Here is a 55,302-nt window from a genome sequence, read left to right on the forward strand (position 1 = left end):
CCTACTATTTTAGCCCATGTCCACTTTGAAGAGTTGTGTACCAGAAAGCTGGCAAGACTTGGTGGAAAGATGGCTGACACAGGGATAGAGAAGTTTTAAACTGCAGCAGGATGTGCTAGGCTTCCTCCACAAATTCCTCAGGTGAAGTTGTTATAGGGACACGCTCTTTGTCATGCTCAGGCAGATGGATACATCCGAATTCCTGATCTCAAAGGAGATAGTACTCCCGGGGTGTGTTTACTTTAGGGAGTGTTTCTTCCTTGCCCTCGGGGAAGGTGAAGCCTCTTAAACAAACGCTGTTTGAGACTAGCGTAAAATGTGGTGCTACATTTATTTGCTGTCAACACTTCTTGAAACAACCATTCATTCGCTCCTCTTCCCCCCACCCCCCACCCCAGTTTATTTCTTTAGCTGGATTATTTACCCAATCCCATTCATACGTGGCTGTATAAGTAGCTGAGAAATGTGTTAAAAAACGAATGGGACAGCAAAAAATGTCGGGAAAGAATGGAGCAGAGGTTCTTTAAAACAGCACAAGTGGTGCTGCTAGGCATAGCCATAGTCACATGAATTAGATTCTCAGAGTTTGACAAAAATAATAAATAAATATATAAATAACATGTTTAAAAACCGATCTATGTGTGGTATAATTCTAGACATACACCCGAATTAGCAAATAATATGAAAAGAAACTTTATTTTCTGACATCAAGTTTAGTTTAGCAACCATACACATCTTGCATCATTTTTGTTGTCTTTTTTTTTTTTTTTTTAAGGTAAAACTGCACATCTCCTACTTGCATCTACTCCTTAGACAGGTCAAAATTTTTCTCTTAAACATTTGGCATCAACTGATTTGCGGAAATCAGACTCTATGACCTCGGAATAGTTATAAAGCAGGTATGTTTATTCAGCGCTGCACACACACGCCGGGCTCAAGAGGGATAACTCCACCTAGCTTGCGCACCAACGGTTACTGGTAGTGTGCTTATATTAGTGGGATATATACATATTCATTTCATTTCATTTCCTTAAAGTCTCTTGCGTATTAATCAGGTCTCCGAAGAATCCGTAGAACGTAGAATCTCCGAAGAACGTAGGTTCCTGTCCCTATTCGCAGGCGTACTGGAGGCCTTGGGTGGTCCTCCGGCGTACTCGGTGGTCTTTTGTTGAAGGCCAGAAGTCTTCCTCGCTGCTAATCTTCTGGCCTTTCTGTCTTCGACAGACTTCAGCAGTTCTTGCTGGTTCCGTTATCTATGCATACAGTCTTTTACTCCCTTATCTTTGGGTCCTTACCCTACAATTGTGCTAGCTAAGAACTGGGAATCAACATCCTTCATCTTGTTCCCTGTCTCACAACTACCTGTCAAAGATAGTATGGTGAACTAGTCAGGCTTTGGGGTTTCTCTGTTATGGCAGTTCCTGAATTTGTGCATGCTAAACTACAAACCACAGCCTACCATAAAAAAATAAAAAAATAAAAAATAAAAATTAAAATGTCAGAACAATGTTTCAGCTCACCTAATTTCACATTATTTCAGAGTTTTGATTAAGTAATTGTTAAGCTATTGAATTTTCAGAATATTAAAATATTTTGACCTGAAGAAAATGCTCAGAGATAATAAATACTATTTCTTGTCTAGCTGTAAGAGTGATTGATGGTTATGAGTGAAATCAAAGAGGTTTAGATAAAAATATTAGATAAACTACTGAAAACTGAATTTATACATTCCTAATTGAATTAAATTCCTTTCCTAGCTAAACATAAAACCCAATCCTAGACTTGAAAAGGACAAATAAAAAACACAGATAAATGTCTCATACCTTTCCAGATTACAGTCACCACCTATTGCAAAGATTCTCAAATAGTTCAGATTATAGAATATTTTCAGTGGAATTGTGGAAGAGTTGGTCAATTCACAGAGAAATATTCTTATGTCCCAATTAGGAAATGAAAAGAAATTACTGTAGAAGGATGAATTATGTAAGAAAAATTACACATGAGATTGTTTTAATCAGAGATTAGAGAACATGCAAATAATCAAAGGCAAGATAGGTATTTTCCCACAGATTGTGACAGAGATGATTTGGAGTGAAAGACAACGTACCACATGCCATCTACTACATTGTATTGGAAATCATATGAATGTTCCCTCAGTTGAATGGAAACCTTTAAAAGCCAAATTGTTCTCACAGAATCACAGAGTGTTTGAGGTGGGAAGGCACCTCTGGGTCCATCTGGTTCCACCCCTGCCCAAGCAGGGACACCCAGAGCAGGCTGCCCAGGACCACGTCCAGGCGGCTTTTGGAGATCCCCAAGGAGGAGACCCCACAGCCTCTCTGGGCAGCCTGTGCCAGGGCTCTGTCACCCGCCCAGCACAGAAGTGCTGCCTGGTGCTCAGAGGGAACCTCCCATGTTTCAGTAGATGCCCATTACTTACTCTTTGAATTGATCCATTTCTCTAACCCAGCACAAATTAATTCAGCAGAAAACTGTGTACGGTTTTCTGTTGGTCAGTGAGCTGAATGGATCATGGAAGAATCTGCTGGACATGAGAGCAGCATGAGCACCATATGGCCAAGGGTGAGAGGAAGGCAGGGAAGAGAGAAGCAGTAGAGGAAGGAAGGGAGTGTTTACTCCCCCTTTGCTTTGTTTACTCCTGTGACAATGAACTATTAGATCAGCTTGGCTGTTTGTGGAAATGTATCTTAAGCATAGTTACTAGATCACTATATGTGCAGACTATGAACCCGTCCCTTTAATAAAGGAAACAGTTCATAGCTCATTCAAAGCCCAGTTTCTTTGTTGCCTGCTAATGCAGTGAAATCTTATTCAAAATCATTAGGACAATACAGAAGGCACTGAAAAGAATAGTACACAATTCCCAGAAAAGTCTCTACAGTAAGAAACTGAGATAGCCTGTGCTTGGAACTACATTACCTCAACATCAACAATCTCATTGCCAGCCCTGTCTCCTGCTTATCTAGCATTTGAGCATTAGCTATTAACAGCATCTCCAGCCTTTCCCCTGCTTCCAGCTATGCTAAGTTTCACACATTTACTGTGATACTCTCACAATTGTCTTTTGTCAAAGGCATTTTTTCACAACCTCTCAGTGTGATGCCACAGCCCTCTCCTACTCTGTGAACCCATGCTCCAGATGGAGTGGCTTAGCACTTCCCTACCGCTGGCACCTAAATGCATCATGGAGCAAAGGAGAGGTGCTATGTGGGTGAGTGAGCCCTGGCACAGGCTGCCCAGAGAGGCTGTGGGGTCTCCTCCTTGGAGATCTCCAAAAGCCACCTGGACGTGCAGCCTGCTCTGGGTGTCCCTGCTTGAGCAGAGCTTGGACCAGATGGCCTCCAGAGGTCCCTGCCAACCTCAACCGCTCTGTGATGCTGTGATCAGGGTCTGTCCTACACTTAGAGGGCTTATCCTCAATGGTTGGCAGCATACTCCTCCCTCAGCTTCAGCCCAGTGCTCCTCCCTTACTGATGTAGTCCCAACAAATTTTTCTGGCATCATGAATGTGTCACAAGTATTGAGGAAGAAAACAACTGATGGGTGAGGGGGTTACTGTTTTTAAGGACCTAGTGCTGTACCAATAACACGACTCAATTTTGAGTGATTCCACTGCAAAATTCACTGTTGTATGTTTCCATCACCATAGCGTGTGATTATTTGGATGGTAGCTGTTCTGTAGAGGCCATAATCACAGACGGACTGGTGGTGGATCATTTTCATAGTGTTCATATTATGGAATGAAGAATAGCAGGCAGGTCTGGGATTTGGAGCAGCTCCTATCAGGGTTAAAGAGTCAGCGCCTGGTTAAAGTTTGCCCGTGTGTAATGTGACTCGGGAGGACTGAAGAGGGAGAGATGGGCTTCGGGGCCAGAGAAAGGTAAATATGCACAGTGGGAAGTGCAAAGAGGAAGGCCTCCGGGGCCTGCAGGCTGTTTTGGTTGGGCTAATTGCTCAGCTTCATGGTAAATTGCAGCTGCCTGAGTTTGTGTTAAACTGGTCTGAAGAAAATGGCCTGAATGAAACGCGGGTGTGGCACTGTTTTCTTTCAGTTTTTGCAGCCAGTTTAGGTCTCTACCAGTCACTTTGTTCCCCACAAACCACTCCTACTTCCAAACATAATTCCAGGGACTCTCAGGAGCCTTTACCCTATGAGGTACTGACAGCACGCTGAATGATTGCTGAGGGATAAATTTAGGGCTGAATGTATTTGGGGGATGCCTCCTTAAGGCTTTACCTTCCCACTTTCCTTAGTAGTTAACTGTCACTCTTCTAGAGAATAGGTGAAGACTCCATACTGAAAAACATTCCAAAAGAATTGCATTGTATGCATTGATTATATGAGTGAGGAAAGTAGCTTTGAAAAAGTTACGTACATTTTGTTAAGCTTAAATGTCAATCTAACATGTTTGTTTTCATAGACAAATGTGTTTACATATATTTTCAGTCCTTGTTTCCCTGAGACCAGTGTTGTTTTAAAGAATAATACTGACGTCTCAGATAATTCTGAAATACTGCCTTTTCTTTCATTTAAAAAAAAATATATATTAATACTGCATGTATAGAGGTGTCTAGTAACTGTATTAGGTTATATTTTACAGATTATTTTACAAATGATATTCATACATTCTTCTCTCCATGTAAACACAATAAATTTGTCTTGTTGAATTATGCTAATATTGAAAACAGAGAAAGGAGACCTGCCCACCAGGTTTAAAAATAGAAAATCCAATTCATCCTGTCCATCTGGGACCAGCGAGATAATTTTATGGTAGGTTTTCTGTCTTTATTTTCACTTGATTTATTCTATTGAAGTTCTACTGATAATACCGGTATTTGTCACCAGATGGCACTGCAATGTCATTATCTTGTAACAACTCTTAAAGCCCTAGTACTAGTCGAGTATTCATCAGCTAATTACAAAGTACGCGTACATCATTTCGTCGGATAGTATTAAACACTTCTTTCTCCACACAATCGTGTTTATACCCTAAGGCTTGCTGGCACAGCTATGACAGCTACTGTTTTTAATATTCATAATTTAATTTTGTAAGAATAACTGAATAGTGTAGACCAAAACCTACACTAAGCTTAATTGTCCAGATATTGCCATGAGTAATATTTCAGGCAAACATGGTCTTTAATTGCAAGAGATGAACAGTGGCAGCAGCAGCTCCCACCTGTGGCAGGTCTTGCACACCTGAAAGAGGTGTGCCTCCGTTTCCTGGCCCTGCCCTTCCGACTCGGATCCCAACTTCAGGCCATCAGCCTCTGACTATAGCATTCCCACTTTGTCATTGCAGAATTTCATGCTTCCCCTTGTTTCTCTCTTCCAGTCATGTGCTCCCAAATGGGTCGGTCCCCTCCATGCCCTACTTAACCTCTCAGTTCGAGTGCTCCCTGGTATATTCTGTTATGATCTTCCACTGCAGATTGAGTTACAAGTACAGATCTTAACTGTGACTCATTGCAGAAATAGGGACTAGACAAAGCAGAGATATTTAATGCCTTCTTCGCCTGTCTTCAACACCAGTTATGTTGGAGGACTATGACTGCGATAACAAAAAACTCCTAGCCAACCCTGAACTTGTGCAGGATTTGCTGTTCCAGGTGCGTGCATGTAAGTCTATGGGCCCAATGGGATTCATCCCAGGGTACTCAGAGAGCTGGCTGATGTCATCATCATGAAACCTCACCCAATTATTTTTCAATAGTCTTGGGGATCTGGAGAGGTCTCAGTTGACCAGAAACTGGCAAACGTCGTTCCACTTTTCAGGAAGGGCAAGAAAGAAGACCCTGGTAAATTACAGGTCTGTCAGTCTCTCTTCAGTGCCTGGTAAAATTATGGAGAAAATTATTCTGGGAGTTATTGGAAAGCACCTGAAAGACAACGCAGTCATCAGTCAAAGTCAACATGTGTTCATGAGGGGAAAGTCCTGTTTAACAAAATCAATTTCCTTTTATGAAAAGGTTGTCCAACTGGTTGACCAAGAGAAGACAGTTGATGTAAACTTTTTGGATTTCAGCAAAGCTTTCAATACTGTTTCTCACAGTACCCTTCAGGACAAAATGTCCATCATAGAGCTAGACAAGTACTTAATGTGATGGGTGAACGATTGGCTCAGGGTCAGGCTCAAAGGGTTATAGTAACTTGGGTTACATCAGGCTGGCAGCCAGTGGGGTACTGCAGGGCTCCATTTTAGGCCCGGTTCTCTTTAATGGTTTCATAAATCACAGAATCATAGAATGGCTGAGGTTGGAAAAGACCTCTGAAGATCATCTAGTCCAACTTCCTCGCCAAGCAGGATCACCTAGAGCACATTGCACAGGGTGGCATTAAGGCAAGTTTTGAATCTCTCCAGAGAAGAAGACTCTACAGCCTCTCTGGGCAACCCGTTCCAGTGCTCTGTCAACCTCACTGTAAAGAAATGCCCTGTCATATTCAGATGGAACTTCCTGTGCTTCAGTTTGTGCCCGTTGCCTCTCGTCCCGTTGCTGGGCACAACTGAAAAGAGACCGGCTCCATTCTCTTGACACCCTCCCTTCAGATGTTTATATACATTGATGAGATCAAATGACTTGGATACAGGACTTGAAGGTACACTAAGTAAGTTTGTGGATGACACTAAATTGAGAGGAGCTGTTGACTCCCTCAGAGGTAGAGAGGCCTTGCAGAGAGATCTCGACAAATTAGAGGGCTGGGCAGTCACCAACAATATGAAGTTTAACAGGAGCAAGAGCCCTATTCTGCACCTGGAACCGGGCAACCCTGTCTATATGTACAGACTGAAGGACGAGAGGCTGGAGAGCAGCCCCACAGCTAGGGATTTGGGGGTTCTGGTTGATGGCAAGTTGAATCTGAGTCAGCAGTGTGTCCTGGCAGCCAGGATGGCCAATGTGGAGTGCATCAAGCACAGCACGGCCAGCCGGTCGAGGGAAGGGATTGTCCCGCTCTGCTCCGTGCTGGTGTGGCCTCACCTTGAGTACTGCAGGCAGTTCTGGGCACCACAGTATAAGAAGGACATAAAACTATTAGAGAGCATCCAAAGGAGGGCTACAAAATGGTGAAGGGTCTGGAGGCCAAGACAGGGCCAGTTCTCGTCAATGTTTTTATCAGTGACCTTGACACAAGTTGAGTGCACACCAAATAAATTTGTGGATGTTACTAAATTAGGAGGAGCCATTGATTCCCTGGAGGTCAGAGACATGTTACAGATTTTTATAGATTAGAGTACTAGAAAATCACCGACCATATGAAATTTAACAAGAACAAACTTTGGATTCCACACTTGGGATAGCGTAATCCTGGATGTACATGTATACTGCAGGACAAGTGGCTGGAGTGCAGCCCTTCCAGGGAGGACATGGGTGTTTGCTTGATGGCAAGCTCAGTGTGAGTCAGCAAAGGGCTAACCATATTGCTGGACTGCACTAAGCACAGCACAGTTGACCGGTTAAAATAAGTGTTTGTCCCACTATACTTAGCATTGTTGCAGCCTCACCTCAAGTAGGGTATGCAGTTTTGGGCTCCACTATATACAAAGGATATAAAAATAATGAGTGTGTCCAAAGGAGGGCAACAAAGATGGTGAAGGGTCTAGAAGGCAAGATGTATGAGGAGCAGCTGCAGTCCCTTGGTTTGTTCAAAGTAGAGCAGGCTGAGGGGAGGCCTCATGGTGGCCTGCAGCTCCCTCACAAGGGGAGCGGAGGGGCAGGCGCTGAGCTCTGCTCTCTGGGGACAGCGACAGGACCCGAGGGAACGGCATGGAGCTGGGACAGGGGAGGGTCAGGCTGGGTGTTAGGGAAAGGTTCTGCACCCAGAGGGTGGTCGGGCACTGGGACAGGCTCCCCAGGGCAGTGAACACGGCACTGAGCCTGCTGGAGATCAAGAAGCATTTAGACAATGCTCTCAGACAAAATAATCTGGGTTTTGGGCGCTCCTGCCCGGAGCCCGGAGTTGGACTCACTGATCCTAGTGAGTCCATTCCAACTCAGGATATTCTGTGATTCTATGATTCTAGGAAGTATAAATAAATAAACCTGTGAGTCCAGAAATGTGTTGAGTAGTAAGCTACTACTAATCACCTGATCCAGGGCAATTGCCTCTGTTGAGAAGCTGACTACCATTAATGCAGCTGTCACCACTGAGGTGTTGTTATCACAGCAATCACTTTGAAACTGTTTCAGGGTTAAGTACATGTAGTTTGGGTTTTTTATTTGCAGGTCAAGTTGTATGCCTCTGAGTTTCATCAGGACCCTCACATTTGGTAGGGAACAAATGCCGGGATATAGGAAATGAAAAGCTAGAACAGTTGCTTCTGACTGAGTCTCATATGGCACAAGGCTGGATGGTGTGTATCTTGGAAATACATTCAAGTCTCTTGTTAGTGTTAAAACTTTAGCATACACCAAAGAGATAAAATGAAAAGTACTGGTGATTTTCACAATTCTACTTCTGTTTTCTGCTACTGAAATGTTCTTGTCATCAAGGGAATAGCAATTGTACTACAAACAGTAGTGCTATATGCAGACTATCGTATTTCTGTTAAAAAATTAAATACAGAACCATTCACAAAATCATAATCCAAAGCTTCAGAAAAGGGAGCCTAGTAGATGTAAGGGCAGTATATTACTAATACAAGAAGTTGTAAACTTTTTATGGTCTTAAATAAATTCCATGCCAAAAACAACTTTGTTAGTACAAAATCAGGTCTGTTCTGTCCTTTTGAATGTCAAGTTGAATAAACTTAGGCTTACAAAAAAATTCTGAAGACTTACAGAGGGAAAACAAACTACCATGTAATCATAACTATTACTCCTCCATTCCTCTGAAATGACCTTCATGTAGTATTCATGTAGACCTTCATCCGTATTCAACGTATTAAATATAATAATACCAAATTTACAGAGAGTGGCTGGAAGAGTTTGGCAGAACTCACATTTTACAAGCTGCAGCTAGTAAGTCATTAAAATGTTAACAAATGTTTGTAACAGAAGGAAAACATTGGAACAAGAACTTCTAAGGATCCATTGTGTCACTTTCAAAATGTTTTTGGTTAAGTAGTGTCAGTGCCAAGGTGTAGCATTAATCTTGCCACAAAGACTCTAGACCATTAGGTAACGGACGAAGTATTCAGGGTTGTCCTGATGAATGAGCAAATTGTTAAATGATACAGTGTAACAGAAAGTAAAGAGATGACTAAACATAGCAGAAATCATATTCTTTTTGTACACCATACTAAAGCATTTGACTGTAGGGCATGTGCAAATAGCTCCTCATCAACAAAGTCTAAAACCAACACAAATATATGTGTTATAGTTGTACTGTGACTAACAAAAGCAGGCGATGGATGCCTGAGCATATTAAATCCATGCATATATTGAAGATTTTTTTTTGTTTTGAAACATTTTGTTTTGAAACATTTTCTTGTTTCTGGAACTTGGAATGTTATTGAGCTATTTCAGTGGACTATGATTTAGTATTGAGAGCTACTATTGATGTAGCTAGGGAAAGGTAAGATTAGCATGGAACTTATAAACATGCCTTGTTCCTCCTATTGATTTTTTTATAGTGAAATCATAGTTGTGTATTTAAATGGTTGAAGCCTGTATTACTGAAGTGATTGATAAAACTCTGTCTGAAAATCATGGCAATTTTATTATACAGTGTTGGCAATAGCAAGTAACTACTACATTATCTCCTTTTTCCTATCTACTGAGCTTTCACTTTCTACAATGCATTGTCACATCATTTCTAACATATGTTCCACTCCCTTTACACACTTACCAGTTTTTAAAATATATTTTGTTTTGCTATGAGTAGTTCCTTATTTTGACTCAGCGTTTTTATTGAATGTTAAATATACTACAAACCATACCTCTTTAGATCCCATATTGATACTCTTCCCTCGTGTTCCTACACTGCTCAACTTCCTGACTTTGCTGGGAGTAGATACCCTCCTCCACTCTGTAGTTTCTGATTTTCAGAGCTTTAAATCTGGGTTCATTTCAATGCTCTGTACCCAAGATTCTGCTTCAGAAACAGGTGGGCTGAGAAAGCGATTTCTGCTGTTTGGAAACTCATGTTTTGTTTTGTCTTTTTTTTTTGTTTTTTCCCCAGATTTCTGGTACATGCTTAAAGGTACCTCAAATGGAAAAACAGATAGAATATTCCCCATCTAACATGGAAATCCCTCAGAGTCGGGTTCGTGCCTCTCTGTGATACCATGCAGCAGTTGAATTCCTGGTTGAAGCACACAGATCAAAGTAAACAACTAGCAAACCAGACACACAAGCATCTGAGAAACAAGCGGGGGGGCAGGGGGGTGGAACATAGCCCTGTGCTGCAGCCCTAACTACAAGGAGTGCCCCAGCAACACAACGTGTGGCTTCATACCTCTGAGAAGCAAGCCACCACCATCTTTACAACACAAACCCTCCCCTGTGCCCCCTGCGCCCTCCCCCTCCCGCCTCGCCGCGGCGGCCATTACAGCCGCCCCCCGCTCCCCGCCGCGCCCCACGGCGCATGCGCGGCCCCCACCGGGCGCGCAGCGGCGGGGGGCGGGGCTCCCCTCAGGGACGCTGCAACTCGCCGAGGGCGGCCGCGGCGCCATTTTGAATCGGCTGCGGGTGGGAGGCGGCGGCGGCGGCGGCGGGCGGCTCTGCGTCCCCCGAGAATCAACCGGCGAGAAGGGAGCGAGGCCCCGAAGATGGCCGCGAATCGCAACTTAAAGCAAGTGAGGATCGAGAACAGCTCGCCGGCGGCGCCGCTGGGCATGGTGGGGGGCGGCAGCGGCGGTCTGAAGGGCTTGCGAGGCCTGGAAGCGGAGAGTGAGGCGGCGGCGGCGGCCGCCATGGCGCTGGTGCCGGGTAAAGAGGCTGGAGACGAAGAGCAGGAGGTCGGTTTCACCATCGACATCAAGAGCTTCCTCAAGCCGGGCGAGAAGAGCTACACGCAGCGCTGCCGGCTCTTCGTGGGCAACCTGCCGACCGATATCACCGAGGAGGATTTCAAGCGGCTCTTCGAGCGCTACGGGGAGCCCAGCGAGGTCTTCATCAACCGGGACCGCGGCTTCGGCTTCATCCGCCTGGTGAGGGTTGGCGTGAGCCCCTGCGGGTTGCTTCCTGACCCAGCCTTTGCAGCCGAGACACCCCAGTCCCCTGCTCCCCGCTCTCCCCTCGCCGCTGGAAGAAGGCAGCAGCTGCCCCCCGCTGTGTTTTTTCCTTTGCTGCTCCTGCTGTTCCCTCAGCTTCCTTGGATTTCTACTCCCGTTCCCTCTTTGCCTCAATCCATCCAAGCCAGAGGCCTGCGTTGTGAGCAGCCTCCCCTGCCCCTTGCCTTCGGGTTTCCGGGGCACCGCTGGGAGCCCCCGCTGCTTTTGGGGCTGCTCTCAGGGTTTTTCCACCAGTTTACAGTTTATGTGCTGCTACGGGTGCTCCCGCAGCCTGTAACTCTTCAGTGACAGGAAGACATGGTTGTGAGATCTACATTATTCATGTAATATTTGTAGAGATTTTATTTATTTAATTGGGAGCATTTAGCATACTTCAGGACTGGAAGTGTTACTTCTTTGTGTCGAACCAAATTTCGATCTGTGCAGCTCCCTATGAGTATAGGTTTGGCCTATGAAAACACAGTTAATTTTAAAGACTGGACTGGTTTGTTTTGAAATACTTCTGCTCGCATATCTTGAACGCTAAGAACACATAATTTCAAAATTGCAAAGAATTGGGAACGTTGTTTGTCTAAATTGTGGCCAGATAAGACTAGATTTTAGGGTTCATACAATTCAATCAGTATTATCTCAAGCGTGCAGAAAAAGCATCATCCTAAAAGCTTGTGGTCCTGCATTTAAAATTTTCAATTTAATGTGTAGCATTAGTTTTAATGACTGCCATGTTTAGAAGGCTCTGTTTCATCTAGTTCTGAGAAAAGAACTATAAAGTTTTTAAACACTTAAAGTGTTTTGGGTGAACCTGGTTATGATTTTTCTTTATATTTTACTGGTTAGGATTTTGTATCTTTTTGGTTGTCAGAGAAGTGCAAAGATAAGTAGCATTCTGGTATACGCTTTTGACCAAGACAAAATCTCCCAACCTGAAATATTTTTCTGGAGGAAGTGTGATAGATTTGCATATATTACTCAATTTTGTATGTAAGGTAGATTAGATATAGTATTTATCTGAACGTCCCTTTTCTGTTATATTTAGGGAATATACTATTTTCTAACGTTTTATGTAGTTGATTGAACTAGAAAAATGCCTGTGATCTAAAGAGTTCTTTAAATACAAGGGTTTGCAGGTATAACATTTGGTAAGAATTTCTGAAATGAGAAAAAAGCAGCTATTGAGACAGATTTTTCTTGTGGATATTGGTGCAGAAAGGCCATAAATATGAGAGGAATGAATACATGAGCAAAGAAGGTAATTTCATTTCTTGATGAACTTTGAATCCATTTGGAGTTCATCCAACAAGAGTAATGAGCATGTGTGATATTTTCATTCAAATAATATTTTCATTTATTATAAAAGAAAATAAAACATTTTAGATTCTTTAGTATAATTTCTGAAAATATTGTTAACTAATATATGAATATAAATACTTTAGTAGGTATATGTGGAAAAACTGTAAAGTTTTCAATTCTACTGAAAGCCTTTACCAAAGCAGCATGTAAGTCCTCTAATGTGCAACAAAAATTTACATCCAAGTCATGTTTCAGAATAAACCACAGGGAATGAAAAATGCATGTTCTTTCATTCCGTGGTTAGGAACTTTTGGGTGAAAAAGAACGCTGAATGACCCTAATGCAAATGTGCCCAAATTAAGGGAAGAAAAACTGCTACTTTTCTGGGGGAAAAATAAACAATGCAAAAGCACTGTCTGTTGTCTTTGCAAATAAAATATATAAAATATTTTATATCTTGAAAAAGGAATCTAGGACACTGGCTGAAATAGCAAAGGCAGAACTTGACGGTACAATTTTGAAGAGCAGACCACTTCGCATTCGATTTGCTACACATGGAGCTGCCCTAACAGTCAAGAATCTTTCACCTGTGGTTTCTAATGAGCTGCTGGAACAAGCTTTCTCTCAATTTGGGCCAGTGGAAAGAGCTGTTGTTGTAGTAGATGATCGTGGCAGAGCTACAGGAAAAGGTTTCGTAGAGTTTGCAGCAAAACCTCCAGCACGGAAAGCTCTAGAAAGATGCAGTGATGGGGCATTCTTGCTAACAACGTAAGTTCACAGGTTTTTGTTTGAATTTGTGTTGAGTATGTATTTCTAATGTGAAAAAAAAAACAACATTCATGGGCATTCCATAGTTCTTATTTCAATTGATGAAAGTCATGAGGTGAGAAATTCAAGTGATTTACATGAATACTCGAAAATACACTGGCTTTTTTTTTTTAGTGTGGAGATCCACATTTTTCTGCTGACTACTTACAAGTCTTTTAATTACCGTATTGGAGTCCAATAGCAATGTTTTGTTTTTCCCTCCTTGTTTAGTAAGGCTTTTGCTAATAAGGCTTTATTTTCATTGATTGAACTCTTTCTGATCCCAGTAACAATATGACAAAATATTCTTTTGTTTCTTGGCAAATTAATACACTACGTTACTGATATTTCTGTAAACTCAGGAAAATGTTTTTGTGTTTATTTCCATCAACAACTTTTATTTGTGGCTTGTTAAGCCATAAGTAATTCTTTTTTAATAATTTTTGAACAAGTTGATGGCAGTTTCTGGAAGTCTTTGAAGAGCAAGCAAGCTTGCAGATTGCATCACTTCTCTCTAACATCTCTTATTTCTGTACTTGATGAGGAGAGTTGTTAACGGCTGTACTTTCACACGTTAACTTGTGACATTTTCAAATGTTTTCTTAGAGACAGTGTGAAATGATAGATATTTAGGAATGCATTTCTTCCCTCCCTCCCCCCCCCCCCCCCCCCCCTTATCGTTTGGGAAAGTAAGGCTGTGATTCCACAGCATTGAAGCTTGTCATCAAATCAGGGAACATGTAGTTCTGTTTCTCTTCCTGCCCTGACTGTGCTGTTGATTTCTTAACTACTTGAGAACTGTTTTTGATGCTTACATAAGCCATTTGTGCTTGCTGAAACAACATAAAATATTCAGTTGTTTTTGTTAAGTTCATTTTTGACCGTTTCAAAAAGTGAAGAGATTGCAGGTGGGGAAAAAAGTTTGAAACTCCTCTTTCTGGTGATAATCTCATAAATCTTGTCCTTTAACTGAATCCTGATTATCTGACCAAGTAGTTGCATAGTAAATTCAGTCTCAGGAAGTCTCTGTTATCAATAGGCACCAGCAATTGATTCCTTCTTGTTCTTGTCTGGATTTTCTTGGCATTAGTATTTGGGTGGAAGCATGGTGAGCCAAACCAGGCAACTAATCTAGTTCAGTGAATGCTATAGAGTTACATGAGTACTATTCTGGGTGTGAGAGATGTGGCAGGGAAAAGAAGCTAGGATACAAGGGAGGGTAGTCTTGTTTTAGTAGCTGCTGGATAGTTCTGTTTGATGGACGTGATCACCTAACCATGGCCTGAGTGAGTAAAAAGTACTTGATCTTTGTCTTGCTTAAGTGGCTGACATGTTCCTTAATGCACAGTTGCAATCATAATTAGTGTGAATCTGCTGCCATGCAATTTTTTTAATGTTTTGCTTCAGAATCAGAAATTTCATGTTTTAGGTGAGATTCCTTTGCCTGATTAGAATTTTTTTTTCAAATCATGGGCCAAATGCATCAAAACAAGGCATTTGAAACATGAATGTGGAGATTTAAAGTTGTTCTTTTAAATCATCAGCTTGTTACCCCCACAGATCATTTGCATTTAAATACCAGAACAGCCAGCGATTGTCATGCAGATAATTTTAGGAAAAATAGTTACTAAGTTGTGCTCCGTGATTAGACTTTTTTTTATTTGCCTCAATACCCAAAGGTTTCTTTTCCAGCTGTCCATGTTGTTAAAATAAATTTTTTTTTCTCCATGAAAAGATCCATACATGAGTGTGGAACAAAATGTTAAGAGCTGGCATTCTGAAAATAGCAGCTTTGTAGCTCTTTTGTTACAATTTTAAGATCTTGTTTGGGTATTTCAAAAACTGGTACAGAGTTTTTTTTTTTAATACAGTTCAGGATTATATTCTGCTATCCTTGCATTAGCTAACACTTGCCTTTGATTACTTGCTCTGATACTGAGAATTCAAAGAATGAGCTTTAAATAATTTATGCAGAAGTCATTTTCTAATCATCATTGGAAAAATAATGCCAAATTACCAAGCTTTTTTAATTGCAGAGTAACTTTCAAAACTAAGTCTTTATATTCTGTGGAAGTATGAATAGGGTGAGTGCTCTGATTTGGGTTTGGTCTTTCCAAACATAATCATGGTCACCACATTGCCTTTCTGATGAAAATGTTTTTGAGATTTTAAAAATCTTTAAATATTCCTATACTTCACAACAAACAGGACTACATAATGTAAATTGTATTTTATAGGTAGAGTAGCTAGTTTTGGGTGCAGAACCAATAATCACTTTCAAAGATAAAATCCCAACAAATCTTGATTTTAAAAATTATTATTTAAGAAGGATTTGCAAAACTTAGGACTTCAAGATACCATGCTATTTTTCTAGAGAGCATCTTCAAGATCTTGAACAGTTTTTTTTATGGTTTTAATTATTGAACTGAAATTCTCTTCTAGAACACCTCGACCTGTTGTTGTAGAACCAATGGAGCAATTTGATGATGAAGATGGGCTTCCAGAGAAGCTAATGCAAAAAACACAACAATATCACAAGTAAGTTGCGTTAAATCAATTTTTCAAACTAAAGTTAAAGTTGCTTTGTTAGCTTAGTAAATATACACTATTTTTTATTTCAAGTTTGTGTAATTGGAAGGAATATTTTGTATGCTTATTTTATACAGCCAAGAGCAAAGCCAGACGTTAGGTCAGGTAACTTCTTCCCACGAAAAGGTGCTGTGTCATTTTGTATTCAGAATTAGAATAGTTCAGTTGGAAGGGAGCTGCAAGGATCATCACGTTCAACCACCTGAGCTGTTCAGGGCTAACCAAAAGTTAAAGCAGATCATTGAGGGCATTGTCCAAATGCCTCTTGAACACTGACAGACACGGGGCATTAACCATCTCTCTGTGAAGCCTGTTCCAGTGTCTAACCACCCTCACGGTGCAGAAATTTTTCCTAATGCCCAGTCTGAAGCTCTTGTGACACAGCCTCGTGCTGTTCCTGTGTGTCCTGCCATTGATTCCCAGGGAGCAGAGACCAGCATATCCCTCTGCACTTCCCTGCTCAGGGAGCTCCAGGGAGCAGTGAGGCCACCTCTTGGCTTCTCTTCTCCAGACTGGACAACCCAAGCGTCCTCAGCATCCCCTCACAGGACATGCCTTCCTGCCCTTTTACCAGCTTTGTTGCCCTCCTCTGTATGTTTTCAAGTACCTTAACATCCTTTTAATGTTGTGGGGCCCAAAATTACAGACAGTATTCAACATGGGGCCACACCAATGCTCAGTATAGCAGGAGAATCACCTCTTTCAACTGTCTGGCTATGCTCTGTTTAATGCAGCCCAAAATGTGGTTTGCCCAGGGCACGCTGCTAGCTCATGCTGAACCTGCTGTCGATCAGCATCCCCAGGTCCCTTTTTGCTGAGCTGCCCTCCAGCCTCTTTTCCCAGTCTGTGCCTGTCTCTGTCATTACTTTGTCCCAGGTGCAGCACCCGGCATTTTCCTTTGTTGAGCTTCGTGCTGTTGCTGATTGCTCAATGCTCCAATTAGAATTGCTAGAATCATAAAATCATAGAGGTTGGAAAAGACCTTCAAGATCATCTGGTCCAACCATCACCCTGCTACCAATGTCACCCACTAAACCATGTCCCTAAGCACCATGTCCCTAAGCACCATGTCCAACCTTCCCTTGAACGCCACCAGGGAAGGTGACTCCACCACCTCCCTGGGCAACCCATCCCAATGCCTGACTACTCTTTCTGAGAAGAAATGTCTCCTCATTTTCAATCAAAACCTCCCCTGGTGCAACTTGAGGCCATTCCCTCTAGTCCTATCAGTAGTTACCTGTGAAAAGAGGCTGACCCCCAGCTCCCCACACCTTCCTTTCAGGTAGTTGCGGAGAGCAGTAAGGACTCTCCTGAGCCTCCTCTTCTCCAGACTAAACAACCCCAGTTCCCTCAGCTGCTCCTCACAGGACTTGTGTTCCAGGCCCTTCCCTGGACACGCTCCAGGGCCTCGATGTCCTTCTTGTAGTGACGGGCCCAAAATTGAACACAGTACTCGAGGTATGGCCTCGCCGTAGCAGAATACAGGGGGACGATCGCCTCCCTGGTCCTGCTGGCTACACTATTCCTGATACAAGCCAGCATCCCTCTGCAAGGTCCTACATTCCCTGAATAGAGTCAGCAGCACCTCCCTGTTTAGTGTCAGCAGCAAACTTGCTGAGGATGCATTCCACTCCTGCATCCAGGTCATTGATAAAAATGTTGAACAGAACTGGCTCTAGAACTGAGCCCTGGGGAACACCACTAGTGACACCAGCCAGGTACAGCCCCATTCACTACAACCCTTTGAGCCCTACCATTCAGGCAGTTTGTCACCTGGTGTACTGTGCGCCTGTTGGGCAGTTGGACTCTGCAGTCTTTGTAGGTCTCTTCCAGCTGAACTGTTCTTTGACACAAAACAGTGTGACATTTAGGATTGGATAGGACCTTTCTAAGTTCTCTTAATTATAGTAAAATTGAGACTTGAATCATTAGTTTAACTTTCTGGGGTTTTATTAAAGTCGATGGTTTCCTGGTCTCCACTGAAACCAATTGGAGATTATTGATAATCAGTGTATATTCTTTTGTGGGCTCTCTCTAGAGAAGCTGTGGATGCCCCATCCCTGGAGGTGTTTAGGGCCAGGTTGGATGGGGCCCTGGGCAACCTGGGTGGCATCCCTGCCCATGGCAGAGGGGTTGGAACTAGGTGGTCTTTAAGATCCCTTCCAAACCACTCTGATTCTGTGACTTGGGGTGTGATCTGATTCTGCAGAGATTTGTACACCCACAGACATTATGTCCTCTGATTAGCCCCTTAACTTTGTAAAGTCAGTGGGATGTAAATCTTGGCAGCTTCTATGGTTCAGATAAAATTTTGAGCATAAAAGAAAGTCTTGAGCACAAAGTGAAAGAAGGGTTACATAATCTCATTAAAGAATAATTGTTGCTTTTGAGATGTGATTACCATTTAAAAACCATGTTGCTTGAAACTGAAACACTTACTCTGTTAAGCAGGTAAACCTGCAGAATAACACTTAAAAATATAGCAGTGTTACAGTGTTCACTGCTAGAATGTAAGATAAAACGTTGGCTCCATTATTTAAAGGTTCTTACTGCTACTCTGAGCTGTTCAGTAAGCTGTTGGATGTACTTAATTGCTTGTACGAATTGACCGCTTTAGAAAGCTGAACAGTTAATCTAGTGTCACGGCTTAATATTTTTTACCATTATAAATAAGAATTTTTACCTTAAAATTAGATAAATTGAACAGATTTTTATTTGGACAATTTCTCTGCTCAGGTTACTTATATTACCTTAACAGCTAAATTAAGCATTGTCAAACTGGTTTACATCATAATAATCTGATTTAACGTCAGGTCTACACTTGAAGTGATTGTTCAGAAATTCTTTGGCTGTTACAGCTGTTGATCGAAATGTGTCCTTCTGTACATTTTAACTGCAAAATTTTTATTAGGGAAAGAGAACAGCCTCCGCGTTTTGCTCAACCTGGAACATTTGAGTTTGAGTATGCTTCACGTTGGAAGGCTCTTGATGAGATGGAAAAGCAACAGCGTGAACAGGTTGACAGGAACATTAGAGAAGCCAAAGAGAAACTAGAGGCAGAAATGGAAGCAGCTAGACATGAGCATCAGCTAATGCTGATGAGGCAAGGTAAAAACCAGTTAATCTACTAGTATTAAATTTGTTTTTTTCCTCAGATTTTCTTTCTGTAGCATATTGAGCTATATGTTAAATGCAGAGATTTTTGCTAGACACTATTTAATTAAATGCATTGAACTGAGAAGAAGGAAGTAGTTTTTCCCCTTACACATGCTTCTTGATGACTGGCAGTGATGGATTAAGAAACTGTGAAAAGGGAGATTGCCTAGGTCTGTGTCTTCACTTAAGTTTGTCTAATGTAAGTAGTTTGTGTAAAGAGAATGAGTGGTAGCTTCACATTCATCAGTAAAATTATTTTCTGGTTTTGGTGTTGCTTATGGTGCAAGAGAGGAGGACTAAGCACTGTTTGTGGGCCCTGTGCAGGAAAAAATTCAAATGATACCTCCTATTTATTTGGACTGTCTTGTGACAGACACAGATCAGACTGATACTACTTGAAATATTCCAATAGCTAATTTTATATTTTTTTCTTTTGAAACCCAACTGAGAAGTCTGTGTGTATGATCCTATAGGTAACAACTGAATAAGTGACATTTGTCGTTATTTGCAATCATTCTTGCAACCTTTCTTACAAGCATTCTTGAAATCCTGAAATCACGTGTCCCTCTTCTGTAATTGTGTGGGCATGTTCTCTCCCTGGTCTTGCAGGAAAGAAGTTGTTTTCAAGCAGTTGTTTTCAAGCCCTACTTTGAGAATGAAGTTGGGTGGAGCTTGTACTTGGGTGGAGAGGGCAGTAGTAGGGCAAGTACCTGGTACTTTCTGCTTGCTAGTCTTCTCCCCAAAACACTTTTTTCCCAAAATGCTGTAGACATGCAATTACTACTTTTTGTGTTGTTTTCCAGCTGAGGCCTGTTGAACACCATTTGATTTTAGTTCACTGTATGTGACTCCCATTACAAGACTTCTGAGTCCTGATTTTTGATTTTGCAAAGACTTTAGATTTTGAAATCAGTTTCTCAAGGTTCTTTGCACAAATGCAACGCTGAAGTATTTTAACTTGTTAAAAAATAAAATTTTGAATGAAGGGAGATCATGGCTACCTAAAAAGATTCTTATCCTTAACCTTAAGTCATGACTGTTCAATAACTAGCTTGAAAGTCTGAATAGGCTTTGTCACTTTAAAGGTATTTGAAGTTCTTGAGATTCTAAGTAGTAACATTTCAAAATTTAAACCCAGGTAACTCATGCAAACTTTCTGTTGCAATTATTTGGCGTTACTTATAGCTTTACTCTTAAGGGTTTTTCTGTTGATAGTGCAGCATCCCTCTGTGAGAATGGTTCATCTTATTTTTTTCCTGCTGACTTGAATGACATTTAAAACATTAAACAACTTTAAAACATTATCTTAACTGGAAAAGAGTTTAAAGAAGCATATTGCATTTTCTTATTTAGTATTCCACTATTCAATTTCTGCTACAAATGGAAATTGTCATTAGGAAAAAGTTCACCTAGCCTCTTTTTTCTAAACCAGTGTGCTAGTATTTAATGAGAATGCATGTTTATATAAGAACTTGAACTGAAATACAGAGCATAATAAAATCAAAACCAGTTTTGAAATGCCAAATAGTTGTCGTAGCACCTGAAATTGTCATATTCTAGATGAGGAATGTTAATGTGATATAACAACAATGCACGTAATACACAGTACCCCCCCCATCCTTTTTTTAACCAAGCCTGCATTAATTAGATACATTTTTTTAATTTTGTGTGTGACTATTTGATACTGGTAAAGATGATTCAGTGCTGAGATTCAGCTTAGATATGTTTATCATTGGCTTCACTAATTGTTAGTTGGCAGTGCTAATTCCAGTTCTAGACTTGTTACTCATAACTTATTTTCAGAATTTACCTGCTGCCTGTACTTGAGGGCAAGGTTAGGGATATCTTTCTTAAATTATCATGCCTGAATCATGTTCTAAACTGAGATCTAAGACAGTGGCTTGTTATTAATATAGGTCTTAATGGTAAAAATCGGGAGAAAAGGGTTTAGTTTGTTTCATGGATAGTAGGGTTTCTTTTAGAGACAATGAAGGAAAAAAAAGTTTTAATTTTTTGAATAGCTATTAAGATCCACTTTTATATGGAAAAGGAAAAGAATTACTCCTCCTGCTAAAGAGCTACTAGAATATGAATGGTTTTGATGCTAATATTCCAGCGAGAAAATGTGTTTTTTGTTACAGTGGGAAGAGTGTTTTTCCATCCTCCTTGATTAGCAGAGTGATTCTGCTTCATACTAAACAACTTGGAATTCTACTAAGATACTTAGATTTCTGCTTATTGACGTGCAGGTGTATGACTTGCCAAGCTCTAGAGGTTAGGAAATATTACTTCTGTTTCTTTTTCTCTTACCAGCTTCGGGGTATATGAAAATCAGCTAGTTTTTCCTGTATTTTTACATAAGCTGCCTCTAAAACTTGCTGGTCTGAACCGTCTCTGGGAGTAGGTGGTTCAGACCATACCAAGAATATTTATTAGCAGTGAGCTAATTTTAGGAAAGATGCATTGAGACTTGAGGCATCAAAAGCTAGAATTAATGTTTTTGTTCTGATTTCAAAGTGTATTGAAACAGTTATTCTGAAATGTGGAATGTAAAGCTGCAGTATAGTAATGGTCAGGTGCTAAAAGGATGAGAAGGATGAGCTTACTACAGTCCATATACTCCTGCAGATGAAGGGAAAAAAGTTTTATAAAAATGGCTTTATCGAAACTATTAGGACTTGCACTAGCACATACTGTCTTAAACACTTGGGTTTTCGTGGTGTGGTATTAACACTGGAGAGGGAGACTTCATTCTTCTGATATGTGTAATTTTTCACTTTTAAGTGTCATGTTTTGACAGACTGAGTCAGAAGTGGTTTGTAAAGCAGAGTACGTGTTTCCATGTGTAAGTAAGTTGGCATGATGTTTCTGATCTACATATTGCTGGTATGCTTCAGGCTTTTGTAAATATGACAATGGTGGTTAAGTAGTTTATCAAAATAATGGAAATCTTGACTAAACGTAACACAAAACTTCATTCTTTGTTGGCTATATGGAAATTAGACATTTGCTTTCAGTTTTTAGAGTCTGAAAAATTAGCTAAACCAACCTAATCTGTTTGGATTTGTTATTTTTGCTTGCAGGATTAATTCCTCAGGTGAAAGTACACTTTAACCTTCAGTCCTATGCTCTGCAGGAAGTTGAATATTGAAGACCTTGCTTTCTCCTTTTCTTTTTTTTTGTAGCACAAGAAGGTAGTGAAGCTAATAGACATGCTTTCTGGCTCTTCTATCACAGCTATCTACTTTAGTGCAGGTTTATTTCTGTTCAGGGAAAGGGCCCGTCCCCAACATATGTCAGTTCAGAATTACCAGCATTGCAGATCTTCTAATATGAGCGGCTCTGTGCACAGCCTGAACATCCAGATCTGTGTTTTCATTTGGCTAGTAAAGCTTTGTGCCAAGATTCTGCTGTGGACAAACGGTACTGAGTCCAATTATTCTGCTTGAGCTTTAAAGTACAAACAATTTTGGTGAGGGCAGTAGTCATAATTATGCCTTGAAAAAAATTTAGAGATTCGGAAAACTAGGACTATACAATTTAAAGGGAATGAAATAATAAATTCATATCAATTAGTGATAGAAGGCAAAAAATCCTGTTTCAGTATATTAATGTTATAAAAAAAAAAAAAGGGGGGAGTGCTACATAAATAGGAAAGAAAGTAAAGACAACTTAGAAGGAAATACCTTTTCCCACAGTAGGCAGCGTTGAATGCAGGACGGGTGGATTCTTGATCTGAGTTAAATCCTGAAACAGTCTAAAAATTAACTAAAAAAAAAAGCTGAGTTGTATTCTGAAACGATCTGAAGGTTATTTTAAAAAGTTAGTGGCACTCCTTGAGTATAACACTGGCCAAGTCTGCTGTGGCATGTGCTGTTGAAGATGCAGTCCTCAGGCTTTGTCTTATGAGTGAATCTTCATTCTCTGTTGATTTTGCAGAAGAAATGGGAGAAAAGCAAGCCTGCAAATTCTGCTTGAGAGAAAGGACTTCTATTGTCAATAAGGATATTATCTAGTAAAAATCTGGTAATCTTCTTTGTTAAAAGAAAACAGATACATAATATTTTAGTAAAATGTAGTGATGTGAAAGATTAAGTTGTGATATATGCTGCTGCTGCAAGTTTGAAAGTGATTTGCATAGCTAATAAAGATAATTAATGTAGTGAAGAAACACGTAGAAATATGTGGAGTATTCGAACTAAAGCGTTAAAAGCGTGTAATAGGTGGTAGGGTGGAATTTTCCTCATGGTGTCCGTAAATAAGATGTGGCCAATGTTCTATGAAGATGGAAAAAGCAAACAACTGCTTTTCTTGTAATAAGTGGTAGAGTTAATATTCATTGAAGAATGTATGAATTTCCAGGGAGAAATCAGTAACAGGACTGGTCAGAAGCAAACACAGCTAAAGCAATTACCTTTCGCTGGGGCTTGCTTTTAAGAGCATATAGCTATTCTCTCCGGTGGTGTTAAAGATCAGGCATTTGTAAGTCAGTATAAGCACAGTCACGTGATTAATCTCTATAAAGACTCAGATCCCATGCACCTGACATACATTTCACTTTTTTTTGATGTGCCATGCAGTTGTTTGCAATAGATAGTGGAGAGTATGTACTGTATTTGTTTTCTTGCTAGTGTGACTTCAGCAGTGCACAGCATTGAGAAAATTGATGCCTTACCAAAGATACAAAACCAGGACATCTTCTAACTGATCTTTTTTTTTTCCGACTATTCTCTTTGTTTGAGGGCTTCAAATTTCTGTTTCCATAATCTGCTTTGGAAGCATTCCCAGTTGTCTACCTTTCCATGGTTCTGTGAGACTTGGATCTGGTGTGTTTTTTCGTATGCCAAACTTAGTTTTATGGGAATGAACCAGTTAAATGCGCTGAGAAATTTCTTTTGTTTTAAAATTGAACACGAGAATGATAATCTGATGGCAGTAGCATTTTTTGAGTTTCCGTATTGTAGATTGAGAGCTTTCATCTTTATTACATTTTTAATCCTGTTAGATCTCATGCGACGCCAAGAAGAATTGAGGCGTTTGGAAGAACTTCGGAATCAAGAACTTCAAAAACGCAAGCAGATACAATTGAGGTATTCTGTCTTGTACTGTGTGAAGTTGTGGCAGTAATTTAAAGGACACGGCTGTTGTCAGCCTGCATGAATTTAGATATTGTAGTGTGTAGAACTTTTAATACCAAATACAAACACTTCCGCTGTTTAAAAGTGTTTCAAAAGCATAATGTGGTACATTTCTGTTAATGTTCTAGCACAGAAAAGTGGTAATTTATGCTAATATAAAAGAATGATTGCAATTATTTCTAGTACTTTTTTAATTTTATTTCAGCTCTGCTAGTTCTGTTGTAAATATCCGAGCTTTCTAACTAGCCTAGAAATGTCTTCACGGAGATGTTTTGTATCATGATTTGCTTTAAACATCTGATGGAAGAAACATATCTGTGTAGTAGAACACGCTTCTGAGATCTAGGGGCATTCATATTCGTGTGGAATAGTAGCGTTGCAAATTTATAAAATTTGTAAAATTATAAAATTTAAGAAAATCTATTAATTGAGCCTGTGTATTTGGATTTCTACTTATTCACTTAACAGAAATGTAGATGAGAGAAAAGAACAAAATACTTTGCAGAGTTAAAAATATGGCTTTCAGCACTATTGAAATAATTTGTAGTGACTTGTTGGGGGGAAAAAAGTGTTTTCACTTGCTTACTAGTTAGAACAGGTAAGCTGTAGCTGGAAGAACAGGTATAGAATATACTGGTATTGTGAATACCTGCATACCAGTTAAACAAAAATACTTCAATAATAAGCTTATCAGGCGGACTACATTAGTTCCTTACACTGAATAAAAAGGGAAATAACGACTAGTTTTGTTTGTGCTTGATGTTAGCTCCTGGGACTGAGTGAACAGGTCATGAGTCTAAGTTGACATAGTTTTTGAAAAATATTCTAGACATGAGGAAGAACATCGACGGCGTGAAGAGGAGATGCTACGGCAGAGGGAACAGGAGGAACTGAGACGACAGCAGGAGGGAGGATTTAAGCCAAATTTCATGGACAATGTAAGTAAATTCTGCCTGACTAAAGTCAAATTTGAAAATATTGTACTTTTTTATATACAGTCTATCTTATTGAGCTGCCTTCTTATTTACAGTTTTTCCTTCACTATTCTATCATTCTCATGAGTGGAATGGTACAAATTTAATAATGTAGTTACTTTCTTGTATGATGGCACCGCATTTTTCCTACAATCTGCTGATGCAACATTTCAGTTAAGTGAAGGTATTCAGATAATCATTTGTGTTTTTTATTCAGGAAACTAATTTTTCAAGGCAAATCACTGAATTTAAGTGGGAGGTCATGGGAATACCTAATGCTTCTGTGAGGAGGTGCCCTATTTGGACTGTAGGTTTTAAATTTTAAAGCAGTTCAAACTGTTAAGCTTGTTTGAGTTGCTTTGTTTTATGCTTATTTTATTAAGTGTAATATACTTAAGAAACAAGTTGGGCGATGTTAACTTCATATGGAGCCTGAAATCCCTCTCCCCTTTGACCCTACTGTAAGACTGAAGATGAAAATCTGAAGTCCTTTACTAAAGGAGACCAAAAGATCGTTTAAGAAGGAGAAAAAATGTTCTTTGCTATAATTTCTACGTTACTTATATTAGTAATTTAGGTCCATTCTGCCTTTGAAGATTCATCCTGAAGGACTAGCAAAATAGGGATATCAAAGGAGTCAGCTTCTAAATATTCAGGATGATCTATTTTGGGCAAGGGTATGATTTCTTTTCTATCAACCAAAGCAGTTAAATAAGCACAACCTGTATTATGAATGCTTTAGTTTCATGCAGGAAGGATACCTTTTACTGCTAAAACTATTTTTAGAGAGGAAGCAACGAATAAGTGATCCACATAATACTTGTTTATACTATTATAATTATAGTCACTGGGGGAATTTTGCTCCCCTTTACAGGTACAACTTGATGCATTAAAAAAAAAGTGCTGGTTTCTCAGCTACTTTCTGATTTTGGGCTTTGTGGAAGAACTAGTTGTTCTACTTTCGGTACAGTAACGCTTCCTGTAGGACTGAGAAGACTATATTAAATATGTTCTGAGGCATTCTAAGAGAAGTTATAAAAGAAGATTTCCTGTTTTCTGCAGGACTTCTTTTCTTAGGGTTTTTAGTAAAGATAGTGGGGAAGCAAAACTGTTCCTTTGTGGTGTTACTAACTTACCAGTTGATTTTACCGATTGTGTTTGAGAAACTTGCAGTAGAAAATAATCGATTTTCTATTTCTGTCTGTGCTCACATTGTAAAAAAGAAAACTGCTTTCAAGCATGCAACTTCTTTGGGGTGATGAAGATCAAGAATTCAATACTTATGTCCTTCAGTGTGTTCCAACCTATTATTAAACTGCAAGTCATATTTTGTGAAATAGCATGTAACGATCGTGTGATGTAATTTACAAGCGATACTTTGTGATTCCGACTTCTGCAGTGCCAAGTATGAGATTTCATGTCATGTTAATATTCTAATAGAACATCTTTTGGGGTAGTACAACTTTCTGACCATATAAACTGTGTGTCAAAATCGTCCTGTGCCAGTGCCAGGAGATCCATGTCGCTCACTGCAGAGAGCTGCAGGAAGAGGAAGCTGGGGAGCCATCCCACAGGGATGAGATGGCATTAGCTCCCTTAGATTACTTTGCTGTCAGGAGGTAGTGGTCTAAGCCCTGCAGGTTAAGGTGCTGGGAGGACCAGATAACATTGGCCACAGCAACCTCTCTGCTGGTTTGCTTCTTGCAGCTTTCTGAGATAAGGTTACATGCTCTCTGTGCTTGAATTGCTTGCCACAGATTGGCCATCCTCCTGCTCATCTGCATTTTTAAATTCCTAAGTCTGTGTGAATAGAAACTGTTGAAGTTTTGTGCTAGACGTGGCAAAAATGTAGCGCAAGAAGGGAAGAGGGATGGTTCAGATGGAGATCACTTCAATTACTATGCATAATTTTTGTGACTTTTATTCCATGAAATTTTTGAGGGGGAAAAGCAAAGGTGGAAGAAAGCTTTGGAAGAGTGTATGTAGCTCTCCCACAGAGCTGATTATTGAAATTCTTCATCTGGAATTAATACACTGCAAGAATATATAGATGTAGTTGTGCAGTGACAAGCCTACTAAAAGTGGTACAAGTAGTATAAAAGAATATATAGTTAGCTGTTTCATTTCTAATGTCATGCAAACTTGAAGTGGCATATACAATAATTTAAACAATGTTTTCTCTAGTTTTGAGGAATTTTAGTATTCTGGTCTTGTATTCTGTTTTACTTGTAGCCTCCTTTAAACCTTAAGAGGAGGAATTAAAATTGGAAGTGATATATTTTTAGTTTAACAATTATTTCTAACAAGGATGGCCTATCATTCTACAAGCATTCATTCTAACATGTCTTTAGACAACCTTACTTAAGTTGTAATGTGTGAATGGGAGTTTGAAAAAGCCTTTGCATTTTGGAGCAGATAAGAATTTTAAACCATTTCTGGAGATTGCACAATGATACTTTTTTTTTTATTTAGTAGAATTCCTAATACAGCTGAGGTTTTTGATGTATTCTTACTTTATTAACTGTAAACAGACTTCATCTGGTAGTTTCTCCTAGTTCCATGTTACCATTGTGCATACAGTGAAAAGGTTATTCTCTGTTTTGAGAGTTTAAAAATTGCTTCTTTCTTAGCACTGCATTTTATGATACTGGTGGGATGGTTTTTACTGCATTGGGTCTCAAACTCTTTTGGCATAACTTACATAACATATTAGAATCTTCTGCCAACCATGTATTTAGAAAGAAAATGATAATTTTCTAATGCTTGTTTTTGTCTCTTAAAAGCTTTGAAAAGTAAGCTTCCTTCACTTATATCCTATCCCTTTTTACTGTTCAGTATGAAAGGAGGACAAATGGTAAGTGCAATGGCAACCAGAATTGGAACTTGTCATACAAGGCTGCTCTATTAGGCTTTCCTGTTTAAAGTTTCTTCTGCATCTTTTTTCTAACTTGTTAAACTTTTATTTTCAGTATTACCCCTTCTGAAAAATGTCTTGTGGTCAACTAAGCCAGTTATTTGGTTTAGTTACAGTTGATTAAAAAGAAAAGTTTTCTTCAAGAGTGTTTTCTGTTGCTAAAGCATTCTTTATCGTGATGTTATATATTAAAAAATACACTATTGCTGTATAGTGAGCAGCCTAGTGATGCCAAGGCAATTTATCAAGCTAGTTGTGTGATCACTAGTAGATAAGTTACTTAAAAACTCTTCCATATTGTTTAGGGTTTTCCACCCTGCTTTCTAAAGTTTTGTTAGTTGAAATCTGCTGCTAAAGCTCTCTCTGTATCCATTCGAATTCTGTGATAGCTTAATCAGGAAACTTTTCCTATACTATTTTGTCAAATTTTATTTTGCATGTGTGTTTCTTGCTAAAAGAAGAGCTTGCTGATAGTGATTGGAAACAATATTTTATTTTTCAGCAGCAGAAATATATTTTAAATTAAAACACAGTACTTGTAAATGCTGTTAATATATTACTAAAACTGTGCAGTGGTTAGCAAATCGTGAATGGCTTATGGAGATATTGTTGTTTATTCTGAAACAGAGCGTTTTCACTAAATAATTCCAGTACCAGGAGTTATTTTTAATTGATGTCACTGACTTAGAGTGAAAAGAGAACTATTTGTTTTAGTGTATTAGAATAGTTTTCAAGTCTTTACAAAAGAAACCAAAATATGTAGAAGTTATAGTCTTAGAGTATTTATGGAGCTTATATCTATTTCCCTGGTAAAGCTGCAAAATATTGTAAAGGTGGGTATTTTATGTGATGAAACAGTAGTTAGAATACTGGCTGACAGCTTACAGCTCTTCCTACTGATGGTTTAAAGAGAATGTTGAGATTTTTTTCTGCTTTCCTCTTTGCTCCCGCCCCCACAAGGAAACTTCCCCCCTTTTCAAGTGTAACTCGTGTAGGTAAGGAACTGTTTATTGCAGGGTCATCGGTTTTAACTTCTAAAAGCTTACTGCTCTTTTGTGTAAGACTTTATATATGCATAATTCATTTTTTAATCATCTAGTTTTTGAAAATTAACTCTAGAAGATTGGTTTGCTTTCCTTTTATTTTCTTAGAAGCTTCACTGCTCAGGTATGTTGCAAGTACGAGCATAAAGTGGCAGATGCTAAAGCAGCGGAGGTTGCTTCAACAGCAGAGATTATAGTGGACTTGAAACAAAAGCTGCAAGGTTGTGGAGAGCATAGGGATAAAAAACACACATCTTAAAACAGCATTCAAGTTCATAGCTTCAGCCGTGCAAGAAACTTGATTGATGTAGTTTGATGCATTTGACGTATTTAGTCTAAGAATTTTGTCCTCCTTCGCAGGAGTTTATAAATGAAGCTTCCCCTTTTTTATTTTTCAACTATTTTGAGCCTACAGTGGTATATCTTAGGGATGCTTCATACAAGTAGTAGACATTTTTGAGAGGAGAAAAGTATCAATTAGATTTCCTTAGTCTTCCGTAATACAGCAATAAGTTTTTGCTCTTCAGGACTCCTTAGTGAATTGAACTGTGTTTTTTTCCATCTTCTGATTCCATTATGCTCCAAAGTCCCAGTTATATAAGAAGTCTGAATTCGCACTGTATGCAGAATTTTCTTTGTTCAAAACAAAACTAAGGCAGATTTCCAGTAATAAATTCACTAATAAAAATTTCCACACATCTTTTCAAATTTGATCTGTTCCCTACTAATAAATTTATTTTATCTTGACAGCCTAGTGTACTTCATGAAACTGAGGGTCGTGAAACGTTTTCAGGTTATATGATTATAATCTTATTCACAACAAACTGCTACAAAATTAAGATGCATTATTAAAAATCTCTTTTATAAAGTTTGTTTGGTAGAGCTGAATTGCTTCTTTTGCAATCCAGCATTCATACTTGTGGAAAAAGTAAGCAGTTCATTTGACACCTTAAAAATATCGTAAGGTAAAAATATCTTGGAGAAAGGCAAATCCTTAGAACTAAGAAAAAAAGCTGACAAATTACTCCTGCTTTCTTGGCAGTGATTTTACTTCAGTGATCAAGTTTCTTCCTGTGCACAAAGCAGCATAGGCCATTCAGCAAGCAGTTTATAAAAATACAGTATGTGTTTTAGTGGGTGGTCTCGGTTTTGGCAGTAATATTATTATTTTTTTTATTTTTCCAGATTTGCAATGATATGTATCCATAGATAGATAACTCAGTTTTGCATTTCTTCTGGCCCTCAGTGTTTTAGATACATATTTTGTTGCCTTAGGTAGGAATTACAATTCACACAGAGTCTGGAAAAAAATAAATATTTTCAGCCTTTAATTACAATATTGGTATGAAAACTATTTAACTGTACTATCTGCTTTTAGTATGAAAAGGCATCGCATAAAAATCAATGCAGAACTTCAGTCATCTTAATGTAGTATACTATGTGTTTATGTACATATACCAAAGCTATTTGTGGAATAAATTATTTTTTGATTTTAACTGACATTTATTTTATGACTGTTTTAGGATTGTTCATAATTTGACTTTCTAGATTGATTTGTATGAAGGATACCACTAAGGTAGTTTTTCAGCAATGGAGCAAAAAGTCATTGCAGTGTTCCATTTCATTTGTAACTTTATATTTCAGTATGTGTGAACTATGAGTATTTTGGGTAATGTGGTAACCTTTCCCTGTATTAAAGTAAAAAACTGAAGTTTTGATCTTTTACTCGGTTGCAGTCAGTTTACCATGCTTGCACAAATTGCTTTAGAACATACTAATGATTACTTCAAGTGAACTTGCAAAAAAAACAAGTGACCATTCTTAATTTTTGCTCTTTAATGTGCTGTCAAATGTACATAAATCTCCAGTGCGAATTCAGGTGTTGCGGTACTATTCCTTGTAAGCATTCCCAGTTTTGTTCTCTTCTGCAGTAGTTGATACGGACTTTTTTCTGGTTTATAGATTGTTTTTGTTTATAAATTTTCTTTCAGTAAGACTGACGGATCAAGAAACTTAAAAGACATTTTTCTGAAGATATTTCTTATACAACAGCAAAATTGTCATCAGTCTTAATTTTTCTTGAGGCCTTAGAGCAGATGCTTTTTTTTTGATGATTCATTAATGGAAGGACTCCAGTTGCATCTCACGTGCTTATTTGTAGAATACTCCATTTGTTTACTTAGTTTTACTTAGTTTTACTTAGTCATGGATTTTACAGATGAATATGAAAAAGATCTTTTCAAAAGCAAATTTAGTAACACTACAGTCCATGTATTTAATGTAGTTTCTGAAAATTGTCACTGCTCACAAGTTTAAAAAAAACTACCCGACAAAGTTCCCCAAATACTGAATTGTTCTTCAGTTTTTCTGACAAATAAGAATGAGGCTTTGGTAAATATTTTTTTTAAAAAAGTCATGCATTAACATAATTGTTTTGTTGATAAATGTACATATTTTGAAGCAACTACAATTAATATTTGCCTTAATCATTTTCATTTTCTTTTCCTCAGCTACTGGATTTAAGTTTAACTCGGAGCTTGTACATGTATTTATACAGACTAAGAAGAGATTAACTATCACTTTCAATTGTCTACTCAGTACCTATTTTGGACTCATCCACCTGTGTGAATCCTGAGATTCTACTTTGTGGCATTGGGACTTGCAACCAAAATAAGTTCCTGTGCTTAGAAAAGTTTGTCTTTATGCAAAGGGTCTATATTAAAGGAAAAACGAAACACCCAAGGAGTGAGAAGTGAGTCTGTAGAAATAGCGTATTTTGATGTGAGGGAAACCTATTAATGCATCTGTTTGCTGAGTGTGAGGAGAGATCATATATAAGAGCTGATTTTTCTCTCTTAAATGCAGTGCCTTCTGAGTAGCTTTTTTCTTTCTTGGTGTGAGCAGAAAGCCTCTGACCTGCTTAGCCTCTAATGTTTTGGTTCAGTAACTGGCAGAGTGGAAGACCGTAACAATGGTAATGCAGTAAACTGAGACCTAGAAAAGTGCTCACCTTGGTGAGGTTACCTGTCTTTTGATATCAGGCTAAATGCCATTTTTTTTGTTTTAAAACATGTAACATTTCTCTCATGAATCCATGACAAGTCTCATTTCTATAGTATAGGCATTGAGTAGGTTTACCTCACTGCCTAATACTCGTTTTGGATTACTAAATCTTCAATGAGGAATATGGAATGTAAGTAGTATTTCTGTCTTCTATCAAGTTTTTCTTAAAGTTTCACTTTAATTTTCCAGAGATCTGTTGTAATAATGTTAGATGAGTTAGTGTTTTTTTTAGTAGTAGTGTTTTTTGGAAAACATGAGACAAGCACATCTTCAACTGACAGTTACCATCTTGGTTAATGGAAACTAACTTTTCATGGTTTTAAAAGGGTGACAATTAAATTTTCTTTAAATGATAAATCTTAAATAATTTTTCCCAAACACAGTTTCCTGCAGCAGGTAATGAATGACTCTCTAACTTAGCTTTAGTGTTGTGTAAGATGAAAGAGCATTTGTATTAGCTGTGTTTTGTACGTGACAAGAAGCACGCTGCCTTTTCTAGTGGTGCTGAAGGCAGTGCTGTTGATGGCTACGCTTGTGACAAGTTAGCTTGTGTCTTTTCTATGATGAACACACCTATGTGCTGAATTATTAAACATCAATTTGAGAACTCATATGTTCCTTAGGCAAGAACCAGCCATTTTTGTTCGTCCCCATTATGATGGGATTCCTATTGTTTCTTACATGATTTTGAGCTGTAGGTCTGTAGTACATATAAACAAAACTTTTGATGAAAGCAGACTCCATAGCTCGAGAGTTACTGTATATGGAACTAGAAAGCAATATTTTTCATAATCCATTTTGATTTGTTCAAGTGAACAGTTTCTTAAACTTTTGATTAAAATACTAGAATTGCCAGGTACCATGTATATGGATTTCTTCAATCAGAACTTTCTTTATTCAGATGATTAGACTACCTCATCTTCCTCTAGTTTCACAGTAAATGGCTTCCAGGTTATAAAAAAAAAAAAAAAAAAAAGCTCACTGGGAAGCTCTGGAGGGATATGGAGCCTGGTTTCATGCCAGGAAGTTTCATTGATGCTTTTTTGTTCATGTTTAATATGCCTTAAGTGCTGTATATGTGAACTGGCCAGAACTTTGGTGATAAAATCTTCAATATTTAACTATCCTGAATGTAAGGAACATTGATAATACATATAAAAGATGTGCATATGTTTATTAGAAGTTTGTCCTACAGGATCTTTTTCTAGTGATGAGAATACACTTTTGTCATGGTGTAAAACCGTGCCTTTCTACTTCTGTTTTGCAAATATTTGCATATTCTAGTCACCTGCTAACTCAGATCAGTTACCAGATAGCATCTGCAATTGGAGTTTGATTTAATCACAATTTAGTTAGTGAATATAATATCACTTGGTGAGGAAAAACACATTAATACATAAGTCCAGAAAAGAATGATAGAAAAATCTGTGGCTATAACTAGTACTGCTTTTAAAATATTTTAAGGTGATTTTCCAATGTTGTATTTCACATTCAAATTAAAAAAAATAGTTGTTTTTACATAAACACATACTTCATGATGTAAGTATATTCTTGGCAGGTTAATTTTTCTTCTAAGCAACCTTTGGCTTCATCTCATAATTCATCTTGAAATTAGGAAGAATTGCCATTTTGGGACACTCCAGTGTTCATTCTGATAATTTGGCTAGTTTTGTTTCATGTGCAAGGAAAACCTGATACATGGGAAAAGTAAAATATAGCATTGGTTTAGAACACCCAACTTTTGGTTAAATGTTTGTGGATTTTTGCGTGATGGTACAGTTAGCCCAGACTTCGTTACTGGTTAGACAGCCCTTCAACTCCACACTTGCCAGGGTGAATTGTGGAGTACTTCTTAAATGCAACTGGTTCTGTAAAAGTAAGGGAGGGGTCTTTCATGTTTCCATGGATGTACCATAGTCTGTTTTGATATTTACCTACTCACATGCAATTTCTTTAGCTAAAAAATAGAGTAACTCAAAGACAAGCTGCACCATAGAATTCTCTAATATGGCTCTGGAACCGTTAATATTTTGTGAATGTGAAGTGATTACATGTAACGATTGTAAACTGGGAGGTACTGGTGGATATTGCTTTCAGAAGGTAAGTAAATAGTTAAGTGCCTTTAAAAAAAGTAGTAAAAATTGTTGAGCTGTTGAAATGTATTTAATGTTTTCATTTCATTGCTATTCAAAAAATGAATATAATAGAAAAAGGAACTGTTTTATGATATAAGTTCAGTGGAACTAAAGTGGCCCTTAGCTCCCATGAAACCAAATTAATCGACAATATTGTAATGAGGAAGTTACCGTCAGGAGTAATATATAGATGTCTTCCTTTTTTCATGGGGTGGGGAAGGATTTCTAAACCTGTTGAAGCAGTTACCTTCTCTTAGCACCTGTGTTTTATGAAAGTATTTCTGAATTTTACCTTTAAATACGGAGAAGCAGAATTTTACCTTCCTTGTGAGTGTTAGTTGTTAGATCAAGGGCAGAATACTTCTGTTCCTGCTTGTTCTCAAATAGTTTACAGATCTAAAAAAAAATTCTCTCTGCAGTTATGCCTTCAGCGCTTCATCTGTATAGCCATAGACAGTGAAGGGACTTGGTAAGCTTTCCTCTAACCGAATAGATAAGGTGATGGTGATTGATTAGAGCATGTAATTAAACTCTTTAGATTTTCTTCGTAGCTATTCTTGTTTATATTCAATTTGTTTGGTGCCAGATTTTGCCATCTGTATACATTTTTTTTAGTTGCTGAATAACACTTTCCACAGGTTGTGAGAAAATGAGGAACTACAGTTAACTTGCCTTTTTATTTTGTGATGCTGTTTAGACGCTATTTTAATGTATAACAAATGGAAGTGGGTGTGGGCGGATTTGGGAAATAATGATATATCAATGCAATGTTTTAAATACAGTATTAAAATGCAGAGAAGCAGCAAGTAACTACAAGACAAGTAGATAAGACATCTCAATTTGGAACAAAATTGTAGAATCAGAATATGTCCTGTTGTACATCTTTGCTAGTTTTGGACTATTTCCTGGTTTTGGTAACAAGTTCAGTTTATCACTTGAAAGTTTGGCCTGTAATGAAGCATTCTGAAAGAATGAGTTCTGTGTAAAACAAAGTTGCAATATCTTATATGATAAAATATCCCGAGGGAAAAAAAAAAAACAAGCTTTTTAATGAACATATATTTATTGGTGCTTTTATTCAAATTATTGAAACTTTTTTTGGTAAAAGATTGCAGTTCTCAAGTTTAGTGTGTAAGATCACTAGATAAAGACGTTTTAAAAAAAAAAAAACACTATAGGAATGTAGACAACTTCTGTAATAGTGATGACCAGTTTTTTAATATCGGAGATGGGTGAATATCTCAGCATCCAAATCAGTGACTGAATTATCAGCTGTCTTTATGATAAACTCTTAGGAAAAAAAAACAACTGCCTTTTCTGGATCAGAAGCTAAGTATTCTTTTTCTTGCTCTGAGATGAAAAAACAACTATTCAGTTTTTCTACTTTGAAGTTCATTTTTGTTTTCTGCTTCATTTGCCTTATTCCACATAGTTCAGGGCAGTGGTTATTTTCTGCTTCTCGTGACATAGGAGTGAGAAAATTTCTCTTTTTGTGTAACAGTTGAAAGTATTTTTGTCTCTTTTTCCTAATCTGGTTTTTAACTTTCTCCCCCAAAATTAAATCTTGAAAAAAATCACTTTCTGACAGTAATTCATGTAATAATTCATTGACAGTGACTCTTTACTGCAGACATGTTTCAGTCTAAGATGTTATCCATTTTCAGTTGACTTTTCTGAAACAACTTCAGCTCTTAGGTTGCCTTCTTGTGTCAGTATTTATGTACAAGTTTTCTGAGTTTTCCTTTTTCTAATTGTGAAGTAGTAACTGAAAAACTTTTCCAGTCTGGAACAAACCCAGTGTGCCATATGGAGGTTGATGAATAGCAGGAGTGTTGGGGGAGTTCTTGGTGTTGTGGGGGGGAAAAAAAAAAAAAACTTTCCTCTTTTTGTGGTGGTGTTTTTATCCATGTTTTTCATGTAAATATATATTTGTTTTATAATGTATTTATTTGGATTTTACGTTTGATTGTATAAGTATATACTCATGTTCTGTAAGCTATCACAGGTTTGCTCTCTTAGAGGTGGAATTAACTAGAAAATTTTGGATTTAAAAAGAATCAAATGAGAGAAAGGGACACTGAAATGTAAGTAAAATTTAGTAGATAAAGTATTGTCTCTTCTGCATTATAAATAAAGGAACATATTTAGTGCTGCATCTTATAAACAGCAGGTGTATTTGGAAAGTATGAAAAACAATTTTCCTTGGCTGAGGAAAAAGATATTATAAGTCATGTTGAAACTAGTCTTAAAATTCTTTGCAGCAATATCTGAGATCTGATAGAATGTAATGACTGTGCATTCTTGAATATTTTCAACACTCCTCAGATTGCATTAATAACTTTGAAGCTACTATAGGTGACAGTCTTTGAGTGTTAACATGTACAGTGAGATTTACATTATAGTGTTTAGTAAAACATATTACTATTTGTTTTTTTTTTTTGCAGTCTTCTTGGTGCTTACAAATTTGAGGGACTTTTCAGCTGGTTTGTGGACTTAGCTCTTTTAGATTAGCTAGTGGCTGTGTCCTCTGTATTAAATAGTGGTTTATTTCAGGGGATTATTAAGTGGGTAATTTGTCCCCTAAATGGCATAATGTAGGTAACATTAATTCCATTAAACTGTCTTCCAGTGTAGACCTGACTTAAATATCACATAAAGATTGATGATGGAAGGAAGTAGACTTCAGATTTAGCTTTGAGTCCAGCTGTAGGGGGGTGGCTTAAAAAACAAAGCAAACTGGGAGGATCAAAGTTACTTAACACATAAGTCCTGCCCAAAATAAACAAACTGCATGCTTTGGAGAGTAGGAGCTAACAAAGGAAGGTCTTGTTACCTAGACAAAGGAAGACCTTAAACTGTCTTTCATCCTCTTCTTGTAAAAATCAGAAAAAGATGTTAAAATTAAGGTGGATTTACCAGAATGTGTAACTTTCTATTTTAAAACATTTTTTTCTGAATCTGAACCATAGAGGCATGTGTGCTTGCAAACTTCCCCCCATTTCTGTCTTCAGTTTATCAGCGAGTGCTAATGTGTATGTTACGTAGTTAATGAAGTTCCATGATAAAGTACTGTCCTATCCACTTTAATCCTGTATAAAATGTTCTAGTATATGTTACAAGGTATGTTAAGACTGGCAATTTTCATATCATGCTGTTAGGCGTTCTGCACATTTAGTAATATAAACTCAAGAGCATTCATTACATCTGTCAGTTAACTAGGAAGTAATTTAAAAAGTTTGAAATAAAACATTTGAATGCCTTTTTAAAGAAAAGCTTCATCTCAAAAAGCAGTAAATATTTTTAGCTTGCTTTAAGTGCTTTTGTTGTTTCTGTGGGATATAAATGCTGAGAGATGCCCTCAGATGCTGAGTGTTCTGTGAGAGACGTAGAAGGGAAGCGAGGGAAAGTCACACAGAAGTTGAAAATCTCTCGTTTGTTCCCAAAAGAAAAAACAGAGAGCAAAGATGTAGAGCATGGATGGAGTTTTTTTCCTACATGAATACTTAGTAGAGAATTGATCAGATCGTAAAAATGCTGGTTTAAATGACTTATTCCTATCCTTTTGCTGTTCATTAGTTCTGAAAGAAATTCCCCTATTTTAATAGCACTTCTCTATATTACTGAAATAATGGAAGTACTTAAGAAATGCACTGAACTAACCATATATCTTTTTTCCATAAGGGTAATTGTAACTTTTTGCTCAACAGCCAAATACTCATTTTTGCTATCATTAGGAATGTTTTTCCAACTTGTAGCCTTTACTGGAATACGTATGTTTGCATTTATTTCATGCAGTGCGTATTACTGTTTTTACTGATTCTTCCAGTACACGTTCTTTAATAGTTTAACTTAATGTGTCATCTCCATTAATTCTATTTATGACTTGAATTGCCAAGGAGGAAATTGGCTTTAACTACCTCCTCTAGCACTGTTGCTTTGTTTTTCACAAAGACCAAGTCCTGTTGACAACTGTTAAATCTGATAAAAATTCTTTTCATTAGATTCTGTATTTAAAAATATGGCTGTTTTTGTGTTTTTGACATAATTTCATGTATACTGTATGCTTTGCAGCTACATTTACTTTTCTTGTTATCTAGTTTAATGTATTTACATGTATAAATCTGTGTAATGTAAGGGAGCTCATTTTTTATTTTCTATTTCCTGGGTGGGTGCTGTTCATAGAAATACTGAGTTGTCCAGGCTGGAGGAGATCCATGCAATCACCCAGTACAGCTCCCGTCTTAGAGGAAGGACTAGCTCTGGATTTAGGCCGCATTGCTCAGGAACGCACGAAAGTCTTGCATTTTGAAATAAGATTGTTATTTTTCATGTGATAGAATAAAGTGCAATATTTTGTGATACTGTAAATTCCAGAATCTTATGTGTAGGTCTTAAATGATGGATAAACCTGAGAGGGAAAGGTGGTCAGGGGTGGGTGGGGGAGGAGGCTTTTCTTACTTTAACTCCTTATTGGCAACATAACTTCCAGTGAGCTGAACAATGGAATCACTGGCTTGAAATGACAAAATATTTTTAGGAATGAGTGAATAGTGTATAGTCAAAAAGTGTTCCACATGCTCTTATTTTTGAGTGCCTATCCAGTGCTGTCAATCGCTTAAATAATTTGTGTTTAAAATATGTTTTTGCATAAATTACGATTTTGTGTAAGGGTTAAGGAAGATTATGCCAAAATTACTTATGCTTCCTGGTGAAGCCTTTGGAAATAATTTTTGGAAATAAAAATTTTTCTTAAACCAGGAAGAATTTAATGAAAGAAGAAAATAGAAGAACATTATTTATAGAAGATTTTATTTATTTATAGAAGATTTTATTTATTTATATTCATATTTATATGGATTTATATTATAGAAGAAAATTACTTATACTGAGGTACAGAAATGTCTTACCTGGTTTGTCAAATACAAAATTTGTTAGGGAGCTGAATTCAGTTTCCACTTCAGTGAAAATAGATGGCAACATTAGTGTAAATGATATTTTGCTGTGCACACAGAACTTGGATAACTGTGTATTAGCTTACTGATTTTAATATGCAAACCTAAGTTGATGTGGTAAGTGCTCTTTGATAAGGCATTGTTTAGATGCTGTGCCTTACTGTTATTTTGGTTACCATTCCTTAGCCCCTAGCTGAAAGGTGAGTGCCTATTTCTACCTGAATTTGGAAGTGTTTGACCACTTCTTAATATTTATGTTGATACCTTGCTTTTTGCTATTCTGTAATATTCAACCATACAGACATACATTTTTGACAGTTTGTTAACATGAATATTGCTTCATTTGGAGAAAAAAAATAGTAATTTCTTTGGTCTGGCACAATTGAAAGTCATGTTTCCAGAAAAACAGAAGTAACGGTTTCAGTTAAAAAAAATAAAAATAAAATTTTAAAAAAAAATATATATATATTAATTAAACTTATAACTAATTGTGGTTTTATTTTCAGTGTGGGAAAGGAATTATATCTGGTACATTCTCCTGTATCTCATCATAGGTGTCTTTTCAAAACTGTTAGTTTTGTGTTCTCATAGAGTCTATTTAAGATTATACTAATATCTCTTAAAAAATGAAGAATCATCTTGGCAATTTTCTATATGCTTCTGACTACTGCTGTGAGTGGTTATTTGGGTGCAAGAACATTGCACATGATAAACATTAAGTGCTCAAGAAAATCTTGTTTATAATACCTAGAAAAAAGAAATTTTATACTATATTAAATGCACAATGTATATGTAATTTGAAAAAGGTATTCAATATTTTTATGTGGGTCTAGTTAATGTTAACAGGAGTTGGAAACAAGGAAATACAAATTTTAATGCTTGCATCTGAAGTAATTGGAAAGTATGGTGCTCTAGTTGCCATCATTTTTACTAAAAGCCAATTACTCAGATGAATGGGACCCTTTTGAGGTTTGTTTGCATTAGCGAGTTGTGAAATATGAGAATCATGCAACAGGCTTGGAAAACTTTGAGTTAAAGAAAAGGTGAAGGATTATTAAAAGGGTTTATGAAGGATACTATAAAGAATTGTAATTTGAAAATAGGGTATTATTCATTGTTTTAAAGGCTCTTCGTAAAGATTGCTATACTTCACTACACATCTGTTGTAGAACTGTCTCCCTCGTAATTGTATGTCACCCATTTTTCTTGTTCTCTTCCAGTTTAAGTTATTTTCCCAGGTACCTGCTGACTTCAGAGGTTAACTGCTTCCCTATGGATTTCGCTAGTAAAAAATTAACTCTCCTTTGTCTTGCTGCTCAATTTTAACTCCCTGTAATGGGTGGTTGGGGGTTGGCTTCAGGGGAGGGGCTGAAGCAGGCTGCTACTAAACAAGACGAGTAGTTATGTGGGGAGGAAAAGAAGCCCTGTGAAGAAAACTCTGTTCTAAAACTCTGTTCTCATTGTAATGTTCAACAACATCAGCCAGTAGTGGTTTGGCTAATCTGTCAAAACCACCTGTTGGCATTTCTTTCTCTGGTAGTTTAGGTAAATACCAGAGAGCAGCTGACCAGGCTTACCTGCACTCATTCATACTCACATGTTAAAAAAACTGTTAGGTCACAGTTGGTGTGGGATAGCACTGTATTTCTGTTACGGGGATTCCTTCAAATAAAAGCTTTGGTAAATTACCTAGGTACATATTTTTACCGTTATTATGTCAAGCATTTAATCACATTCTTGATACTTTCCGTCAGTTAGTGTATTTTCTCTAATAGGAGATTTATCTTAAATGTGCTAATTCTGTGATAACTACATAAAAATTTCCCCATGCTGAAAATGTACAAAAATGCTGTGAATTGTGAACATAAAAAACCAGAAATAATACTTATTGTAGGCACGTTGACAGGTAGCAGAGATAAGGCATGTTCACAGGAACATGTTCATCTGTAGTCTACCACTGAAATATTTTTATATGGTTTTAATTCAACACCAAAGTTAAAGCTACAAATGGCAAGTAATAACTTTGTGGGTTTTGTTAACAGAGGTCACACTAACAACAAAATATGGGTGTCAATTCCACACTTCTTGCTTTTTTTATAATTTTACTGGTGACTGAAGACCTTCAGAATTTCAAGCTAAGACAAAACAGTGGTTTATTGTGTGGAGGAAGTTTAGTATGTGTTATAACTTGCCAGTGCTTTTATCTTTTGCAAAGAAAACTAGTTAAATTTTAGCAAGTAGTACAGTTTTCTAGTTCTGTACTTAAAAAAAAAAAAAAAAAATCCTCTAAGTGGCTTTGTACTTGGCCCTGCCTTGTATGGCACATTTCACATTAGGGGAAAAAAAAAAAAAACACAACAACTTGTAGTGGCATCAGTCCTGACTTTGTGTTGCAAGGATTGGAAGCCTCCCAAATTAGGTTATGTGCAATAATTCAAAATCCAGTGCATTTACTTGTAGCTAAACAGTATTTCTCAGCTTTTTGTGTTTTGTCTGAAATCTGTTTTCACACATGCATATGGCTGTGCATATGTGCATGCACAATCCAACTGATATAAACTGGTAGCCATGGTGTCTTTCTGCCATGCTGGTTGAGGGATTGACATAGGGATAAAATACCACTTTTTCTTTTGCCTCTTTATGTCAGGACTGAGGTGTAGTAGCAGACTAATATCAACAAGGTTGTATGCTGATTCTGCAACTGACTGTATGACTGATCCTAGTCCAACTGACATTAAGTGAAATTATCTATATGACTGATCCTAGTAAGATCAAGTAAAATCAGATGATTTCACTTAATGTCGGTTGACATTGGAGTGAAGGATCTGACAAAGTCATTGCATATTCTTTTATAAATGAAATCTAACGTAGGCTCTAGTGTCAGAAGAAGTCCTGATTAAAGTGTTCGACAACTGCCTTTTGTAGCTGGACCTTGAATTCAGCTCATGTCTTTTAGTAACAAGGCCTTATATTTCTTCATTTTAATCTCGACACTAAAGCATAATCCTTCCAAAATTGTCTAATCTTCTTAAGTACATTTCCTAGGTTAACACGAGTTCCCAGAGATGAAGTCACTGACCCAAGATCCTTTTGTCATACATCTTATGACAATTTCCTATACCAGCATATTTTTGCAAAGCTATTGACCCTGTGCTTTCAAATGTTGGAGACTGCTGCTTTAAATGTTCAGTCGTAGAGGACCTTCAATTTTTGGCATCCCAAAACATGATTCAACTAAAACAAGTTTTGTGAAATTGTTTTTTTAAAAAAACTAAACCTATAAATGCATTTTGACATGATTAATATTCAGTGCAAAAATCAAGTTGGGATAATGGAACTGTTTTTAAAATGTCTGAACTTGTAAATTGTAAGTGGAATAATTTTCAGAATCAGGTAAATTTTTTTATATGCTTATTCTTAACATGCATGTATATTCACTCGATGATGGAATATACTTCAACATTCTTACAGAAAATTCATTACAACCTTTTTTGGGTGCATCATTGTTTTTCATGAGCTGTGAAATTTCTATTTCATCCTTCTGATATAAACAGTAATACCAAACTTCCTTGGAATTGTCTGTGCTGGGTGTACTTTGTTTTCCCTTAAGTGGTAACTTTTGCATATTGTTTCATAGCAGGGCATGGTTCATGACAGTAATGCCAGAACTTTTTTGCTGTTGGTAACTGAGCATTGATTAAATCTGGATCAATTTCACATGTTATTTGTCTATTCAGTTTAAATGCATGATATGCTATAAGTTTTTATGCTAGTTTCAAAAACATGGTCAGTGTCTGTACTGAGACAGCAAAAAATGTACCACAACTGAGTTAAGTCAAAACTACTTGAACAAAGTTGAATTGGCAGATTGAATTTATATACCATAACACATCAGAGCTTGGTTTGCAGTCAACGCCATCATTTTTGAGTCATAAAGACAAATTTGACTGTATTACTAAACAGCCTCTAGACAACAGTGTAGTAGGATCTCTTTATTTACAGTTTAAATATACTGCTGATTATTGAAGAACATTGAGTAAAGATGGATTGATTTGCAGTTGATTACATAACTTTTATGAAACTTTAGATTGTATCTGATAAGTGAAACTTGTGATATTTAACCTTTAGCATTATGCAAAAAAACGTACTGCATTGTAATATTGAACTTCTACATTTGACATTTATAAAAGTAGGGGAGTATATTTAACTTTATTCCTTGCACACTTTTGTAATTAATGGGAACTTTAGAAACTTGAGATTTTTTATTTTCATGGAATATATGGGAATGTTTTAAGTTCTAAGAATGATAGGTTGATCATGAAAACTATGTTTACTTTCAGAGAGAACAGGAAATGAGAATGGGTGATATGGGTCCTCGTGGAGCAATAAACATGGGAGGTAGGGATCTGAAGGAAAAGGCTTCTGTAATGTAAAATTTGTTTTTCTTTGGGACTGTACATGTTACTCAAGCACTATTCATTGGTGACAACTATTGGTAAAATCGAGTAAATGGTATTAGGAAATAGGAAAAAAAAATACATTTTTCTTCTAAATAGTTGTTTTTTCTCTAAGTATCTGTTTTGAAAATCGGTAGGAGAAAGAAAATGATCTTAAGAGAAAACAGGCAGGGAAAGTTGATGCTCTAGAAATTATATGATGCAGTACAGTAATTTTCAGTTGTGAAAGTGCTCAGCGTTCTTTTGGAGGGACTACGTGATCAGAAAAGTTGTGACTGTAAGTGTAAGCAGTGAAATGATTTAGAACTTAAAATAGGTCGGTTCCTGTTGACGTACTTCATAAAAGTTTAGCAAATAATGTGGTTGGTGTCCTGTTCACTTACTGCAAGTCTCTATTTGCAAATATTCTCAGTTCATTTTCATGGTTTAGAGTATTGTCACTGCTAAAAACTGCTACTGTGAAGTCTAAAAAAGTACTTTCTTCATCGTTAGTATTTGTTCTGTATCTGCAGACAAACAATTTGGAATATTACTTAATCAGAATATCTGCTTTTAAACAAGACTGAAATTAAGAATATTTCTTTAAAAAATTAAACTATTAACTATCAATATATATCTTTAGGAAGCTCCCTGGTGTTCATTAAAAAGAAAATAAATTAGTATTTTAAATTTGAAAGTGTATATACAGCTTAGTGAATGCTATGGCTTGACTTTGAGTAACATGAATTTATAGACTGAAGTACTTGCTCAGTCCCCATTTCAAATATGTTATTCACCACTCGCGTTCAGTGACTGAGAAACATTTATAGCCACAAAATGGAAATAGGCTTTTTCATTTGCAGAAAATGAAGAGGCTAAAATAATTCTAACAGAAGTCATTGTAAAGATCAAGTTATCTAGAAATAGTAATCTGAAGCATAAATTGCATTTATTTTATAGCTGCATTTTTACATTTTTTTACATATTGTTTCAGCGCACTCTACTTGAAAATTTCAATTAATTAGGAGGCTTTGTAATTATTGATACTGTGGAAACTAACACCAGTTTTCCAGATTCATAGGGTATGCTTTTATTATACAGATTTAAAATATGTATTTATAGTAAAATATGTATTTATAGCAGTCAGTTCCCAGCCCCTTACTTTTCTTGTCAGGTTTTCATAGAATCACAGAAAGGTTGGGGTTGGAAGGGACCTTATAGATCATCTCATTCCATCTCCCCCTGCCATGGGTAGGGACACCTCCCACTAGAAGGAAGTTTTAATGCTTAACTATGATATCCATCATTGTTTTGCTTTGTAGGCTTTTTGCTATGACTTTAGATTTTAAACTTGATAGAAATACATTTAGAAATAAATATGTAGTTTCAAAAGAAATTATTGTAACAACAAACAGCTATTTTAAAAAGGGAAAAATACCCATACTGAATAGGTAAAATGTCTAGTTCTACAGTAGCTGGATTTTAGGTTAACTCCCTGTAGAGATTTTTCTTTTTCCAGGCCATTAACAACCCTATCACCAAAAAAGACCCCAACCACCCAAACTCAAAACGAATAATAAAAAATCTTTCTCTAACCGGGAAAAAATGGCTTTTTGGGAGCCATTTCTGCATTGCTGAGGGCTGTTGACTGTGACTTATTGCCAGCTGTGCCATACCTTGGCATGTCCATTTTGGACATTTACAGAGTGTTCAGCCCTTCAGATTGCAGAAAGGTGGGTTTTAGTCCTTGTGTTGTGGCACGAACTTGATTGACTGTTTTCTATCTGTTGCTATGCCTGGTCCAGTGAATAAACTGCTAACATCAGTGTCCCACTGAAAAAAATAGGCAGTGAGGTGCTATAAGGTGCTGTAACAGCCTCTCACTGAACCTGTGCAGTACCCTGCTCTCTCCCTATATTTACACTCCCTCCCTTCCTTCTGACAGAACTTACAGCCTGAAACTGGCTTAATAGTACAGTGACGCTTACTGTTATAATGCTATAGTATACTAGATGTCACTCTGGAAGAAGTATGGATACATTTGTATGGTATAGAGGGTAAAAACACTGTTGCAGTTGAAGGCTAAGTGAACACTACCTATATGTGTGGCTGGCTGGCTAAGTTTAATTAGCAGGCTGGTAAGCCATAATAGGTAATTGAGCATTGACTGGTTTTAGTCATTTTTCACTACCAGCACTGAGTACTGCCATCATGACAGTCATATAGGGCACTTCTAGACTTTGAATATAGACGTTTCTCCTTATTCTAGCAATTTAGATTCCTTTTCCTTCCATGTTAGGTCCTTGAATGGTTGACGCTGAAAAATAGTTTTATTGGCTATTCAGCTATAATTTTGTCTTGTATTACAGCACAACCTTTTACTTGCTAAATGAACTGTTCACATTTGTGGGTAGGCAAGAATCTGAGTTGAACGTGCCTGTATTTTAGCTCCATGTTGTAGGGAGAGGTCTTCATGTGTTTAGGACTAAGCTCAGGCAAGTACTGCTTTTTAAAATACTTTTCTCTATTGCTTCTAATAAACTTGTGCAGCACTTTCTACGTGCTACTGTGTTGCATGGATTGTTTTTGCTAAGCAATTTACAGTTGATATAATGTGTATGATTGAGCCTAAGTTTATAATTTTAGCAGCAGTATCTTGATGTAGTGATCTCACTGACTGCTGCGATAGGTGCTCAGTGCTGGTAATACAGATGCAGTTTTGCATACGTACAGATAATCATGGTACTGTGTTTGTGCTCAGTGACCAGCTTACGATGGTGGACATGTATATACATTACTGAAGAAGTTATGAACAGAGGTGAGAGGCTGATTTTTGAAATAAAATGACAAGTTTTTTAGTCTGGCAAACATGTCTGATTTCTTGATTTTTTTTTTTTTGGTATGCATTATCATGACTTGAAACATATGTTAGATTCCAAAGGCATGTTTTCTTCTATTATCAAACTTCAGATGCGCACTTTTGGTTGAATAGTGTGCGTAACCATTGTGGGGACAAAAGAGTGCATCGCCACCAGTCTTAAACATTATGACATCTCATAATAGTAGGCATAAATTATTTATATAATCAGACTTTTTCTTACAGCGTGAAAAAATGTTTTTGAATGCAGTTCGCTTGAGTGTGTTAGTGGGTGCTGGCAGTGGTGGTTTCTAGCTCCATGTTGTGGCCAAATGACCTCTCCAGAAGAGCAAAAGAGGCTTTTTAAGCTTTTCTGCTCCCTCCTCCAGTGAATCAGAATTTTTAAGGAATTTTATCTGTGACTTTAAATTCCAACAAAACTTCCTTTATATTTCTGGTACTTTTACTATAATAAAATACATTTAAATGCAAGATTTCTTTATATCGTGTTACAAATAATTCATTAAAAAGTTGAGTGCCACCATTGGTATCACTTTTATATGGTATTGCAGTGTATTAGTCTAGCATCGACATGTAACATTAATACTGGTAGAACAGTTCTTGTATATTTAAAGTTAAAATCCTGAAAGGGCTGAGTTGCCTTATAGCTATTAATTACTGCAAAATCACTTGAGATTTTTTCTCATTTTTCTAATTTGTGGTGCGTGTGCATATATATGCTATATGAACAGTTAAATTCCTGCACAGAAACAGTACAGCTATATTTAGCTGCAAAGTTCAGGTTTCTCAACTGTAGAAGGCAGATTATGCAATGTGATAACAGGGATTAATTAATCTGTTTAAAAGCAGATGATTGAGGTAAATGTACAGTCTCAAAGAATATATATATTTTATATTTCAAGTATTGGAAGTCTTGTACATTTGGCTTTTTAAATATTGTAAATTGTTTTTTTATTCTTGTAAAATTCAGATAGGACAGCTCTTAAGTATAGATTGTTTTGCATAGATGCGTTTAGCCCAGCACCTGCTGGTAACCAAGGCCCTCCTCCAATGATGGGTATGAATATGAACAACAGAGGAACTTTACCTGGCCCTGCAATGGGTCCTGGTCCTTCCATGGGACCAGAAGGAGCTGCAAATATGGGAACACCAATGATGCCAGATAATGGAACAGTGGTAACGTATCACAAATTTAATTCCTTTGAATGGATGTCATGTCTCATGGCACATATTTGTTACCAAAGATATTTTCACACTGAATAAGAGCATGCTAAATGGTTTTGAGTCTGTTAAAAGTAATTGATAAGACTTGTTCGTGAACAACACAGAAAGAAAACCTTTATTTGGTCTTAGAAGACCATTGTGAAAATCCCACTTCCATCAGGAGAAAGGTGACTTCTTTGTTCTGTAACAAGACTTTTAGAATTGGGGTTAGATCATATATTATTTGTGATAAGACTTTTCACATATGACCTGTCTTGAAAAATTTGCTGATAAAAGGAAATCACTTTTGAGAAATTAAGAGAAAACAACATACCAGAGTAATCTGTATACTTCGTTTGCTACTTTTTTGTTTAATGAAACTAAATCATATGTATTAGCTTGATTTCTCATAATCAGATGAAAAGTTAAATGTTGGAAGCTATGCATAGTGTGAAGATATCTTTGTGTAAACTACTTGATTTTTTTTAAAGTGACTTCAGTGTTACTGTATTTCTTTTCTAATGGTGTTGAAAAAACAGATTGACAGTAATCACTTAAAAAACAAGTATGCCAACAGCTGCTAGTTATAACTGTCATGTCAACACAGGCAAATAGTATTGCCCAGCTGCCAAGGGTACTAGGAATGTAGGGTGTACATCTGGATTTTTTTTATCAAGAGAGGATATGCTATTGGGCTCCAGTTAAAGCACTGGCCATTTTTGCTCTGTTCTTACAGACAGTCATTTTTCCTAGCTGTAATGTCTTCTGTAGAGAAACAACTATAGCATTTTAAATCTCATATTTATATATGTTCAAGTATTCTTTCATAAGTAGATACTCGAGGTGTTCTAGCAGTGGTGTGTGATATAAAGGAGTATGAGGTATAAGCAGTGATTCCATTATAGTTTTATTGGAACACTGAAGCACTTGTAGCTGTAAATTTTATCTATGCCTTCTTAACAGTATCAGTCTATGACTGAGCTATTTTATAGAGTAGTTTTGACAAAATCCTTTGTTCCTTAAAGGAAAATGAGATTTTGATTAAGTGCTAAATACATAATAAGTTTGGTCTTCACCAGTGAAAGATGACGACCTCATTTCACATCATAGTGACCGATTCATTTTATCTTTTGTGTAACTTCTCACAAGGATGGGGATGTTTGCTTGAAACTACTCTGTTACTGACTGGTCACCTCTGGAACATTCTCTTGTGATTGTATAGACACTGAAAAGAGGTGTGAGGAAAAAACCGGTGCTGTCTTAAGTCATGATAACTCTCTCAAATTGTTTTTCTACAAAAAGCCATTCCAGTTATGGAAGTGTAGGGAAGGGAATCTACTGACACTTCCAAATGTGCTTTTTAAAAACAAAAATTTAACTTGCATTTTCTTCTGTACACCACTGAAGGGGACAAATTAATTGCTGTTTTTTTTCATTTTGTAGTTTCAAGATTTTTAATGTGGGGGCAGGCCCCTACAGAAAGGCATGCCCTTCTTGTGTTTTTGTTGCTGCTAGAAAGACACCTCAAAGATTCTTTGAGGGCTGTCTACTAAAACACTGTGAGAGTTAGTTTCCATTTCTGTTAAGAGAAATGGAGAATACGATTTACAGACCAGAAAGGTAATTTTCATCTTTTTTAAATTGGATGTTTTTATAAATCTAGGGAAAATTGGAGTAAACTGTGTTTTTGTTGTTTACTGCCATATTTTGAAATATTTGTGAACATAATGTTTTAAAAATAGCTTTTTTTCCTCATAGTTTATTGTAGTAGTTTACTACAGCAGATTTCTCTTTAACTGGATAGAAGACTTTTATTGGAAAAAGTTGTTTTTGTCCAAAAGTTAAATGGTAAAATTTAACAGGAGTATGTGATGAGCTATTTTTTAAAGTTCATATCCATCACTAGCAAGCTGTAAGCATTTAAGACATTTTTTAAAAAAATATTTCTAACCAGTGCTGCAGATTTTAAGGTTCTTTGAGGGCAGTAGTAGATCTTAATACAGCTGTTGAATAACTGTTTTTCTTATACAATGTGAACTTTTAAAAAATCACACACATATATATAACCATGATCTAAATTCTATATAACTTCATTTATATAGATATAATACTGCTTTTAAATAAAAATATATGCATATATAGTTATGAATTAGGTGACTACTGGAACTCTTGAGCTCTACTGCTATTCCTGGAGTTAGGCTTCTGGAAGAACTGTTCTGATTCAGGCATATAAATAGCGTGACAGTCTTTAATGTTCCCTTTCAACTCTGAATACCTGGGCAGTTATGCAGCGCTCTGCTCAGAAGGAATTTCTTCTGAAAGTGTTACTGTCCTCAGCAGCTGAAGGATGAGTTATTTAAAGATCTGCTTGTACCATACATCCATGCTTTTAATGGTTTAACTTATGTTGAGGTAATGTTTTAAATTTCATCGTGTAGGGTTCTGTTTTTAGACACACAAATGCTGAACTATTAAGTGCTCAGATGCATGTTTTCTGTTTTGAGTCTGAATTGCTAATAGTCAAGACTATTTAAGCACATACACCTTAATGTTGAGTATGGAACTAAGAAACATGTGTAACATTAACTGGATTTTCATCTTCTATTGATATTTCCGGTTAAATTTCACTTTTAAACTAAGCATAGTCCAACTATGCATTGTATCACTAGTTATACTAGTTTATTTGAACTGGATTTTACAAGTCTATTTAAAGATCCCTGAAGTGCCGTACAAAAGGCTGACTTCAGGTGGTATGGACTGAAATGCATTTAATCTACAGATTTGTAGAAATGTAAGTCTTCAGGTTATTTCGCTGTTAAAAGACTAAACCTGCAGTCTCTAGAAATACAAAAGCTCAACTTTTTTTCTACTTTGACAATGTTTCTGTGTCTAACTCCTTTAACAGAGAAGCATTGTAGTTGGTATGTTAGGCCGAAGAGGACTCAGGTCTGAAAGCACTGTTCGCTCTTCTGTTACGTAGAGAATATGTATTGTTCAGATGTGCTTGAAAGGATGAAGTTACATTCAGCACCAGAGTTGGTTTGCATACTTAAATTTCTAATTTTTCATTTACTTTACAAAGTTGGAGGGTAGCATTAGCAGTCTTTAATTTCCAGCTCCTTTTTGATAATAACTAATTGAATTGCTCCTTTCTTCCCTCTATGTGTGATCCTGATTCTGCTGGACTATCTGCTGAACTTCCTGACAACATCACTTGTGGGTTTTGTTGTAACTTACATTTGGCATGTTCCAAATGGACTTGTATTAGCATAATGAGAGATTCCCTCAAGGAGGTCCATCACAGATGGGTTCACCTCTGGTTAGTAGAACGGGCTCTGAAACTCCTCAGCCGCCAATGAGTGGTGTAGGTGCCGTGAGTGGTGGACCTGGTGGCTTTGGTAGAGGAAACCCAGGGGGCAACTTTGAAGGACCTAACAAGCGTCGCAGATACTAAAACTTATTTCATTCCTTACTGTTAAGAAATTCCAGTAAAAATATACAGTGATATGCCTTTATAATCTTAGCTGTTATCTGGAAACGGTTTTATTGTTATTGTAGTCTTTAAAACGGTTTCTTTTGTAAAACTTTTTTGTATTCAGTCATAGGCTTTGTAGTATAGAGCAGAAATGATGCAGATCATTATGTAAGGCAATGTGTTTGTGACTAGCAAAATACAATGTGTGACTATGCTGTAAAACATGCAGTTATCTGATTACAATAAAATATAAAAATCACTTGAAAGGATTTTGGGAATGTTATTACTAATACTGGGTGAGAATAATTTTATGCTTAATTATAAGTGGCATTTTCATTCTTAGTATGTAGTTTCTACTGTGTGTCAAAAAAATTCTGTTAATAGTGAACGTATTCAGCTAGAAATGCATGTTGCAGTACATACTATGAGAACTTACATTGCAACTGCTTACCTTTACTTCAACTTTTAAAAGAGCATCAAGTTTTATACAAAGTGTTTTCTTAAGGATACTGTGTCCTCTTTTATTTCAGTCTCCCTCTGCAAACTTAGTCACAACAGACTTACCAACAGAGTATCTGTCATTCAAATAATTGAAAAAATTAACTTTGGAGGAAAAAAACAAAACCAAAACCATAAAACCTCTGGAAGAGGAATCTGTATGTTTACTTTATTCATGATGGTATGAATGAATTTACCTAAACTGTACTTGTGCAGAAGAAAAATTGTTGTGACATGAGTGTGTTCTACTGATTGTTAAAGTATTCTGGCATTGAAGGAAGGAAACGCTTGTGCAAGCTGGTTTAAAGCCTTCCACTGATGTGCGATGCATCATTATAGGTATATATTTCCCCCACTGGTTGCATTGAAACAAATCTGTTATCATCAATTAACTGTTTAATTCAGAAGCAAATAAGGGTTTTCCAGTTAAAATGGTTGTTTGCTTATATCAGAGGATTCATATGCATCTAGAAGGACTGCACATAAGTATTCTTGAAAAATGTTTTACAGAATGATAAATTTGAAAAATACCCATTTCCAACACAACGCACACTACTTTTGCTGATTGAGTATTGAGATTGGAACTAAGGATAAAGCTGCTAAGAAGCTTATTATATTCAGATTTCATCAGTCATGGAAGATGATGGAAAAGGCCTATTGGTTCTATTCCTGTAATGACAAGAAAGTAGGGATATGTTTGGTTACTATTGCTTTTTTCCTGTGAAAGTGTTTTGTTTTGCATCTGTTCTCTTATGTTTTCTGAAGTAGAAATAATTAAAATTTATATGCATGAATAGTGATACTAAATTGCTTCAAAACTGATTTGAGATAACATTGTGCCCTAATTATATTAGAGTGATATGTATGTAGCTCAAGGCATGGGATGCAAGCAGCAGAGAGCGTGTATATGTTACTTTTTAATATAGCAGTGATAGTCTTGGTGAATTTAACTGTGAGTAAATGAGTAAAAAAAATAAATAAAATAGAGGAATTGCTAACATTTTGGAAGTATACTGTTGAAATTGCCAGTGTTGTATGGCCAAAGACAATGCGAGATTGTTTTCATAGAATTCAAGAGTTACCACGTGAATAAGTCCTCACTTGTGACATCTCTAATTAGTAAGCATTTTCTTCTTGACTATCTTTAATACTGCCTTCTTTTGCTCAGAGATGCATGCCATGTTATGCAATAGCGAGTTAGGTTTAAAGTCTGAAATACTGTTCCCTCCTTGATACATGTATCAAGTTACAGCATTCATTCTTCCAGAAAAAAACACCTGCAACCACTTTTCCTGAGCGTACTGGTCCTGAAAACTTAATGCTTGGGAAAATCGCTGCTTTTTCACTAGGTATTTATACCTATATATATAGGTAGTGTTTAGAGCAATTACTTAAGCTTTCTGCTTTCATGTTCTGCATTCAGTTGAAAATGCAGTTTACATTAGTGTGTATTAAGGTGTGTAAATATTAATTTTGTCTCCTTCTCAGGCCTTGTTTTGAACATAGCATTTTTATGGGGATTAAGAAAGATACGTGAGTTATTTACTAATTCCAAACTGTAAAGCTGTGAGAGGAACATGTTTTAAACAATGTAACCCAAACTAGGTTCAAAAGGCTTGTTCCATTTTTTTTTTTCAAAGGAGAAAACTTGTCACTTGGGCCTTTTTGCTAACTCCTGTCTTATTCAGGTAGATAAGCCACCATCTCTGTAGTATCTGAATGTGTTTCAGAAGCTCATTAAGCATACCTAATCTGCGAGAAGTGCTTCATTCTTCCCCAACCGGCTTCAAACTGTTTTAAGTGCATATGTTTGTTGCACTGCTTTTTTTTTTTTTTTTTTTGCTAGCAAGCCAAGCTGTGTATTTGAAAGTTCCTGTAGATTTTAAGTAATACTGGTGATTTTCATTCCATAGTTAATAGCCACCATCAGTGTAACACTCTTGGGTTTAAATGGCTCTTCTGCATGCTAGGATGCATGTTTATTTGCTGTCCTTACTACAGAAAGTATTTTGTCTTTAAATATCCATGAAACAAACTTTTAAGTCTGGAAAGAAATAAAGAAATGTTGAATTTGGATGCACTTTAAACATTTCATGAATTCCTTTTGTAGCTAATGACAGGCTGCTAAGTTCTGCTCTGAATAAAAGTTTTCTTAGGACTGTCTGGCCATGTTGGTTGTATGCAGCTCAATGGTGTAAAGGCAGTGCTTTTCATTTTGCCATATGTGGTAGTAACTGACTCTAGCTCTTCAGTAAATAATTTTGTTAAAAAAAGGAACGGTCCAAATTAAATCATTAAAAATGGTAGGGAGATATGGCTGAGCAGTGTTTTTGCTTGAAGATACAGCCCATATGCTGGAAGTGATTTATTTTTCTTATTCCTCATCAAGCTTAGCATAAGTTTATCAGCTTTTCTGTGCACACATGTACTGAAGTTCTGAACTCTTACCATTTCTGCTACATGCTGTGGCAGCGCAAATAATCTTGGAAAGGATATGAGATAGTCAGTAGTAATGGGATTACTTCTGGTATTTTCTGAGTTTTTAGATTATTCTTGAAATTTTTGTATAAATTGCTTAATTTTTTACGAGGTACAACTTCAGTACTTGAATATAGTAAACCTTAAATATTTGTAATATTATTTCATTTAAGTAAAAAGTGAAGCTGGCCATAAGTTGCTTATTGTCCACATCTATATTTTATCCAGTTCAACCTAAAGATACACTAGACTGATGACTCTTACTAGAACAGAGGTTGTAACAGATGGCAAAGACACAGTATAAACTAAATATTATATGAACTTAATTTTAACCATACTCAATAGGATTTTGTAGTCTGTATTCTTTGAGTAACTTTGAGATCCATAGTATATTGTCATAGGTTAAAATTTATACCAAACTCATTGTTCCCTTTTTGGTGACTTTTCTCAAAGTTTAAAGAAAATCATGTATTCTTTTAATAAGTTGTGACAAAAATGCATCAATTCTGTGAAGTACTGATTGATAAACAGTTGCAATCTGCTTAGAGATAACTTGGCTCAAAAAAGATGAAGTAGTTGATCTAAAGGAACATTCTTAAGTAAAAAATAAAACCACAACAAAAGCCTTATGTTTTGATCTGAGATGCTCAGCAAATAAATGGTATGCTCTGAAGGCCATGAAGCTCACTTAAGTGTATTGAGGGAATGAATTTTTTGTCATACGTCTTATGAAGAAAAATCGTATGTTAAGTTAGATGAGAAATCTTTCCTCAGTTAAGACAATAATATACAGCAATGGAGCTATTAAAATAGCAGGGAAGGCCAGGTGGTGACTAATGGGGTCATTTTACATTGGGCTATAGGTGTGGATGGACACTCAGTCCCATTCCTAGGTGTGGAGCGGTGCCTATCCATACGTAGTCTCACACAACCTGCATCCAGAGCGTCTCATTAGCTCACGCTTTGGGCGACTTGATAGCACATTTTCCAAATGCTCTTTAACTGTCTCCTTAGGTGCCCTGAATTTATTGATTTGGGCACTGTGCTGCCATTAACATGCAAAATCATCTTGGTGTTG

At 37.0% G+C, this 55,302-nt stretch overlaps 1 protein-coding gene across 1 annotated transcript; it reads left to right on the forward strand.

Moving 5' to 3' along the window:
- Positions 1–10,603: 10,603 nt before the first annotated feature.
- Positions 10,604–54,835, forward strand: PSPC1 (paraspeckle component 1). The gene is made up of 9 exons (XM_040544073.1): positions 10,604–11,111; positions 12,952–13,253; positions 15,735–15,830; positions 18,793–18,989; positions 24,043–24,127; positions 25,005–25,113; positions 43,597–43,654; positions 47,577–47,746; positions 51,042–54,835. Exons 1-9 carry the CDS (start codon positions 10,731–10,733, stop codon positions 51,225–51,227), a joined length of 1,584 nt encoding a protein of 527 aa, XP_040400007.1. The 5' UTR covers positions 10,604–10,730; the 3' UTR covers positions 51,228–54,835.
- The last annotated feature ends 467 nt before the right edge of the window (positions 54,836–55,302 follow it).

Source organism: Cygnus olor, chromosome 1 (genome assembly GCF_009769625.2).
Source record: "Cygnus olor isolate bCygOlo1 chromosome 1, bCygOlo1.pri.v2, whole genome shotgun sequence".
Lineage (NCBI taxonomy): Eukaryota > Metazoa > Chordata > Aves > Anseriformes > Anatidae > Cygnus > Cygnus olor.

What these genes read in the sequence shown, in the direction of transcription:
- PSPC1 (XM_040544073.1), top strand. Translation starts at nt 10,731, where the DNA reads ATGGCCGCGAATCGCAACTTAAAGCAAGTGAGGATCGAGAACAGCTCG. An exon ending in GCTAATGCTGATGAGGCAAG is followed by an intron (nt 18,990 to 24,042) that starts GTAAAAACCAGT and finishes TAATCCTGTTAG; the next exon opens with ATCTCATGCGACGCCAAGAA. An exon ending in CGCAAGCAGATACAATTGAG is followed by an intron (nt 24,128 to 25,004) that starts GTATTCTGTCTT and finishes AAAATATTCTAG; the next exon opens with ACATGAGGAAGAACATCGAC.